Here is a 66,111-nt window from a genome sequence, read left to right as displayed (position 1 = left end):
CGGGGCCGCCTGGCTCGCGGTTGAGGTCCTCTCTCATCCGGAAGAATCACAAACCCGCGGCTTCCTGCGGACCCCTGCGGGGCGGCGCCCGGGGCAGCCCCGGCACCGGCGGGCTGTGCCGTGCCCTCCCTGCCGTGCGGGTGGGAGAATGATTGGTGAGTGTCGGTGCAGCTGACAAGTGCCGCCGCGTTTTCTGTGGGCGGTTTCCCGCAGGTCCCTGTCTTGCTCATTTAACAGCTTCACGACCAAATGATCCTGACTTGGAGTTTACTCGTGAAGTACTTACGGAACATTGAAATCGGACCTGCACAGTAATTGTAAATTCTGTCACACCGATCATACATGTTTTGTAGCTGGATGGGAACATGTGTAACACGCCAAAAGGAAGCTCAGGTTTCACACTATTTCTATGACTGCTTTACTTTATCCGTTATACTTTATGGTTCACAGATTAAAATTCACAGAGGTATCAACACTAAAAATGCTCCAGGTGAAAGTCTTGGGCTGCTCAGGCTTGTAATTCACTGTTTTTAAATACACATTCTCCTTGATACTTCAGAAAAGCAAACAAAAAAGAGCATGGTTTAGTAAAAGCAATCATGAAACAGGATAAGTATTTAAATATCAAATATATTACAGCACTTGCCTGGCTGTATGAAATGGGTAACTGATCTGCTGTAGTGAAAGCCAGTAGTCATGAGATTGGGGTCCCTAGGAAGTGCAGTATCTGAGGTGTGTGTGCCACTGAATAAATGGGTGAAGTATAAATGGGTGCATGTTGTAGCTACCGGGAGGAATCTTGGTGAGGTGGGTTAAAAGCTGAGACTTTATAAGTGAATCTCACTGGCTCGTAAGACAGTGTTTGCTCCATGAGTAAAGAGCGTCCAGAGCTCTTGTGCAAAGTCTGAACTGAAAATCACACAGATATGCACATCTACTAGATTCTGATCCTCGGAGGACTCCAGGAGAATGAACACTTATAAAACAAGGTGGCTCGCAGAAAGACTCTGGGTATTGTAAACCAAAACTGCATAGCTTCATCTGGTTTCCTTTGGACTCCTAAAGCAGAGTTGCTGAGTTGTTGCATTCTTGTTTGATGTACTACATGAAATCATATTATTAACTCCAGAGACGCAGTGGGCTGTTCCCCGCTCCCTGGTCAGCATTTCACCATTGCTACAGCAACGGCCACAAACAGCTGTGCAAACCCTGAGAATGGGCTCGTTCTCTGGGCCCTGACTCTCCCCAGGAGTCCCGGCAAGCACTGGCTCTGCCGGTTATGGCTGGGACAGCTTAAGCTTCCCTCAGGCACCGACTCTTCGGGTGCCAGAAGGTGCAAACCTGAGGAAGGGAAGAGACAAGAACAGTGAGAGAGCAGGCAGTGAGCAGAAAGTCTTCAGCATTAGCTCAGCTAGGGCATAACCAGACCAGCACAAACCCTGACCAACAGCTTCTGCTAGAACAAGAATATTATCTGTTGATGAACCTCTCCGCAGGTTTGCACCTTCTGGCACCCGAAGGTTTGCTGTGGCTGGGTTTCAGCAAGTGTGCAGAACAAGCCACCAACAAGACTGCCTCAACGGTGCTTAAACCAGCAGGAACAGCATAGGTGAGTGCTGCTCCTGATTTTCAGCAGCGTAACGAAGATAACAGCGTAGCCTAAGAGTCCAGGGAAGCTGGGTAGAAAACCAACAGTGAAGCATTCCTGCTCGAGCCCTGTGGTGGTGATGTTGCAGACTGCAGAGGTAGCTGGTGCAGGCCTGCATGGGAAGTGTCCGTGTCTGTCATTTTGGTATTTGAGTGCGAAAAGTGTGTCAGGAAAGCTGTGATTTTACAACTTTAGACTAATGATGGAACAGGAACTCACCTCCTGTACACGTTGTAAAATATGATGACAGGACTCGAAGAAATCTCGAGCTACTCAAAAAAATCTTTTTGATGGAGGTTGTAGCAGAGACACAAAGACTGACTGCCAAAACTGAGAAAGGCAAAACTTGGCCATGCTTGGCTTTAGCAATTGTCAAATGACTGCAATGCTAGAAATCTGACATTGGTTTGGAGACTGCAAGCAAGTCACTAAAAATTGTACTGGAACTGGTTTACTAACAGTTGTCTAAATGTATAGCTCAATACGTATCAGAAAGAAATGCAACGTAGTGAGTGGAAAAGCAGTTAAAGAAAAGCCTTCTCCATTCAGAAGAAACAAACACATCAGTCTGCTGTACGGATGACATTTGGATCAGCCAGCAACAGCAAGAGTGAGTTCATGACCAGGCAGACACCCGTTCCTTCCCACAGCCAGCCACCAGGGATGATCTAGCTGCTATAGAATGCCTTTAAACTGCAAATGTGCAGCCCGGTACCCACCCACAAAAAACATCTGCTGCAGAGAGAGCTGTCTGGCTCGGTGGACGTGCAATCCTTGCATGAGCTAACGCTTTCTGAAAGGCTTCAACTCGGTATCCAGCAAGTACACCTCAAACTGGCTGAGGCCAGTCAGTACTTCCCGGAGGGGAAGATGCTTCTCTCTGTTGTTACAGACATCGCGGAAGCTCTTGGTGTGCTTTCTCGCTGTGGTTCTGACTCCAGCCCTGCTGAAACCGTCCTCATTGGTCAATGTCTCCTTGGCTGAACTACTCATCTGCTGACCCACAGATGCTTTGAAGGCTCAGGTCTTGAGCAGACTGTTTCCTTTATGAACAAGCTGCAATATAAATGCAGTAAGGATCATATAATAGTGAGTCATTAACTTTAATTTCTTTATAATCGCCCTAATTAGGTTCTGTGCGTTCAGAGATTTGAATGGAAAACCTTCTGGAACTCGGATTCTTTTGTTTGTACGTTCTCTGTGTGTTTTCAGCCATCCCAGAAGTTCAGTAATGTTAAACTGACACAAAACATACTTTACAAAGCAAGATTATTATTCTGCTGTGTCTGGTCCAGGAGAAACATAATGAGCTTCACTTCCTGGAGACAGATAAAGGAGGTCTGAAAGCACTGCCTTTACCCGTCCGTGGGGAATTCACTGCCCTTCCAGAAACTTCACTGGCAAGAGACAGCATTTTTCAGTGGCAGCTTCCGAGCTGAGGATGGACTCTTGTCCAGGCATGAAGAGAACAAAACTGGATGTGTTTTAGGATTAATGGAGAGCATGCACTGAAGAAGCAGGAAGGCAAACGGCAGATTTGGCATCAGTCCTTTTTTTATTAGGTATCCAAAAAAATTTTTTATGAATGAAACCTGAGCAAATCAGACGTGATAATTCTAACAAGTAACGCTGCTACAATTATTTCTTAGGTCCTGAGTTTGCAAGCTCTGATACTATCTTTAACTTAAAAACATGGCAACATTCTAAACTGCATAAATAGCATTAATTATCAGTGTAGAACGTGTGAAGCACTTTTGCAGGATGAGAACCATAGTATCTTGTAATTCTCTCAAGTCAGCATGTTTTAGGGCTTTCCTTGCCATGTTCCTGGCAATGTTTCCTCAGTTGCAGTGTGCCTTGCTGATGTCTGCACCTCACTGATCCCAGCACTCCCCTTCTGGTTCTGCTGTAGCTGCCCTGGTTGTTGATGCTCTGCAGAGAAATACAAACCTCCTCATGGTAATGGAAAGTGCTTTGCAATCCTCAAAGGAAAAATACTGTTGAGTTAGAAACTATTAATGTGCAAGACTAAGAAAATAAATTGCAGTTTCAAACAAAAGAAAGTATAGAAAAAGTACACACTCCTTAACAGGATTAAGGCACACATACTATCTCTTTTCAAGACAAGACAGAGGAAAGCAGTGGGCAGCTGTGTGAACTGGAGTTCAAGTGCCCCTGAGTTCCAGCAGTGATGCTCAGAAAGCACTCTGTGTAAACCTCTTCATCCAGAACCAACATCCACTCTCAAACAAGCCTGCTGTTTTTAGACACAGCTAGAAAGCATGGTGCTATGCTTTCCCTGTAACTTCAGAGAATGGAGAGAATGAAGAAGAATGGCAATATCCACTGAGTATTATAATAAAAAGACAGCAACCTACAGCAGTTTGGATTCCTTTTTACATGGAACAGGGAACTTTTAAAGTGACCAGTTCCCCAAAGTGCCCTCTTTAAGACCCAGGTAAACCAGTGCAATTGCACTTGCTTAACTGGTAGGGGCTGTGTAAAGAATTCAAGCATCCTGGCTTGGCAGAAAAGACATTTGCTTTGGGGAAACAATGACATTGTTTCGACATTTGTAGCACAGAAACTTCCAGAGGTCACCATGGTATCATTTACTTGGATTTTTATCAGCCAGCCTAGGCACCGAATGAAGGATTTGGATACTCTAAAGACTGACAGTCAGTCTAAGCCTGTGAGAACATACCATGGATATCGTACATAAAACTGTTTGACCTCTGCGCATATTTGTGTATGACGCACACAGGTCCTCACTTCCATATCACAGTGCATATGTCAGAAACAGTGGAAAGGTGAAGGGGAAACACGGTGAAGCAGAAGGGTCACACTACAAGAGTAACCTGCCATGTTCTTACCCGTTTTCTACCATGAGAAATCTGTAGTAACAGGGCATATATAAGGAAAAGGATTTTAGCTTCACAGACTGAGGGTGGTTCATTTGCTGGTTATGGGTCTGAAATTCTTAAAACACTGTATGTTTTATGGGATGTGTGAAAGCCGTATTGCAGTTCAGGCATTAGCACATCTGGGGTGCAGATTGATTTCAAACTCAGACATTCAAAGTTTATCACGAACAGATGCCACACTCACATGGTTTCCTAGGGAAATGACTAATACGCTGCCTTTCACAATTTTCCAGTATAACACACCTCACTGTGACTTGAAAGTTCACAGCCACTGATATTCATAACTCACCTCTCTGTAAAGGGTCCACATCCAAGTACTGTAATTTGGATCCTGGGTTCCACTATCTTCAGCAAGAAATCATCTGGCTCTTCATCTGTTCATTGGTGCCTCTCTCTTTGGTCTTTTTTTTATATTCTTGGTAAAATTCATAGAGTGGTGACACTCAGCACAATGGTATTTTGTGGTGCACAATTCCCTGTTAAAGAGGAATGAGCCTGCGGTGTGATGAGTCAGTTTAATTACTTTCACTGCAGTCTGCCCATGGCAGGGCACCCACAAGCCATCGTGGTGCCTTGGTTACTTGGTTTAGAAGTAAAAGCAGCTGAAAGAACCAAGACAGAGTTAGGAAAAGCCCCTTCAGATGGAGCAAAGGTGGGTATGAACATGTATTATAAAGACAAAACACTGATGTTAATTTAGTGTCTGTGCAACGTCGTAATCCCATAAAGCCAGATAATCCCTACCTTTCTAGTCTTCCAAAACTGCTACAGATTAGGAGGCAAGATTTTTATTGTCTCACCCTTTCAGCTGGCACTGATACCCCACAAAAGTGGAGCCATTAGCTATGCTTGCTTTTCCCTAGGACATACTTGCAAGCAGCATAGATGGACCTCATCTATTTTTATCTAATTTAACATCTGTATTGAAGGGATAGCCCAGTAGTTCTTAATGGTGGGGTAAACTGACAGTGATTTCAAAGGGAAGTTTGGTGGGACAGTAATACAGACCGAACACAATTACTGATATAACTAGACAGGCTGGAGGAGTGGCTTGCTGGTGCTGGATCTGCTGAAAGACTCCTGTCCTTACTAACCTACTTCCTTTGTTCTTTACACTCAAGGAAGTTGTCCCCCCCCCTTTTATTTTTTTCCAGCAATGCATGGTATAAATATCAAGGAGTTTCTCCAAGTGTCTTGAGCCCACTCATTTCTCTCCCGTCTGTTTCCACTGATTCTCAGAGCCATAGCTGCTGTGCTTGGCTGATGGAGTCAGATATCTTCTGTTTGCCAACAGAACATGGCAAGCCTGACTCTGCTTTCTCCTGCGTCAGTTTTGCACAAACGTATTTCCACTGAGGTCCTTTCCACTCAATCCAGAATTACACCAGGAATGTTAAAATAAGAATGTTCCACTCCTAGTCAGGTGGAGCACAGCAAGGTGAAACCATCATTATTTTTGATACTTTTGACAGCAAGCAGTATTAAGTAGAAATGGGAGTGAAATTTGGAGGGGTACATTTTAGTCCGAATGACTTTTACAAGTCAGTCTGTATGACGAATGTTGGTACCCCTCTCATCTTGGCTCCACTGCAACTGCAAGGAAGACAGACAGTTGGCTGATGTGGGTCTTGTCAGCAACCCATCTGCAATGGTGGTGGCAGAGGAATGGTGCACACTTGGGTCAGGTTAGACCTGGCACTTCTCCTTTGCTGCATGTCAGCCTGCAGGCACAGCTCTGCCTGCATGCAGACAGTGCATCTCTTAGACAAGCCAGAGCAGTGGCCAAATGCCTGGGAAAGAGGACAGCTATCTCGGACACATCCAGGACATGCTTCACTGTTTTTAAATCCTTTACTGCTTTTATTATAGACAGAATGGCGTTGCGTAGAGCATCTGCGAACCAGCACAGAAGTTTGCCAACAGACAGTGCAGAGTTTTTTCCAATTAAGACGCTGCCTGCAGGCCTGACAAATGGAAAATGAATTTGACTTCTCTGTCAATAACTGAATGATTCAGTTGGCAATTTCAATTCCGCTTTAAACATTTAGAAGATGACACTCAGTATGTGGGCAGCCTCATGGAGAAAATCCTTGTGAAAGTTCTACCATGTTGTGCCTCCCTCTGGGTACTCAGCAGATCAGGCAATTGTGATTCCCCTGCATAGGCAGGAATGGGAAACCCAGCTGGTGCTCTGGCAGCAGATGCTGAGAACAACAAAAGAAACCAGCACAGGGGCTGAGCCCTCAGAAGAAGAAAACACCCACCCTAGACAGGGTGATTATGTGCCGTCTTATTAACTAATCCTTTTGCAGAAAGGGATTTGCCTAAAGACCATTTCCAAGGAGGCTGCACCACTCCCCCATTCATAACTAGTGTGGTTCACCTTGTAACATGACTGATTTCCATTTCTAAGTGCTGCTTAATAAAAAGTTCTTACCCAACTAGAAAGACACAGTCTAATCAGACATAAATTAGAAGCTTGCCACTACAAAATGTAATTTCCCATAAAATAAATGCTGTTCCCTACATCAGAATATGAGCCCATTTTCTTGTCTTGCAGGACACACCAGCAGTGCCCATCTGGCAGGCTCGGCTCAGACTCCTGAAGCACAAGGGACAGGCGCAGGCACCCTTGTTCTGGGGTCAGGAGGTGAGTGTGGTCCTCAAGCCGAGGAAACAAGCTGCAGGGCTGACATGTTGCTTCTAGAAGGTCCTGTGGCAGCACCTGAGCGCATGGGCTCAAACACCAGCGTCTCCATCCTCCTTGGGTTCACTCTTCCGTGGGATCCCCTCCCCGATCTCTATCTCTCACCTACTTTGCACTGACAAGTGAGAGGAGATCTGCTTTGCCAGCAGGATTTGAAGATGCACCACTCAGGACTGTTTCCCTGGAAAGCATTTTTGTCAACTAACACGTAAACATGTGATTTAGGAAAAGAAAATGTGCTTAATTACAGGGGACAGACTGTATGACAGACAGATGGCAGAATTTTGTCATCGTGTTATTAAAAGCTTCAAATCTGATCTGAGATGTACATATACAGAAATCTAAATAATGCATTTGCTCGGCTCAAGGGCAAGGCTATTTCAGTGAACGCTCACTGAACCCAAACTTAATTTTCATGGTATTCTTGAACAAGAGGCCTTACAACACTTAACAAAAAGGATCTTAAAAGCAAATGGTAATTTGAGAAATAAAATCAAGAATTGCCTTTTACACAGTGAATAATTTCCATTAAAGGCCAAATTTTAAAGCCTTCGCTACTTAGGAGAGGCCATGTGCTCCTTACTGGTGCTGATAATTTCAGTGCAGCCATTTATGCAGCAAGGCACTAGGAAAGATAAACATCAGAATCAGGATTTGGATAAATATTGCTGTTAAAGTACAATGCTGAAACTTTTTCACATTTGCAGAACCAAAGGCCAGGCCCTGTTCCAAGGAATTTTAATCCCCTATAAAGCTACACAGCCATATGGAGAGGTCCCAACCAAAACAAGGGGTTCACTCTGACTTCACTGTGGTCAGCGCACAAAGCCATGTGCCTCAGGAGCACACTCCTCGTCCCGAGAAAGGCTCACTTCCTCAAGTGCTGCGACTTGGCAACTAGAAGATGGAGGCTCTGCTCATGGTCTGAACTATTCTGAAATCAGCCCTTTCATGGGGCAGAAGGTGGCGGAGAGGGATTTCAGCTTCTGCTCAGTGGGTCCAGCCTGCAGCTAAAGGGGGATAGATTCATTCATGCCAGGGTGTTCCCTTGGGAAGGCAAGGGCCTGGTGGAGCCAGGTAAGGAGCCCATGGTTCTAAGTTCTGTGAAGCTAGGACAGCTGCCTGTCAAAGTTCGTGTAAGATCATGAGAACAACGAAATTTAACCCTCTCTGGTGTGCTCTAGAGAAAGTAAGGGTAGCACTGCCCAGTGTTTTACTCCACTGTGTTACACAACACAGTGATCCAAGTTTGCTGATACACACAGTAACTCTTCAGACCTCAATAATTAGTTAAAAATTCAAGGTCCTGTAGATTGTTCCACCCAGGTGGAGAAAAAAGGACAGAGTTAATGACACTGGTACAAGTCCAGTTACAAAAGCAGACTGCTTCCCAGCGCGCAAAAGGAAGGAAGCGATCCCAAACCGCTTCCTCCCTCTGCCTCTGTCAGCCAGTGCCCACAGACTCCCTCTTAGCCATAATCACAGGGTCATTGTTCTTCATGACCGGTCAGGCTCCGTGTGGATTTTTCCATAGGGGAGAACCGCCGGTCCTCAGAGGACGGGCAGAGACAATGGCACTGCTTTGTGTTCACAAAAGCGTTGGGAAAGCTGTAACGGACATCTTGTAACACAAATGTGTGGTGTGAGAAACGACTTGACAGGATGTGAGCCCAGGTACGATGTACATTTGTTCTGTATGAAGAAAAGTGAGCACTTGGAAAAGAACTTTGGGTCAAAACTCGACTCTCAGCGCTGTGATGTGCTTCACAGGCTGCTGCTACCCCGGCCCTCAGCGTATTTTAAGACTCGCCCTGGCTGTCCCCCTGTGCTTTGGGCCTCCCGCACGTGTGAAGGGAAGGTGCACGGCGTTCCCAGAGCAGCGCCGTGACTCGGTCGCTCCACGGAGCTTTGCCCGCCGGCGCTTGCACGGCAGGAGCACGCGTGCACGCGCACAGGCTGCGACCCGCCCGACGGCCGCTGCCCGCGACCACGGTTGCGGCACCCGGGGCCCCGCGGGGGCAAAGCCTCGCGGCCGCGCCTCGCCGGTGCCGGGCTCTGCCCCGAGCGGCTGCGGGCACGTCCCGGGAGCGCGGCTCGCGGCTCCTCCCGGCGCCGCCCCCGCCCCGCCCGGGCCCCGGCTGCGGCCGCTCCCGGGCCCCGGGCGGGGCCGGCCTCTGCTCTCGTCCGGTCCCGCCCGTGCACGTGGCGTTTGCGCGCCGGGCGCGGGCCCCGCCAGACCTCGCCGCGCGGCAGCGGAACGGGACCGGCGGCGCTGCCCCGGAGCTCCGCGCCCCCGTGACCTGCCCCGCCCCGCGCGCGCGGCCCCGTCCCGGCCCGGCCCGTCCCGTCCCGGCGGGCATGGCGGCGGGCGGGCGGCGTGGCGCCGAGGAGCTCCCCGTGTACCTGGCGCGCCCCGGAGCGCCCGCGGCGCCGCGGCAGAAGCGCGGGGGCCTCTTCTGCAGCGTCGAGGGCGCCTTCGAGAGCAAGACCCTGGACTTCGGGGCGCTGCGCGTGGGGCAGCGCCGCGTCCCGCCGCCCGCCCGCCCCGCCCCGGACCCCGCTCCCGGCCCCGGCCCCGGCCCCGGCCCCGGCCCGGCCGCCGGTGACCTCCGCGCAGCCCCCGAGGAGGAGCGGCTCCGGGACCTGGGCCCCGCGGATGACACGGTAGGGGCCGGCGCGGCGGGGACGCTGGACGGGTGCGGCGGGCGCGGGGCCGGCGCTGGGGCTCGGGCGGTGGCGGGGCCTCTCCGGACCCGGGGACGCTGCCCACGGGCGGGGTTCGGCAGCCGCTGGCCCCCGGGCCGGTCCCGCTGGAGCCGGGGGCGATGCGGGCGACGGGCGCCGCTCCCGCTGCCGGGGCATAGCTGCTGCCATCCCTGGCGAGATGGGAGTGCGGGCAGGCGGGGCAGACCGGCCTCGCTGCCGTCTGCCGGTGTGCGGAGCTCCTGCTCGCGGGACGCTTCCCGGCCCGGTCCGAGGGCCCTCGCAGCGTTACTGGGAGCGGTAAAGCCGAGTGCTAGAGCGGCTGAGTGGGCTTACTGCGGCTGCTCGTTCTGTGCTTGAATGAAAGAATTACCTGCCCCCATGCCCCCACACCAAGGGGGGATTTAGAGCTGTAACTCCAAAAGGCAGGTCCTTACCTCACACTGACACAACGCCGAAGCACCACCCCAGAGGCGAGGGACATCCCATTGATCTTGAAGTGGCATTACTGAAGGTGTCATCAGGCACAAAGTTTCTCAAGTTGTGCCACGCTGAAGGTAGTGGACAGATTCATCAACTCCACAGCACAGATCCTCTTGCTTTGTGGTTCTGGTCCCGTTTACACCAGTGTAAGTTTGGCTGGGAGATGGTGAAGTTAATGGTGTTGGGTGAACTCCTCATCTGGGGGGTCAGTGTGCCGGTTGCTCAAAATGGGCAGGGGAGGCCACACAGGCCAGTGGTCAGTGAGCTCGTCTGGGGCTGAACTGCACAGTGAACAGTTGTCTGGTGTCCAGGGGTGAACAGGGCAAATTCATAAAACCCGTTTTTAAAAATGGAAGCAAAAATGACTGAGGTAAATAGTGAGGCTGCAGCTTAGCCTGAGGGGAGTGATGGGTGTCCTGGAGGCTTGTGTCCAGAGTGTGAACCTTGATAAAGTGTGTGATCTGGAGGACCCACCTCACCAGCCTGATGGGAGCAGCAGCACTGAGATGCAATTGGTCTGTTTTGGTTTTGAGGAGAAGCATCAACCGTCTTTAATGTCTGCATCTTCGGTAGGGGCTCTCAGCTAGGCAGTGCTTTTGAGGTTTCTTCACTGCGATTTAATTTCTTCAGCCTCTGCTCTCTGGCTTCTTACTGGTTCATTCTTAGGTTCCTGGTTTTGAGCATTGCTCATTTACAGCCTGTTTTAGAGTCAGGAACAAAGTTGACATTATTCCTCTCAGTACCAACCCTGTCCACATGGTTTGAAGAGCAGCTGCAGAACTGACCACTGCATCAACAGTTTTATGCTGCTTGTTGGGAAAGAAACAGAACCTCAGCCTGTCTGCAGGCTTTGCTACGAGCTTTGCTTTGTTAGCCTTACCAAAAATTTGAAACAGTCTTGTTCCCTTTTAAGGTCTTATGTAGATTTTTGTCTCTGGAGTTTTGTAGCAGAGGTTTTCCTTCAACAGCCCCTCTCTTCCTGATGATTTCTACTCCTAGATTTCTTCCTCTGAGGCCTTCCACCAGATAAGCATCAGGAACCAAACCCTTTTTATCTGCATACCTTGCCTAAGAAAGTGGGAGGCTTCACAGACGGGTTCCTGTGTGTATGCGGCTGGAAGGTATCCTATGACTTGCTGCTGCAACGTTCAAGTTCAGGAGTTCGGGTGCCCCATGCACACCGAGGTGCACCGTGTGCCAGCTTCTGCTGAACTGTGTGGATTCAGAGCACACAAAGGCTCTTTTGTCAGGGCAAATCGAACCTCTTTGAATAAAATTCACAGATTAAGAAAGAGAGAGAGAGGTTAAGTCATCTACCTTTGACCAAGAAACTTAGTAGGGAAGCTGAAAGTGAAAGACTGGCCTGCACACAGGGCAGCAGGCAGAGATGTGTCTCCTCATCCCTTCAGTGAGCAGTTTCTTGGAAGCCCCCCAGACAAGCTCACCTTTTCTTTCCTTATTTTTTCTTGGTAATGGCACTGATTGCAAAGTGCTGGCTGTTCTGCAGGAAGAAACTGCAGTGTGTAACATGTGTGGAAAATCAACCTGTCAGTGTGAGACAGGCCGAGGTGCGTGATACAGCCTCACTGTGCTTTATCACCAGGTCTACTGGAAGAGCAAACCCTGAGCTGTGGGTGCGGGCACAGTGAAGCTGTGGTTATGGCTCAGGTCAGTCAGGTGCCTGCTTGTCTTCACTACTGGGAGCCCGAGCTTTGCCGGCTGGCGCAGGGATGGAGCAGGTGATGGGTTGCTGGGGCCCTGGTTGCTGAGGCTCTGCCTGTGTGGGCAGACGGGCTTTGGGGCTTGGTCGCATCCTGGTGCCCAGTCCTGGCGCTGGGCTTGCTCAACCAAGATGTGCCTTTCGGGAGGCTGCTTTCCCTGCCATGAGTTTCTGCTGCAGCAAGGGTGGTTGTTGCAGAGCACTTGAAATGTGTAGGAACAGTGCTTGGGGGCTGGATTCTGCTTTGATCTGGTCTGTTTTGCAGAGACCTTATTTAACAAGAGCTGTTTAACTCTGTGCAGGCTTCCCTCAGTAACAGCCTGTGTGGACTCTCAGATTTTCCTGCAGTTTTCCTTGAGAGCTGCCATGCCTTTTGTCTAACTGAAGTGGATTACTTTACTAAAATGAAGTCAAAGAGAGTTTCTCTGTAGGTCACAGACAAACCTTCTGAGTTCCTGTGGTAAGGATGTTCACAGAGGGCTGGTAATGTGTGAATAGTGGAGAGCTGCACCACTGGGCCTCTGCAGGGGAAACATGACTTCGAGAGCAGGGAAGGAGCTTTATGCTCTGTGCTCAGTGCCTGAGAAGGTACAGCAGCAGCTTGTGGTAGCCTCTCCCATGCACCTCCTTGCTGCCCAGCTGTGCAGGCCCTGGTTTTTCATCCTCCTGAGCAGCACAGGCGGGAGTGTTGCCTTGTTGCACTCATCCCCATCCTGTCCCACTGCGTGGTTCTGCAGTGAAGTCGTCATTGCCAAGGCAACTGGCTGTGGTCCCACAAACAGGGCATTGCAGCGCCGGGCTCCATCAGCCTGGCGCCCCTGAGGGCGAGGACCAGAGCCAGGAGTGTGAGGGAAACCACTGGGCTGTGAAAGCCAGCGAATGGTCTGTCCCCTCCTGAGGACCTATGGCACCCTGCCCTTGGCTTGCTCTTGGGCAGATGTGCCCTGTCCTTTTCAGCTGTGTGACACCCTCAGATCCCGTGTGATAGATCCTGGAGACGTGGGGCTGCCTGCAGTGGAGGGCGAGGCTTGAACTGACTCAATCCTCTCTTAGTTTTTCTGACACGTGTAAAATGTGCTCTGACTTCAGCATTCAGCATTTTTGTTTCCATTGCCAGTAATTTATAGCAGAAACACCAAGCCAACTGCAGCCTTTTCCTCACGGGTGAACTTAGCATGATCTAGAGTTGCAGTTGTGTGCTGCCTTTTTGCACAGTTCTTCCAAAATCTTCCATTTGTGAAAGAGATCGCAAAGCACTTGGATAGCATCAGTTCATAACCTCAGTATCACCCCATTCAGCAGAGAGCTCAGGTTTCTGTTTTGGTTTTACTTTTTTTAAGAGAAGAATTTGGAGTTACATTATTTCTGGTATTTCTGCAAACAATAGAACAAACCCAAGCCACTGGACTAGTTCCCACAATGCAAACAAAACAGTGAAACCTGTGATAATTCACAGAGTTTGATGATAAATACTCTGATCTTTATTGAAAACAAAAATCCCACTCATTTCTGTGTTGGGTTTTTGGGTTTGTTTGGGTTTTTTTTTGGTTTGTTTTTTAATAATAAGAAATCTGATGCCTGAAGCGCAACAGCAAGAGGTCAGTTCTTTGTTCATGCTGGGATACACATTGGTGCCAGCAGTTATGCAGAACTGCAGTTCTGTAAACCACCCTCTGTGTGAGAAGACACAGATTTCATGGGAGTTATGCAGTAGGGCCACTTTTGTAAAGAAATTGGAGTCAGTTGAAGAGTTCCTGCTTGCTGCAGAGAGCTTTTGTGTTACCAGAAATCTCACCCTAACGGAAGCAGTTTGATTTACCTTGTGGGAACAGTCCTTGGTTTCCTTCCTCCCATGTTCCTGGCTCTGGTGGTGAAGGCTGCACAAGCAGCTGCTCTGGTGTCAGTAGTGGCAGAGCTGGGAGCTGGCTGCAGATGTGAGCACTGTGATGGCACTGGCCTTGGAAGGATGCTGTGGTTGTTACTGCAGGTGGTGATTTTCAGCCTTCCTGAAGCAGATCTCCCCTCTCTGAAGGGGCAGGGCACTGGATAGGCTGGCTGGCATGACCTGCAGGATGAGCATTTCTGCTGCTGCCTTTCTCTTGTATTGTGACCTAGGGGGACAGGGTTTAGAGGGAGTCTGGCCAGTGGTTTAGAAGGGGCTCATGTGCAGGGCAAGGAAGGAGTTCTTTTCTATGCCTGTGGTAGGGTTTATAATGTTCTTTATCTTCACAAAATGATGCTCCAAAAGACTCTTTTATTTAAAATAAAAACCCATTGATCTTGTTTCTCCACATTTAACAACTAACAATAGATCCTAGCTATGGAACATTTTAGGGGAGCAATGGGGCATCACCAAGCATGCCATGAAGTACATAAAACGTATACCAAATTCTGTGGCAATAACCCATCGCAGCAGGTTGGAAGAGGTGATGCTTCTTTTACTACTGTGTATTTTTTCTGAGGTTATCAGAAAACACAGCAAGAGCTGCACATGATGCGGCATCAGGAAAAGTCTGTTGTCGTGAGTAGCTTCCAGAGGAGCTGAGATTGCTTCTGTCTTGAGCATAGTCCCGCAGTGGGCTCGCCCAGTGCACTGATGGGGGATGCCACAAGAACACCTGCAGCAGGACATGGCATCTGAGATGCAGCAGCTGCTCTCCCCTGGGGCGGTTCTGGCCGATGAAACCCAGCAGGGTACGAGGGGTTCTGTCCCTGCCAAGTCGCTGGCTTTAGGACGAGGGGCAGAAGCGAAGGGCTGGTCTCCAGGCGTCTGTGGTCCTGACAGAGGTGCTGCAGAGATGTCACCAGGAGCCTCCTGGCAGGTAACGTTCAATCCACAAACGTGCTTTAGGAGCCAGACTACATGAGCCACTTGGACATTTCTTCGTGTTCTTGCAAGTCTGTGTGGCTTCTGAGATGCCCATTTTAGGAAAGAAAGGAAAACCATAAAAAATTCTGGGAAGCAGCTAAACTTTGCGAGCTTTGCAAGGCAAGACTCACTGCTCTCACTTGGAAAAGGCTTTGGTGTGTTGGAAACTTCTCCAAGCATTTTTCTATGAACGTAGTTGAAAGTGTCAAATGCAAACTTCAGTAGGTTTAAATTGAATTAAACATTTCAATTTGTGGTTTGGCCGCAGCAAAATGGTTGGCTCTGACCAAAATAATTTTTTCCTTTTTATCTAAGATGTCAGTACCTTCAACAGGCCAGAACAGCCCCAGCTGACTGGGTGGATGCAGCTCCATAAGGAAACTGTATGGGGCTTAGAAGGAGGGTGCGTGACTTGTTTAGTGGGAAGCTTTATGCATCTGTGTTAGATGCAGCTCTTCTCCAGTATCACAAATGACCCGGAAAGAGAGGTACAGCATGTGTTCAGGTGACAGTGGTGCTGTGAATGCCAGCTGGGGAGGAACGATCCCAACATGACCTTTGGGACTCAGAGACGTGATCCAGGAATGACAAAAAGAGATTCAGCTCTGAAAAGCAGAAGCAAACAGACCTACAGAAGGACTGTGAAATGTACAAGATTTTGTGAAGAGACCCAGAAAAGCAGTTTCATATGTGTGGCCTACTTTTCAGAGGTTGTTTGGGGGAGTGCAAGCTGGTCACTGATGGTCAGCCCTAATCCCAAGGAAAACCATGGTGGAGACAAGCTAGAGCAGCATTTGCTCTGTCACTTGGGTGGAAGCTTTCCCTCCACAGACCCCTTCCATTGTCACCTCTGCCATGAGGTGGAAGGCGGAGAGGGTTGATTTTTCTGCTGAGGAGCAGTTGCTATGGATGGCTGGAGGAAATGGGGGGAAGAAACACAAAACAAAACATGCCAGCAGCCTTCCTGGAGACAGGGATGAGAAGCTGGAAAATACAGCTGGACCTTGGCTCTTTCAGCAGGGCTGACTCTCAGCTGTGGGTTGGATCCAGCAGCATCTTTCCCATTGCTCTGCTGGGAACAGCTGAATTCCATTTTACAGCACACGGATTTGGATCCAGTAACGGGTGTTTCCATTCAGTGAGGGGGGGAGAAGAAGTAATGCTAAGCAGAGAGCCCAGACTTTGCTAGTCCTTGCTTCGCGTGTTAAAGGTGGCAAGACAGGTGCCTGTATTTCACAGACTTGGGCTGGCCTGTCCATGCTCTGGGGGAATTGAGTCACTTGAGTGGAAATCCAGGTGTTCTTGTGTAGCCAAAGCGCATCTCATGGAGGGAGCTAAGTGTGAAGTAGAAGCCGTCTCTCTCCTGGCTTGGCATTAGCATTTTGGGGTGAGTGGTCTCTCCTAACCTAGGCATATCCATCCAGGGAGGTATGGAAGCAGCTGCCTGCAGTGGGAGCAGGTGTCTCTCACAGGTTGGTGCACTGTGCCCTTGTCCACATTGCAACGTCCGGATACCTTGCTGCTCCGTCCGGGTGCTGGTGTGGCCACAGGCATCATGGATGTGCAGGGATGTCTGCTGTGTACAGGGATGTCCTCACTCTGTGCTTGGGCATCTCCCAAGGCCCTGTCCCAGCTGCGTTCCAGCAGCCTGGGTAGCTGCTGTGTCTGGAAGTGTTGGGTAGCTGATGCTTTGTCAGTCATCCCCAGAGTGCTGCCTGCAGGCTGTCCCTTGTTGCACAGAGTGGGACACAGTGCCTGTGTTTTTGCTAGGATGAGGTAAAGCGAGTTCTAATTGCACAACAAAGACCCACAGAGGTTCTCTGTCATTGCGGAAAGGAAGTGACAGGAGGTACCTTTCACATCATGGTGAAATAGCTGAGCCTAGTAAAAATCCTGCTTTTCAACATACACCTTGAAGAAGTGAGGAGGGACCTGAATTTGGCTCAGACCTTCCCCTCGTGTCAGATGATGTATGAGGGAGCGGGGAGAGGGCAGAAGGGGCTGAGCTACCATCCTCGGGTGAGGCACATGTTCTGGTCCTATGTGAGAAAAGAGTTACTCCACTGTTGTAGCTGCACTTGCCCTGCACGTGGTGTGAGTGGATGTGTTTGTGGGTGGGGTTTGGGTCAGTTTTCAGCCTAGGTTGGCTCTTCAGAGGCTTGGAGAAGGCAGGTGTCAGCTGGGAAGGGAGTCACGGAGCAGGGACCTGGAGGCTTGGATTTGGGCGGGCGGTGAGAGGAAGGCGGGGAACGGTAATGAAATAGGCCCGCAAGCATGCTGCGCTGCTGCTCTGCCTTTCCAGCGTGCTTTCGGAGGGAGGTGATCATCCACTGGAGCTGGCAGGGGATAAATGTGCTCCTGCCTCCCATTATGAGCTGGAAGAGTATTGTCATTTTATAATAACTTTCCATTTGACCATGCTTCTTGTTGAGGATGTTTTGAAGCACACGAGTAACGTCTTGTTGTTGCACCTGGAGAGGTCCTATGGAAAAAAACCCCTCTTTTTCCGTTTTGAATGTTTTGGGCCCAGGCAGCACGTTTTACTGTGGTTTGTGTGAGCATCATATAGTGACCAGGAGGAAAGCACATCTCTGCAAAAGAAGGGTCTGAAGTCGCCTTGGTTGCCCACATTCAGGGGGCTTGAGCCCTGTCAGAGTGCTCAAGTCATCAACACCTGTGCTCATAGTCACCTATCTATTAGTAGCTAATTAACTGCTACTGTTTCTGTTACTTCAGACAAAATAACATGGTGCCACACAGCATGGGGATGCTCTTAAACTTGCTGGGAGATGGGTGAATGAAGCTTGAGGATGTTTGGCAATAGGCATTAAGGGTCTTTCTCGTATTCCACCCTCAGCCAGTCTAATTTCAGCAGAAACCAGGACCTGTTCTTGAAGCATTGCAGCATCGTGGCAGAACAATTCAGTAAGGTACCTTACCTCCTCCCCATGTGCTACTCGGTTGCAGAGGCTCTTGCGCAGTGCTGTGGACGCCTCCCTGTCTGTGGATCCTCAGGGAGGGGAAGGCTTCAGCCCATCTCTTGCCAGCTGCAGGGTGCAGAAGCTGGAGAAAGGGAGGCAGTGGTCCAGTTGTGCCATGCAGCCCTTGCAGTTTGCAGGTACTCTCATGGTCCTGGCAGCAATAACTAATATTCTTGAGAAGCTGCTGACTTTCACTTTAAGCTGGTGAAAACTTTTCTGGGTTTAGAATAAATATGTGTCCAGTAAAAGTTTTCTAAGAGCTTCAGCGCACACAGAATAACAAACTCGGTGAGTAGTGAAAGCCTTGGGCTGGATCGCTGAGCTAATGGAGGCATCAAAGCTTGTGTTAAGGGTGGGCTGCCACACCAAGCTGTGTAGTTAGACCCTTCAGTAAGGGGAACGTATAATTGATGCTGTGGAGCGTGCCTCTGCGCTGAACACCCCAGCAGAGCAGTGCTCAGGACGGGCCACGAGGCCATCACCCACTTGAGAGCTTTGTAGCGAAGCCGGCTGCAGTGTCAGGGGCGTGCTATGAAGGTTGCTTTGCTTGTGCACGTGCTGGTGAGCAGAGTGCTCTGTGGATTCCTGCAGTTACCACAAACCGCGGTTATGTTGTAGTTTGGAAAACAGAGGGGAGGGTCGGGTGTTGATCAGGTCAGGGTGCTAGAGAAGAGCCAGAAGTTGCCCTGTGTAAGATTTGGCTAGTGGATGGCACAGATTGTGCGTCTCGGCATATGCTGAATAGCTGTGACCAGTGCCGCCCCTTAAACCTTCCCGCCTCTATCACAGGTCCTTAGCGCTGCCAGCGCTCGCGGTGGCTCCGCAGGACACGGGGCCCCCGGGGGCAGATGCGTGGTGCATTTTATTACTTGCTAAGTCTCCAATTGCTGTGCTTGCGACTCGAGGCTGAGGGTGACCCGCGTGCCGCAGGACCACGGGTCAGTTCTCCGCCTCGGTGTGACACACGGGAAGGTGTCGGTCAGCTCGCGCCGAGCCCTTGGGTCCCTGCTCCCCCGGTGGCCGTCGCTGCACCCGGGTGCGGACCCGGCCCCGCTCGGCGACCCCTCCGCAGCCACCCCCAGCCCCGGGGCTCCCCTGGCGGAGAAGCCGGGGCCTGGCGGCGGGGCTCGGCGCGGTGACCGGTGCCGGCTGCGTGCGGGGACGGGAGCCCGGTGCTGAGGTGCCCCCTGGCGGCGGCGGGCGGCGCTGTGGGCGGGGCGGGGCGGGCGGTGTCCCCGGTGGCGGCGGGCACGGCGGGTTCGGGCTCGCCTTTGTGCGGAGCCGGCGCGGAGGGCGGTGTTGGGTCGGGCCGGGCAGGCAGCGCCATGTCGTACCAGGGCAAGAAGAACATCCCGCGCATCACGGTGGGTGCCGCGGGCGGGGCGGGCTGCGCGGGGGGCGCTGCCGGTGCCGAGCGCCCCGTGGGGCCGGGGTCGGTGCCCGCCGGGGCGGTGGCGTCGCCGCGCAGACAAAGAGCCGCCACCCGCGCAGGTGCCCGGCTCCGCGGGTGGACGCGGGCTGCGCCCGGCCGAGCCACGGCGGGGTCAGTCCGGGGGAGAGCCTCTGCGGCGGGCGGCGCCCACTCCCGGAGCAGCGCCCGCGGCCCCGCCGGGAGCCCCCCCGCCTCCCGCAGACCCACCGCGCGGGCGGGCTCCCCTCCGGGCGCGGCCCGGGCTGTCCCCGGGGCGTTCCCTGCTCCCGGTGCTGCCGCATCAGGTGCGGCGCCGGCGCGGGGACCGCGCCCACCGCCGCCCGGCCGCGGGGCGCTGTCCGGCATCTTCGCTTCGGGGCGCGGGGAGCCCGGTCCCGGGGCCAGCGCTGCCGCTCCGGGGGTTCCGTGCCTCCCGCAGAGGAGGCTGCACCGGGCTTTCTTCGGAGAGTGAGGGCAGCGCTTTCATTTCTCTGGTGCCTTGTCGCTGGTTTTGTGTGGCTCCTGATTGTCCTTCTGAGGTCGGATTTAGCCCCTTGGAGAAAAAGAAAAATCGAAGCGCCCGCGTTTCGTTATTCTTCTTAATGTACAAATGTGAACAAAATGCTCCCAGAGAAGCACAAAGATCGTTAATGCTGTAAAGAGAAATTCCTTTGTCAACCCAGATTCAGTTGCTTTAATAAGCAGTGTTGCCACTTTGCACATCTTGCCTTTCCCGTATCCTTAGACCACCATGATGATAAGGACATTGCTTCTGTGGGTGGGATTTCCCTCGTTCTCTGGGGTGTCTCTACAATGTCTCTACAATGACCTTTATTCTGTTAGGCTTTATTAACATGCAGGGCTTGTTCCCGCTCCCCTGGGATCTGGCAGGAAATTTCTCACCTCAGTGGTAACAAAATCTCTCAGGTTGCTTTATTTCTCCCCATTAAATCCTTTCCTCTGCCTGCTGAAGGTGAACGCGCTGTGAGTGAGTGGTGTCTCTTCTGACTCCTGCAGCTTGGTTACCAGTTTGGGGACTCTCTTTCCCTGTTCTGCAGCATTATCATGTCCTGGTTGGGGTGGAGAAGATGGCTCAGGAATTCTGTCAAATGACCCATATACCCTGAACCCACCCCTTGAGGCCCAGGGAAGCTGTGAAGTGAAGTCAGGTGTCTCTGTTTTAGTGGGATGGCAGAAGGAATATCTCAGATATGGTGCCTCTCCTGGAACAAAGCCTCTTCTGTCCCTTTCTGCAGGTTGTGCCCCCCCCCCCCCCCCCCCGGCATTCGTTTGACTGTTTATTCCTCCTTCTGAGGTTCCCACCCCAGAATCTGTTCTTGCACATCAGGACCATTGTGACTTCTGGGTGGTAGATTGTGAGCTAAGCTGTCCTCGTTAGGAGAGAGATTTTAGGGACTGTAATGTGCTATTAGGATGTAAGATATCTGAGAGACCTTTAAAGCATCACAGCTGGGAGCAGGTCTGGCAGGAAGCTCACCTGCAGTGTGCACTTGCAGCCCAGAAAGCCAACCGTGTCCTGGGCTGCATCAAAAGGAGTGTGACCAGCAGGTCGAAGGAGGTGATCCTGCCCCTCTGCTCTGCTCTTGTGAGACCTCACCTGGAGCATTGTGTGCAGTTCTGGTGTCCTCAACATAAAAAGGACATGGAACTGCTGGAACAAGCCCAGAGGAGGCCACGAGGATGATCAGGGGCTGGAGCACCTCCCGTATGAAGACAGGCTGAGGAAGTTGGGGCTGTTCAGCCTGGAGAAGAGAAGGCTGCGTGGGGACCTCATAGCAGCCTTCCAGTACCTGAAGGGGGCCTATAGGGATGCTGGGGAGGGACTGTTCATCAGGGACTGTAGTGACAGGACAAGGGGGAACGGGTTAAAACTTAAACAGGGGAAGTTTAGATTGGATATAAGGAGGAAATTCTTTCCTGTTAGGGTGGTGAGGCACTGGAATGGGTTGCCCAGGGAGGTTGTGAGTGCTCCATCCCTGGCAGTGTTCAAGGCCAGGTTGGACGAAGCCTTGTGTGGGATGGTTTAGTGTGAGGTGTCCCTGCCCATGGCAGGGGGGTTGGAACTGGCTGATCTTGAGGTCCTTTGCAACCCTAACTATTCTATGATTCTATGATCTCAAATCTGATAGTGCTGAGGCAGTGACCAAGCCTGCAAATGAAGGGAGCCCTGGTTTTACCAAATAACTGTTAACAGAGCTGTTGGTTGAATCAAAATTGCCCAGTCTTTATGGTTTGGTCACACTATCAAGGTAGACTGGAGTTACCGTGTGTTTCCTGGGTGTGCGCCATGCCTATCCCATTCCACTGCCTGTCACAGCCCAGGAGTGGCACCTCTGAGATATCTCTGGCACCTCTAAAGCCAGTGAGGTCTGTGTGGAGATCTAGCAAGCGGTGTTGGGTGCAAGTGGGGAGAAAACCCTCAGTTACTGACTAGGTGGATGTTGGCAATCTGGCAGCCATCAGTCTGGCATTTCTTGCCATGCCCACAGGCTGTGGGGGATCACTGAGTGTAGCTGGTGGCTGCCCTCAGTCCTTGTGTTTCCAGCCAGAGGTTTTTCCGTGCTATTATGTGGTGCATTAGTAAGGAGGAGACACCCAACTATTGATGAAACACCATCGCAATTAGTGTCTCTTATCTTACAAGGGAAAGAGTAGTAAGGCCATACACCTGCTTCTATGCATTATACTCATTATACTCTGGTGCTTTGTAAACAAGGTGAGCCCTATTCCTGAGTGGTTTCAGTAGCCTTCTGGAAGCTGCAGCCTCCCTTCTGCAGCATTACACTTAGAAATGTTAACAGACCCCCTGATGTTTCGGGATCTCAAATGACTGGATGATGCTTAAGAGCATCAGGAGCAGAGTGTGGGTATGAGGGAATGAGCAATGGTTTTGAAAGCTTGGTCCCAAACACGAACAGGCAGAGAGACAGGGAGCATTCAGCAAAAAGGCTTTCCGGCAGAGCAGGGGTGCTGGTGGTGACCCTGCCATGCTTTGGCAGGGCTGTGCTGGAAGATGCTTTCAGGTGTGGCCTTGTGGGGCAGCCCCCGGGCCTGCAGAAATGGATGCTCAGGAAAGGTACCACCACACTGGTGACAAATGGGCTGTCGCTGGCTGCGTGGAGACTTGTTGAGGCACAGTCAGGGGCTGGGCTGGAGCAGAGGTGCCCTGCAGAGGCTTCTCCCAGGCCGGGAGAAAGGTGCTGCCGGTGGAGCCTCCGAGGGTGTCTCCATCTGCTAACAATGGCTGATGACACAGACTGACACTGGCTGGCGGGGAGATGTGGTGGTTGTGGAGATGTACAAATGAGCCCTGGCAGAGGAAACAGTGCATTTATTGTAATCTGAGGCTGCTCTGGCTGCAGAAGCCTGTCTGTTAATTCAGACTGGTTTCCTTGTAACGGCTTCATTCTCTTCCTTTCTTGTTCACTGCCTCTGAACGTCTGGATGCACTCCTGAATGATGCCAGGGCCCGTGGATGTGGTACCATTTGGCTTTCACTTATTTTATGCTATATTTCTCCCTCCACACTGGGTAGCTGCCAGTGTGGCCTCCCTTCTCCCCTGTGGCACAGGGGTGTCTGGCAGATGGGCTCAGGGCGGCCCCTGAATGAATGCCTTGTTCCAGTTCCAGCATGATGGACCTCATGATTCTGTGTACTAACAGAGTTAGCACCAAGCAGCCTTTTGCATCTGCCACAGAATGACCGTTTGTGTTTGTGGGCAGGCGCATCTCCTGAGTTCATATTAACAGTTTATTCCGCAGTTGTCAAGTGCTGCAGTCGCCTGGCCCCAGGCTGCCCGTGCCTGTCTCCCTTTGCTTCCCCTTGCCCTCTGTGCAGGGAGAGGCAGGGCAGCGTCAGAATTTGCTGGTGCTCCCGCGTGAGTTGGGGAGGTTTAAAGGGTGTGGGCAAGACAAAAATAAAAGAAGGAGGCCCTGCCATGTTACTGGATCTGAGACTTTTTCCTTCATGTAGGCTAGGTAAAGCCAAGGAGGATCTGCCAGGGCATGGGGAGCTGCCTAGGTGGGAGAAACTCTGTTTATGAAATACAAAAAACAGTCTTCTTCCCTGTGTTTCTAACCATGGACCTCGTTCATCCATAGCCGATGTCCGATACTTGCTTGGTAGTTTCTGTCTATGTTTCTTATACTGCTACTTAAATACTCACCGTTTGCATCCATGAGAGCCAGGGTTCAGCTGCCTGCCCGCTGTGACTGACAAGCTATAAGCACACATGGCTCTTTAGGGGTTTCTGAACTAAAAATCACAGTATTGTTGGTGACAGTTGGAGAGACACAAAAGGAAGGGCAAGCGCCCTGTGCTGGGTGAGGAGGGGAACCAGTGGCTTGTCAACAGCGTTTGTTGGTGCTTGGGGTTTTCAGCCCCAAGGCTGAGCTTTACCTGGCGTGTGCCCATCAGGGAGAGAGGCAGCTGAGAGCTGGCCCAACGACCTGGCACTTCCGAGCCAGTGCTGTCCTGCCTCAGCTGTACCTTGGGAAAAGATTTGCACAGAGGGTGGTAATGAAGGTCCCCCAGGTCACTAGTCAGCGCTGGTATCTCCGTGTGCAGTTTGTGATTTGTTGAAGCTGTCTCTTTAAAGGAGCTGTGCGGGGAGGTCTGACCAGCATCGTGCCCTCACTTCCAGACTTTCCTTCCCCATTAGACACCAAAGTTCCGCTAGACCTTTGTGCTGACGTGCAGGCTTAGGTCAGGGGAGAAGGGGAGCTGACCCCAGGTCTGCTTGTGGGTGGGATGTGAACAGGGGAACAACTCGACCCTGCGCTTTTCCTGGTGGGAGGCTCGGCTCCTGATGGGCGTTAGGCTGTGCTGAGCAGGGAAGGTAAATCCCAGTTGCTGGGACTCAGGGTGCTTGTCATCCGAAGGGCCGTGGGGAGGCCCGTGCCTGGGAGGCAGGAGGGACGGTGGCCTTCCTGCTGCACCAGCGCTGAGCTGCAGCCACGCCGGGCGTTCTCGTCCTTTCCCCACCCAGTTTCTTTGTCTCCGCTGTGAGGATGAGATTGCTGTAAAAACGCACGTGGGTCTCCGGGCTGTGGCTGCTGCAAGCTGCAGGGATGCAGGGGATTCTTGTGCATCCTTCTGTTGCCAGGGAGGAAGCTGCAAATCACCACCACTGTGGTGATATGCCCAGGAATCACCCCGGGGCGGGGGGGGTGGGGGGGGAGGGCAGATGAAGAACAAATACAGGTCCCTGTATAGGAATTAATTGTGCAAGTGCTTCACAGGGTGAGGCTGGTGTGTGAGCCCTGCTGAAGGCTCCTGTCAGCCCTGGTCCAGGCTTGCACCGTGGAAGGGGGTTGTACTCACGTGCCAAAACCTGGGCTGTGGGCACCAGGGGGGAGCTTGAGAGCTGGAGGGTTGTTAGAAGCATTTTAAGCAGTTGGGAAGGCTGTATTATTCTCTGGAGCAGCACAAGCAGCTTATGTCACCCGAATACATGGTAGCCCTGTGTGCGATGGGGCTGTTTGCCCCTGTATGGTCTGCAGCTGGGATTCGGGCTTGTGCACGTGAAGGTAGAAGAGCAGGACCTTGACTTTCCCTGTTCCTCACAAGGCAGTTCCCATTCTCTTCCATCAGTGCGTGCTTGGTTGCCCAGGTCCACAAGTGTGAATGCAGAAGAGCATAGAACAGTTCTGGTCTGGGTGCTCCTCTGCTCCCTGGCTGCCCTCCTTTGGAGAAGGCTGCTGGCCACTCTAGGTCAGTAAAAGGAGAACAGAGGAGATGGTAAATGATGAGATGGGAATGCAGTTCAGTGCCTTCTGGGTCTTGTGTAGAGCTGTGACATTGTGAAATGCCTCGGAAGGACTACCCTGAGCATTGTAGTGAAGGGACAGGTTCTAACAGCAGATGCATCATCTTCAGGGCTGCCTATTATGTTGGTGGTCTTCGCAAGGGGGTAACAGATGAGATAGAAATTGTCTTCTTTAATGCAACTGATTTTGTGTGGTATTTGGATAAAATTTAAGGGCACGCCTTTAGTAACAAACTTGCTCTAAATGCTGGTGTGTGGCTTGAGCTGCTTGCAGATGTGCATAAGGACCCCGTGTAGGCAGCTTTTGACTTCTCTTTGTCTGTCTTATGGAAGCATCTTTGCTGTGTCCCCAGTGACTCTCCTGTCCACTCATTCTGCCTCAGAGGTGTTTCTGGCAGCACCTGCTCCACTCAGAAGCAGCCCTGAGAATTGAAAAAGTCATAGTCTTGCTCTTGTCCTGTTGTTTCAAGCATCGGTACAGATGTGAAGTTTCTGCTGTCCGATGCTGTAGGATCACACTCAAGGAGGGCCCTGCCCTTGCTGCTGAGGAGCGTCTGTGTTCTCTGCTACTGACAACTGCTGTGTCCTTCCCTTCGCAGAGTGATCGTCTCCTTATTAAAGGAGGAAGAATAGTCAATGATGACCAGTCATTCTATGCTGACATTTACATGGAGGATGGCCTCATAAAGTAAGTATGGGACTTCTGTTATCTCCATCTCCCCTTAAATCAGTTTCAGGTTGATGTTTATTTTGGCTTTTTGTGGACATGGTCTGCATGCAACTTGTCAGCCACTAAAACTTGATAGCCCTGGATACCTCTGCTTGGAGGCTCAGCTCTCTGCAGTGTGTGTGAGCATGTATGTGATTGCCTGGCATGTTTGCATGCAGACTCCAGTGGCTCAATCACAGTTGGGCTGGAAACTTCGTGATACCGTGTCCATTGTGCAAAGCGGGGCTGTATCTTGTTGAGGTAGTTTTTAGCTGGTGACCAGAGCATTTGTGCCCAGGCAGGGATCAGAGCCAGCCTCAGGTCTTGCTGTGGCACAGACTTTCTGGGTGTCCTTGGGAAAATCTCTTAGCCTCATCTGCAGCCTGGAAGTCTCAGAATTTCCTTGCCTTGGAACCAAAATACTCTTACAGGTGAATTCTGGTAAGAATACAGTGAGCAGTTTAAATCTTTTGGTGATGATTCATCTCAGTAGAAGCAGTGGAAAGAGCTGCTGGTTTATTGCTGTGAGGACACTGGAGTGAGCAGCTCTGTCCAGAGAGCTTCTGCAATTCTAAGGAAAAAGAAAAACCAACCCTGCAAATTTGACTGAAGTTGAATGAAATGTGAAAATGGAATTTGCTCCTCATTTACCTCCCTGGTGTGCCAGGGAAAATCAGAAGTTTTTCACCAAAATCAACTTTACTTTTATCTTGATTTATCAGGGAAGACTGAGGAAGGCTTCAAGAAAATAAGATTTCTGAAAGAAGAGATTTGAAGGCTGAGTGCTACATATGGACAGATAAAAGGATTGAGGGGGCGGGGGGCTGAATGGAATCCTGAGGTTTGGGTGACCCGGCCTGCAGGAGGGTGGGTATGCCTAGGAAGGAGACTGCCGTGTGCTAGAACAGTACAAACCCCAAAGGACTATAATGGTATTTTAGGTTATGAGTAGACGTGTACTGGAGCTTTTTAGGTTTCCTCTTTTCTGAAGGTATTTTTAGGTACTTGGGATTTTAGCTGCCTTCACTACGGTGTGGCCCTGCTGATAGCAAAAATGTCTCTCAGGGGCATCAAGGAGACAACATGAGAGGGCAGGTCTTTCTCTGTACGTAAGCCTTAGACTTGAGCCTTACTTAAGGTGGGCAGAAGGATGAGGGAGAGGAGAGATGAGGGGTACAGCTTGCTGGAAGCAGGGCTGGTGGTGTGTTGTGTGGGCATGCACCCTGGATGACCGGGTAGGACTGCTGCCCCAGCCCAGAGCCTGCCCAGACAGCAGGTACCGTCCCGGACACCACCAGAGCAGTCGGACAGGCGGCAGCTGCCCCTGCGCTGCGCAGCACGTGGGTTTGAGCAAGGCAGGCAGCGTGCATTTTGCTGCAGTGAGCTGGTGTCACGCTGCTGGCTCCTGCAAGCCCAGGTCTGCTGTGGGGCGGAGAGGGGCGCTTCTGCTGGCTGTGGTCTTGACTTGGCTGCTCCCCAGCCAGCTGTTGATGGTTATGTTGTGTCTGGTTTTCCTTCACGTGGGCCTCACCATCTTGGTACGATCTCATCAGGCAGATTGGAGACAATCTGATTGTCCCTGGAGGGGTCAAAACAATAGAAGCCAATGGGAAGATGGTGATCCCTGGAGGAATCGATGTCCACACTCACCTGCAGATGCCGTACAAGGGGATGACAGCGGTGGATGACTTCTTCCAAGGAACGAAGGCGGCCCTGGCTGGTGGAACCACCATGATCAGTGAGTGTAGCAGCAGGTCCTGTACCTGGCAGCACCCAGCACTCATGGAACATTGCCCAGTTATTTCTTCTTCTCTTTGCTTTCCTCAGTCATCTTTGTTTTAAAGGTCCATGGCATTGTGCTTACCTTTTTTGTGCTCTCTGACAATGCAGTCTGGAGAGTGAGGATTGGGGTGCATCTCTGGGATCCTTAGTAACAGTGAAATGGTGGGCAGGAGGTTTGTATAAGGCCCCTTGCCCTTCAAATCCTGTGTTCTGTAGTGCTTCATTGTCTGCAGCCACTGGTGCCCTGGGACCCTCAAAAAGGAACAATGGCACAGCTTTTTTCCCCTGTTGAATAAAAATAGGGCAGCATGATGCTCAGATGACTCTGAGCAGAGGAACAGGGCAGCGTCCTGGCATCCGGCACTGCTCAGAAATAAACAGTGCTGACGAAAAAGGAAAGGGAATTCTGAGGTCCTTCCCTGGAGGAGGACATAGCTGTGCACGGGTCTGAGGGCTCGGTTTTAGTGCTGAGCGGGGTCACAGGTATGCGCACTGCAGGATTTCTTGGGATGCAGGAGCAGCTGTTGAGCCTCCCAGTAAAGGATTGGGCTTCCTGTACTCCCCTCATCGGCTGTTCTTCCCCCCAGGCCCAAAAACTAACTGCGTAATGGGCTGTGGCAGGTCCTGGGGATGGCATGGCGGGCAATAAGAGCTGCATCAGGGCTGCAGCATGGGAGGAGGCTTTGTGTTAATGGGGTGGGAGTGGGGGTGAGGGAGGACAAGGCCCTTCAGCTGATTTCGCAGCAGAAGCCTGTAAAAGGCCCTGGTCCCATGCCAGAGGCCATTAAGCAAAGGGTCTGCGTGCTCCCTGCCAATAACTGCGCGTGGAGGAGCCCAGGCGCTGCGTGGAGGCGATGGGGACCTCCTGGGAGCAGCCCCGGAGCCGCGCAGGAGGCGCGCGGGGATGGCGGCGGCGCGCGGGGCCTGGCGCGGTGGCTGCGGGGAGCCCTGGCCCAGCCCGTGCCCCGCGGTGCCGCCGCAGTGGACCACGTGGTGCCGGAGCCCGAGTCCAGCCTGGCCGAGGCGCTGGAGCGGTGGCGGGAGTGGGCTGACGGGAGCGCCTGCTGCGACTATGCGCTGCACGTGGACATCCCGCGCTGGAGCGACCGCGTCCGGCAGGAGCTGCACGCCCTGGTCCAGGAGAAAGGTTTGGCTCCCACTGCCCACAGCCCCAGGGGCCCGAGCGGGACCCTCAGGAGCACGAGCCCCACTCAGCCCCCTCTCCCCTCTGCTCTGCCCCTAGGAGTTAACTCCTTCATGGTGTACATGGCCTACAAGGATTTGTACCAGATGTCCAACACCGAGGTGAGGCCTCGCTCGTCACCTGGTGCGAGGGGCGGGGGGGGACGGCAGCCGCACGGGTGCAGCGGCCGCGCACGGGCCGGGGCACTCCTTCTGCTCCTCAGTCGTTTTTCCTTCTCTCTTTTTTAGCTGTATGAGATATTCAGCTGCCTGGCAGAGCTGGGTGCCATAGCTCAAGTTCATGCTGAAAACGGTGATATAATTGCACAGGTAACAAACTTCTGGTATGCAGGGACTGAAAATCCTCTGCAGGCAGATTTGGTGTGGGGCATTAGCAAAATGACTCTGGAGCTGCGCAGTTGTCTGCTCGGCAGCAGTGTCAGATTTACCAAGACTTTCTGCTGTATTTGTGCATAAGCGAATCTGAAATAGTGAATTAGCAATTATCTAAATAGAATAGAGTGCCATCAAGTATGATACGTTCGCTCCAACCGCAGCTCTTTTTCAGTGTGGAGAGGCAGAGACCTTTGCCTTGCACATAATCAGCTAAAAGAGCTAAAGTGTATTGAAAAGTGCCATGAGAAGAGAAGAATTTTCTCCCTGCTCTAAGCAGGCAGCCGGCTAACAGAGCGGGATTTGCAAGGGAACTGTTGCGAAGGATGTGGTTTGGTCTTCACATGGGTAGTCTGCACATGGGGTGTCCGGAGGGAAGGGCTCAACACAGGAGGAATCTGTTTTAATGTGTGGCCGATAGTTTCATAGCCTTGTAACATCCCTCTGCCCTAGGAACAAACCAGGATGTTGGAAATGGGAATAACCGGCCCCGAGGGCCATGTGCTGAGCAGACCTGAGGAGGTAAGATGCAAAGGACAGTACCACTGAAGAGCTTCCCTGGCAAGCACAGGCACGACAAACGTTTTTCAGTCTTGTTGGGTCTCCCAGCAGACACAAGGCCTTCTGAGTCTCCCAGAATTAATCTGTCAAAGAAAATGACTGTATGGCTGTAGCAGCATTTGAGGCTGGTTTGGGGGCATCTGTCTTCTATAGGTGACTCCACGGGTAGGAGAAGCCTGAGAAGAATCACACGGTGAGTTTTAGTTCCTCTGTAAATGCACTGTTCATGTCTGTCAGAGTACTGACAGATTGCAGCCTCTTCCTGTTTAATCTCTGCTTAGGGTCTAAAGTGTGTTTCAAAGTCAGACAGACAAAGCCATTGGTGGAAGCAGCAGGAGGGAAGGAGAGGGGAAATTCCCTGGTTACCAGTCTTTGTCAAGACACTAATTAGATTACTTCTAATTTTAGCTCTCAGGGTATTTTTCCGTTTGGTCCATTACTCTGAGTTGAGTCTAATTTCAGGTAGGTTTTCTTGAGCTAGCTCCCTGCTGAGAGGTGCTTTTAACTTTCCGCAGCACGTGAAAGAAGAAAATAGGAATTTGGTACAATAGCAAAGCTGAGCAGGGGAGCGCAGGGACAGATTTGTACTTCAGTGTCTGCTGGAAATAAAATCAGCTTAAATTAAAAGTGCAAGAAGTTGACTGTTTTATGGCTGGTAACAACGTATATAGCCTAGTGTAATGCAGTGCTTATTCTCTTTGAAGTACAAAAGTGTAAGGCATTCTCCTGTACAGGGAAGAGACTTCATGTCAAATACAGTCAACCAGAGTCCCTGTGTGTGTAAACTGCCATTTATTTTTATGGCTCTAGGCCTGTTGCCACTAGTTGGCAAGCTAACCCGCAATTACAGGGTGCTGTGATTGTGCCAGGATTTTGAGAACTGTCCTATTATTCTAAGACAGCGCTGCGGTTCTCATCCAAAGCCGGTAAAATGTTGTTGAGTGTTTGATCTTGGAATGCCATTAATGCATAAGGCAACTGAGAATAGTGCAAGAAAGCTCTAGATATAATCTGTTCAGCCAAATCCAGATCTCACTGCCTTTTGAGATAAACAGTGTCCTTCTTCCAGAACACACTCTACCTGAGAAAATGTTAGCTACAGCACAAATATCCCTGCTACTCCCCAGAAAGCCTGTGGGTTGATGGAAAAGCACTGGGAAAGTGCTCCATGGGTCTGTGAGTTTGCTCTGTCCCAAAGAGACCTCAGTGGGGGTTAAGGACAAACTCTTCTGTGGGGTGATGGTGGTGATTTGGTAGGGCAGGATGGTGCTGCTACAGAGAAGTAACCTGCTGTGAAGGGTATTTAGTGATGGATGTTTTCTCCTGTCCGCACGTTAAACTCTGCCAAATACTTAAGTCTATAACTGCGTGCACTGATGAAAATGTTTTCTTGTGTACTTTTCTGTTTAAAGAGTCTTTAAGCAGAAGACAAAAGCCTCTTTCCCTGCAGGAAATAGGCCTGCAGAAGTACGGGAGGTGTCCAGGCACATGTGTGTCTGGGTGCAGTGTTCTGCTGTTCCTGCACTGGGAGAGTTAAGCTTGCACAGCCGGCTGCCTGCCTGCAGGCCGTCACTGCATTCCCTGGGGCTGGCTGTCCTGGCCTCCCCCGGGAGCCGGCTGCTTGGTACACTGGCTTTTTAAGGCTTCTGTTTTGAACTTTCTCATGCCAAAGCTTGAAGCCAAACTGTAGAGCAAACAGTTGGAGAACCTCTGGGGTTGAGCTCAGGCTGAGCATGGGCTGATGTAACAGTCCAAAGATATCCCTCGTGATGGAAACCCGCCCTCCGCCAACAGCAGGGCAGGGAAGTAGGGGTGGGTGTCAGTGAGCTGGGCTGAGCAGTGGCAGCATCGCAGGACAGCCAGGCCCTGGTGTGAGCAGCCTGGCAGAGCAGAGCCTGTCACAACCCAGCCACAGGCATGGGGACGTTTGGTTAACCTGCAGCCACACGAAAGCCTGGAGCAGTGCGTGGCTGCAAGGGGCAGCCCCTTTCGCTGCCTGGTGTCAGGCTGTGAGCTGCGCTGTCAGGCATGGGCTGCAGTCCCTCTAGCTGCTGGGAGAGCTGGAACCGGGCAGTGGAAAAATCGGCAGATGCAGCTTGGTGCTGGCCCCTGCGCACGGTCCAGGCAGTGCTCTCTGGCTGAGCATCATGTGGCTGTAGCCTACGTGTTGGACCAGATGCAGGGAGACTGCAGCTTCCCCTCTCAGGTCTCCCTGATTCCTTGCCCTTAGGGAGTCAAGGGCAAGAGTGAGGGCACAGGGTGTTGGCAGCAATCCGTGGCATGCCGAGATGAGCAGGGCTCCTCCCTGCTCACGCGCTGCTCCTCTGCAGCCGTGTGCCATTCTCTCTTCCAGCTGGAAGCAGAAGCTGTCTTCCGGGCCATCACTATTGCCAGCCAGACCAACTGTCCTCTCTACGTGACTAAAGTGATGAGCAAAAGTGCTGCTGACCTCATCTCGCAAGCCAGAAAAAAGGGTGAGTGGCAGCTGGTGCTGCACGCAGCCTTGCGGTTGCCACTGGGACCTGGACACCTGGGTTAAGTTGTCTCCATGGTTGTTTTGCTGTGAATGCAGTCCAGTGCTACCTCCGCTGCTAGGGAGCAGTTAGTTCAGGGATTTACCTGACTTGTGAAGGGCACAGGAACACTGCACCAGGCCACATGGAGCCACCTCCTGTTGTTATATCGGGTAACATCAACATGTGGTCATAGGTAGGAGCAGTGCTTTGAACATCAAAGTTTGTCTGTGGCTGTGAAGGGCTCTCCAAGGAGACTTGTCCAATCCACATGCAAGTGGTTTGAACTGCTGCATTTAACTCTGGTCTCCCTTCGAAATGCTGGCCCTTCAGAGGTGTCTGGGTGCCTCTTCAGGTGGCCAGTGGCTCCATTTGTCATTCTGTCTCCCAGAAGCACTTGCTCAGACTGCAGGGTGTGTTTGGAAAGAAAAGCACAGTTTCTCAGTCACCACACTAGTTTATCAGTGTGACAAGCCCTGCTCCACAAAATGCTCCTGGTCACCACCCACTGCCCTCTCCCCTGTCCCTCCGGGGGCACTGGAAGGTGAGTGAGGAACAGGAGAGGAGGACGAGCTTGTCAGCTCTTCAGTGGCATGTGGTCAGTATGTACGAGGGCTAAGGGAGGAATAATGCACAGGAGACTATGAAGGACATCGTCAAAGCCTTGGTTGTTGGCCTGGCATAGGCTCAGTGTTGGGCTGTGTTGCTATCTGCCAGTCTGTGTGCTTCCAGGCTCCACCAGAACTGTCCTTTCTGTCCCCCTTCCCAGGCAATGTGGTGTTTGGTGAGCCGATCACGGCCAGTCTTGGGACCGACGGGACGCACTACTGGAGCAAGAACTGGGCCAAGGCTGCAGCGTTTGTGGTCTCTCCCCCTCTGAGCCCAGACCCAACAACTCCTGACTACATCAACTCCCTTCTGGCCAGGTGAGTGAGCTCTGCTGAGTGATGCTGCTAGCGGAAAGAAGTGAACTCTGGCCTTGGATGGGGAAGCAAGAGGATAGGGAGTACCCGGGCAGCATAGACTTTAGTTCAACAAAGACCACTTCGCTGTAGGTATTTGATGAGCTGGCTGATGGAATGGCTTTGTCTCAGGGGTCGTGGTGGCTTACCTCTGGGAGCAGAAGGAGGACAGGGGAGACACCATAAGTTTAACATCAGTAATGAGAAAAATAGCAGGGCAAGTAGTCATGAATGATTTTAAATGCCCTGAAGAAGGCAAAGAAATGAGGACCAGCTAACACTGGCTTGTCAACAAAGGCCTTCACCAAGCTGGAGAAGCCCTTCTGCACGTACCCAGTGGGGAATGGCTGCCTGGGTTGCGATGGTACAAAAGAAGGTGGAGGGGTGTCACAAGCTGGTGAACACAAAGCAGACGTTTTCTCACACCTGTAGAGGTGAGCAGCAGCACAACCTGCAGGCTGCAGGAGACCATCAAGAGCAGCTCGTGCACATCTGACAGGGATGGGAGGTAATTTTTTGCTCTGAAGGCAAAGGGGTGGGGAAGGGATTTGTTGAAAATAGACAGCAAACAATAAAAGCACTTCAGCAATTCGCTTTGACCTTTCACAGTTATACACCATCCTCTCACTGGCAAGGCATGCACAGCAGTCAGCGACACAGAGCTCACTGCTGGCCCTGTCCATGCACCACGTGTGGATCTCTCACCCCATTCTGTGTTTGTACATCAAACTGTGCTCATGGTGGCTGGTCTGTGTTAGCCAGGGGCTGACTGACACTGAGGGGTCTGGAAATGACCTTTGAGGTAATGCTGAAAGCATCTCTGACTAGGTGAGCAAGGGATGCCTGGTCAGTCAGATGTGTCTTGGCAGAAGGGCATGTTAGGGTAAACCTGGGTTGTGCCAGGATGGAGATGCCATTGCTGGTGTAAGAGAGGTGCCAGTTCATTTGGGGTCTGAATATTCAGCTCACCCTGGATCTTGCTGTGGTCAAGGAGCAAGAGATGCCTCTGCTCAGTCTGGATATTTGAAATAGGGGCAGGTCTTAGGGACTGGCTGGGAAAAGTGAACCCAGCTCCTGAACTGGCTTTTTAATCCTTCCCTTCCACCTGGAATTTACCCCAGACCTCAAAGGAGAGCCAGTAACACTTCTGAATCCCTGCAGCCCGCAGGTGTCTGTCCTGATACCTTTCCCGTGCCGTTTTCTTAAGGCTTCAGCAGGGCCAGAGGCTACAAGGCTCCAGCTGGGCTGGCTGCCTTGTTTTTTTCCACAGGGACAAATCTGGTGGGGATTAGGAAGCATGTTGTGTCGTCAGCCTGGGCCTCTGGCAGACATATGGCAGAAATTACCAGAGGAAGATGGAGATTAAAGGTGGATTAGGGCTGATTCACAGCCCTGCGCAGGGCCATTGTGTCTGTACCACAGGCACCCGCTCTGGGAGCCGGGTGTTGGAGGACACTTTCCTCACATGGCAGTGCCGGGAGCTGGCGGCCTGGCCCTGCTTCCTCCCACCTGGCAGCGTTGCCTGCCCGCGGCTGCCCGGGTGACTTCCAGGGAGCCATGGGCACCTCCTCGCCATGCGCTGCCCAGCAGCTTGCTGGCTCTGCCCCTTCCTGCCCTCTGCCGTCGCTGCCAGGAGCAGGATGGGTCAGGTCATCTCATCCCAAGGGTGACCCCGTCTGGGCAGAGGGGTTGGATGATAGTGTTGGGCAGCAGCCACTGCACAGTGCTGCAGTGAAGCTTCTCTGGGCCTCGCTGCTTCTGAGCTGCTTCTGAGGAGTCCTGACACTTCGTCCCACTGTCAGATTTACGTGTGGCCGTGGAGTCATTTGCAGTTGTAGCACTTGCATGCACACCTTCTTGGTCTGTGCTGCTGGCTGCTGCAGCTCGTGCTGTTACGTGTCCATGTGGGGCTGAGGGAAGCCTTTGGCAAGCTCCTGCCACTGAAAGGTCTCAGGCCAGAGCCCTGGAGCCAGGCTGAGGTGCTCTGCTCGCTGGAGAAGGTTGGCAGTTCAAGTCACGGGTGCCTGTAAGGCCCCTCCTGCAGCCATGTCCCCTTTCACAGAGACAGGGGTGGGTGATGCCTGCCTGCCACAGGTTTCCGTGGGGCAGGGGAGAGCTGTGCTTGCCTGGCAGTACACAAGGAATGGGCTGGATCTGAGGACAGTCCTTGGGTGGAGAGGCCTCTTCTTCGCTGGGGCAAAGCAGACCTGACAAACTGCCAGAGAAGGTTTTCCTCACTTACACTGGGATGCTTTTTTCTCTTTGTGTTAGTGAAAATGATAGTCTGGTATGGAAGGGCATCTTTTGGCTTGGCCCAAAGCCACCCTGCTCCCTGGGACCTGAGCTGTTGACTCCTTGTGTGCTGGATGCTCTGTGTCCCACACAGCACGGTGGCAGAGCTGTCTTGTCCCCATGGCCCCAGGTGTCGGGGGTTTCATGAATTGGGTGGAAGTGTTCAGACTGAGGAGCTGTAGAAATGAGGGTGCAGTGTAAATAGAACTGAACTGTGGGTGCAGTGTGAAATAGAACTGAAGAGGGTGCGGTGTAAAATAGAACTGAACTGTGCGCTGCCCATGCCCAGAGGAGATTCATGTCCCTTGTGCCACTGATGTTGTCTGATGGCAAAACGACTGATGATGCTTTTGTTACCTCCACTCTCAGTGGTGACCTGCAGGTTTCGGGAAGTGCCCACTGTACGTTCAGCACTGCACAGAAAGCAATTGGGAAAGACAACTTCACAGCAATCCCAGAAGGGACCAATGGCATAGAGGAACGAATGTCTGTCATCTGGGACAAGGCAGTGGTAAGAGTCATGCTTGGAGAGCGGGCAGGGCTGATGTGATGGGCACCTTGACACCCATGCTCTTGCCCCGCAGAGCTGGGCACCCAGCTGCCTGTCTCCAGTCTGGCTTTGAGAGTCCCAGCAAGCCAGAGCAGGAGAGGTGGCTGTCATGGGTGCAGGAGCTGTGACTGTGTGACTCTGTGTGGCTGGCACCAGTAGTAAGATCAGCCGCGGTGGTCTGTGCCCAGCCAACCAGTGGCTTCTGTGTGAGTGAGTGTGGTGCTTCCCAGGGCTTTACTTTCCCTTTCCCCAAAAGAGTGCTTAGTTCTCTTGTGTCTGAGCAGGCCACAGGGAAGATGGATGAAAACCAGTTTGTGGCTGTGACGAGCACTAATGCTGCAAAAATCTTCAACCTGTACCCGCGGAAAGGGAGAATAGCAGTGGGTTCAGACAGCGACCTGGTTATATGGGATCCTGATGCAGTGAAGATTGTCACAGCAAAAACCCATCAATCTGTGAGTCCTCTGCTTGTCTGTGGGGGTGCATGGGGTCTGAGCAGCACTGTATAAAGGCTGCCTGGCTGCCAGGAGCTTGGTGCTGCCCTGCCGTGCTGGGGTTGAGGATGAGGGACTGAGTCCAGGCTGTGACAGTGGGGTAGGATGTCTGTGAGCCCTGGGCTCTGCACACAGGGCTTTTCTCACCCTGCTGTGTTGCTCTTCTCCTGAGCCTGGCCCATGCAGGTGGGCCTGCGTGGCCCACACACACTTCCTCTGGGTTCCTCTTCCAGGTAAAAATTTTTCCTGGCTTTGCCAGTGTGCTTTGTTCATGCCTTAGCTCAAGCCTATGTCCTGCCTTCTCAGTTGTTGAGTCCTTGCTCTCACTGAGCTCCGAAGCAGGAGGTCCTGGTTCATGCTGGGAGCTGTGGTGGGTTCTTAGTGTGATGGATTAGTGAACTAAAGGAGGCCTCTGTGGCAGGCAAGGCTGTTACAGCTGTCGTCTCCCTGCACTGGTGACTTCAGCAACGAGGTGTGGGCACTAAACTGCTCTGAGTGAGTGGGCAGTGCTCGTGTCCCTCCTGACCATCATCCCCTGGTTGCTGCAGGCGGCTGAATACAACATCTTTGAAGGGATGGAGCTACGTGGGGCCCCGCTGGTTGTCATATGCCAGGGGAAGATCATGCTGGAGGATGGCAACCTGCATGTGACCCAGGGGACTGGACGCTTCCTGCCCTGCAGCCCTTTCCCTGACTATGTCTACAAGCGCATTAAAGCCAGGAGGAAGGTGAGGAGACAAGGGCGCCAGAAGATAGAGTTGGGATACTCTTAGCAGAAATTGACCTAATTTGCCCTAATAACTGATTGGTTTTCCTCTGCTGTTCTCACTGGACCCTGCAAACAGTGCTGCAAACTGCGTATCTGTATATCTGCAAACTGTTCAGGTATATCCTGAACCTATTGTTGGGATAGCTGATGCTTGGGTAGACAGCTTTGACCGTAGTGCTAGTGGAGGGCTCCCACTGGAGGCAGATGCTCATCTGGGTTGAGAGTGGGCAATGCCTGTCCTTGTTGCTCTCCTGCTGCTGCAGGAGTCTGGAGGGAAGTGCTGAGTTAAAACCAGAGACTGGGAAAATGGCCTGCTCCTTCCCCATGCACACAGCATAAATCCGTGCTGAAGGATCGCCTCTTGCACCAGGATCTGCACACCTTGTAGGGTGGGAGTGAAGGGAGGCTGTCACATAGGAGGTGGGTGTTGGGGCTGCACCGGGCCGCAGCGCTGCAGGGAGGTCTCGGGCGTGCGGGATGGAGGGGCACAGGTCTGGCAGTGTGAACTTGGGGGTCAGGGATCGTTGGAGCATGGCACTGCCATGGCAGGATGCTCCCCGGGAGCAGAGGAGTGTCACTGCCGCCTTCTCTCTGGTGACAGATGGCGGAGATGCACGCTGTGCCCCGGGGCATGTATGATGGACCCGTGTTTGACCTGACCACCACCCCCAAGGGGGGCACCCCTGCAGGGTCAACCAGGGGGTCCCCCACACGGCAGACCCCCCCTGTCAGGAACCTCCATCAGTCTGGATTCAGCCTGTCAGGTGAACACACGTGGCGGTGGGCTGGGAGAGGGCAGAGCCGCTGGTGTGGGGCTGGAGGTGGCTGGGAGGTGACCTGGGCCAAGCTGAGCACAAGAGTGGATCATGGCAGCACCAGACCCTGTGTGCCCCATAAGGACATGGCTGGAGCTGACCCTCCACCCTGCTGCACCTTGCAGTAGAAGCGAGGCAGGCTGTGGCCGTGGAGGTGCCAGCACAGCATCAGACCTTGCTCTTGCAGCATGGGTCTGTTCCCAGAGGTGTTTCCAGAGATGTTTCCAGAGATGTTCAAGCCACGGGTTCTCTTGGGGTTGTTGCTAGAGTTGGAGAGGGAGCAGGCTCGGGAAGCACTTCTGTGAGACCCCAGGCTGCCTGACTGCTCAGTCCTGGGAAGAAAACACTCTTAACTTTGCTTTCTCCCTTCCCTTCGTGCTTTCTTGTCCTCTCCCAGGTACCCAGATTGATGAAGGCGTTCGCTCGGCCAGCAAGCGCATCGTGGCGCCCCCGGGAGGCCGCTCCAACATCACCTCCCTGAGTTAAATGTCCCTGCCGAGAAGGAAACAAAATCCCTGTTCAAGCGAAGGAAGAAAAATGGTACATTGGTGTTTAAGAAGGAAAGGCAAACAAACCTGTTCTGAAGAATCAATAAGCCTCAAGCCTTATGTTTCACAAATGCTACTTCCTACCTAGCTTTAAAGATATTGCTTCGTTTTGTTTTAAGCATAGCCTTAAAATTCTGTTGTTGTCGTTGTGGGTTTGGTCGAGTTGTGTTTTCACTCCTCCTCTCTGTATGCATGCTGCTCAGACAGGTCGCTCGGGTCAGTGTGTTGTTAGTGCTGAACGCGTGTGGGGTGCTGTGGTGTGGACAGTGGGAACAGCGTGGCACGGGTGAACCGGCCAGGCAGGGGCCGGCCGCAGGCGCTGTGTGGGACGGGGAGGGCAGGTTCCCGGGAGCTGGTGGCTCTGTGTTGCGTTCGTGTCCTTCGTCTCCACCCGGTGCTTGTTGGCGTTTCACCACGAGGCCCACGGGGGAGCCCGGGTCATCTCTAAGGGCTGTCGCAGCGCCTCACAAAGGCGTTTACTACTTTGTACACTTTATTAAGAAAAAAACGTTCCTTCAAACAGCTCGTGGTGCTGGCTGACTTTTTCCTCGCTCAGGGTGCTGCAGCTGGGCAGGGGTGGCACGGAGCTGTGCCCGAGGTTGAGCTGGGCAGTGGGGCTGAGGAGGGGCTTTGGGCAGCGTCTGGGCTGGGACAGGCTGTCGGGGGGACTCTGCGTGCTTCTCACTGTGGCAGTGTTCGTGTGCCTGCCCGGGCAAAAGCAGTGTCCAGCCCAGCAGGGTTGGGTGTTTGCAGCAGGCTGTTCAGTTTGTCCGGCCATCGCGGTGGTGACTGCGTGCTTACAGAGCCCGGCCCCACACAGCCCTGCCTGGGCACGGAACTGGGGCCAGCTCAGAGGCTGCTTTCTTGTGAGCGCCTGTGAGTGCCGTGCTCCCCTTCTGCCGAGTGGTGTTTATCAACCTGAGGGTCACAGCCTTCCTGAAGCTTGCAAAGCATGCAAAAAAACCTGGATTGTTTTTGGAGTATTACAAAAAATGAAGAGTCAGTTCAGGCTGTGCTAAGTAAACACTCTTTTTCTTTTTTTTTCTTCCTAAAGTAGTTGACCTTGAAATACTTATTTTTACATGCCTGGGCTCAGACAGGACAAGTCGTCCATGCAGCAGTCCTGAAGGGGCCATGCCAGAACAGTTTTCCAGGGGTGGGGAAAGTTGTTCATGCCTTGCAAGTTCTGTGAAGTTCTGCGATCAAGCAATTAAAGATTTCTCCCTATTGCCTGCTAGGGATTAAGCTGAGAATGTGGCTCTGTTTACAGAGGAAGAGGGAAAAGGGGAGATGGTTGTAGAAGTCTTTGGGGATTTTTAAAGATGCGATGTTCTTGCCATTTAAGTACTTGAGTTTGGGTTTTTTTGTTGTCAGCCGGTGCAACAGGACTTACCTGCAGCAGACTTTTCCCCAGTGAGGAGCAAGGCTAATTTCCTTGTCTGGGGCTCCAGATAACACGTTTACAGTGCGTGAACCATGACCTGCTCCAGAGCAAGGCAGTGATAGCTGTGTGCTGAGCAGGCTACAGGTATGGCCGTTGGCACAGCCCCTTTGGACCGTGCCTGGCCCCAGACCCAGAGTAGGACTGGGCAAAGAACTGTGGATCAGTGGGGAGGCTGCCCTAGGAACGGCCAGGGTGGAGGCCCCTTTCGAAAGAGGGATGGCTGGGGAGGGGGAGAAGAGAAGACACAGCAGTTGGGGTGTGCCATGGCTGCTTTCCCATTGCAATGACCCCCTTAGAGGACTCCAGTAACCACTTACTGGTGAACTAATTCCACCCCAGCTTTGCAGCTCTCTGGACAGAAGAGGGTCACACTTTGCTGGTCGGTTGTTTCCATGCTGGCAGTGCACAGCGATGCTGCTGCCTCTGCTCCCAGCCCTGCACACACAAACGCGCTGTTCTGCAGCTGTGCCAAGAGCCTGACCTGAGCAGATGAAACCCAGGCTGCAGCTGTGGATGAGGGTGGTGGTGCTGCAATGCCTCAACCCGGGTGCCTGCGGGCACTTGTTGGCTGCGCAGAGGAAACAGGGACATGCAGCATAGCGAGTGCTGCAGCCCTGAACCAGCGTCCCTTCACCCGCACCCTCATGTGATGGCAGCAAAGAAACCACTGTAGTCATCTAAAACTGGGGGAGTTTGTATCTTCATTGTGCAGTGGTGAAGGTACGTACTGCCATGGCACCATTTCAGGAAAAGGATGCCCGGCACAAGCCAGAACAAGACCCCTTGACCCTGAGGAGGCGCTTTCATTGCTGTGCCAGCATCCTCCCTGTACCCTGCCTATTAACATCAAGACCTACAATGACATCCCATGCCACTCACATCTCTGTTAGAGATTGCTGTGGGTGAGATCAGTGCAGAATGTCCTGAGGGGCTGGAGCCATCAGGGTGGAGGCTCACAGGCAAGCACCAGAGCTCCCAGCACAGAGGGAGTGGGGCAGGGGATCCCCAGGATTGCCCCACTCCAGGACACACCACCACCACTGGAGGGACCACAAAGTGAAGACACTTAACGGGCGCTGATTTCTGGGGAGGAGCTACGGCTGAGCTGCTCAGTGCTGTGTGCCACAGGAGAGGCGGAACAGGCAGACAGGATGCTGTGGTCAGTTGCACAGATGGGTGATGTCCTGCCCTGGATGCAGGCGTGCTTTCTGCCCTTTCTGCCTTGCTGTGCGAATGACCTCAGAAGTAACACTGGCTTCTGAGCCTTTCATATGCTGTTGGTTTTATTCAGATTTTTTTTTGTAGTTGATCAGGTTTAGCCAGAATGAGAGGAAAGCACAGGGGAGACAAAGAACACCTTTGGGTAAATGGGAGGCAAATGGTTCCCCATGCATTCATTATATTGCTGAAAATAGGAAAAATGGCAAATCAGGAGGTGAAACCTCAGGTCTGCCCCAAAGCATTTAAATAACAGCATCTTTCCCAGCATTACCATAATAGAAATGCTTGGCCATTCTCAGTCCTGGCAATGACAGCACCAGGAGTACAGCTGCTGCAAATAGTAGCTGCTTGAATCCAGCATGATTTAAATAGTAAAGAGAATAAAAATGCACATTCAAATTCACCTCTGGTGTTGGAAGCTGAACCCCATCAGAGTCAGTGAGTTGCAGCAGTTTCATGTGATGGTGAATGGGTTTTTCAGGCTGACCTGGAAAAGCATCTGGATGCTGGTGATTTGCCAGTGCCTGGTTATTGCCTCTTCATTTCCACCCCTGCCTGCGTGCTCTGACAGCCGGCACACCAGACCTGATCTGTGAGGAATGAGCACAGGAACCAGCATGGAGAGGGGGAGACGGATTGGAAACCTTCACTGCCTCCTCCCAGCTGATCATCACTTCCAGCCCTCTGTGCCCACACACGGGGTGCTCACAGGAGTTGTCTGTAAGCAAAGGCCACCCTTCAGTGGAGACCCTGCAGCTGAGAGTGAGCTCTCCTTCATTGAGAGCAACTGGCTGTGAGGATGTAGGTGTTCTGACCTCCACAGAGCCTGGACCCACACTGCTGTCACCAGGAGCGATACGAGTGATGACACTTCTACAGGCAATGCACGTGTGGCCCGTCGGTCATGCTGCTGGCAACACCAAGGGCTGTGATGCTGGCAAGCCAACCCAAAGTGTGAATGAAGAGTGTCTTATCCATTTCACACAGTCGCATTCCTGCCACCAAGACAGGCAAAATAGCAGGATCTCAGTCTAACTGACTGTGGCAAGTCACAGGGGCAGCACCCACAGCCTCTCCCCCCATGCCCAGGATCCACTGGCTGTAGGGTGGAAGCAGAGGGAGTGGGTGCCCCAACTCCCACCTGGCACCAGGCATTCGCAGGGTCCTGGCAGCAGTGGTGTCCAGCATGGTGAAGGTGTGGGGGTGTGCTCAGAGGTTGTTGTTCTGGTTGCCCTCCTTGTACGTGCCTTTGCTCTTTGCCAGCGTCAGGGTCCCCTGGATGTCATTGTGGTGGTGTCTTGCCCTTAGGGAGAGAAAGGGATGGTTTTGCTGTGGGGGAAAGCCCGGGCAGTGCCACGGCCTGCACCATGACGTGGCTGCCTGGGAGCATCCAGTTCCTGTGCCTTCCCAAGGGGCTGCACTGAGCCCTGCAGCCCGTGCAGCCCCAAGCCCCTGCACTGAGCACCTACCCGCACAGATGGGGCGGTCAGCGCAGGCTGGGACCTCGCACACAGAAATGCCACGTGGGTCCTTGCAGGCCCGCAGTACCCGGCGCCTCCACCCCATGGGCGGCGTTTACCAAGAGCCCAAAGCCAGGTCTGTCAAAGGCTTTGGCAAGAACAGGATCTCCTGTGCTGCCTCTGCACCAGTACTTACTTTTCTCTGTTGAAAACAATGAAGTCCCTCTGGAGCATCTCCAGGTGCTTCTGCAGGTGGCAGGCCTTTCACAATCAAATAGAAAATAGAGAGATGAGGAACAGATTCACAGCTGACACAGAGCAACATTACAAGGAGAATTCCAAGGCGATACAGGTATCCTCAGGTATAAAAAGCAGCTAAGTATGAATATATTTATCTTTAGGTATAAAAAGCATTTAGGTATAAAAAGCATCTTTAGCACTGCAGTGGGGAGAAGGGCATTCAGACTCTCCTCATACAAAACCCATGTGTACACGGGCTGCCTTCCACCAGAGGGAAGATGTGGAAGAGTTTTGGGAATAAAGTTTATCACAAGGGAAAAAAATGGTCCATTTATAGTTTGCTGTGATCTTGCTGGATGGCAATCAGCTTAACTGGAAAATGAGAGACTTCTTGACCACATGCTTGTACCTGCTCGCTCTCACCTGGGAGGAATTGCTTCTGCTGGTGTCTTTCTCCTTCTTAGCCAAGCGCTTCTTTTTCTTGTGAAGGGGTTTGGATTCTAGGATCATTTCTTCCAGTTCGAAGGTTGGGTCACAGTTCAGTCTGCCTTTCTGGATAGGGGAGAGGTGCCCTGAAGTGATCAGAGCCTGTCTTGAAGAGTCTCTGGACTGCCTCCAGGAGCTGAATTGTGCAAAACTGAGCTGAACCCACAGTTCTGCACACGCAGGGCACCCGCTGCACTGCTACCGCGTTCCATCATCCCTTCAGCCCAGGGACAATGCCGAGGGCTGACAATCAACCGCTTCGTGCTCCCTGCTTCTGCTCTGCCTTTCAGCTGCTTTGAAGTGAGGGATGGTGTGTCTGTGCTGGGGAGGAGTGCAGCAGCAGCCTGCAGACCTGCCTTTAAAGCAATGCATGTGCACCCGCCACAGGGAAAACCAGCTACAGAGGGGGAAAACACATGCACGTAACAAATGTGCGTAGTTTAGCCCAACTTTTGTTTGGCTGAAAACCAGAGTAACGTTGCACCCACAGTCTGATTGTTTTCCATAAGGGTTATGTTACTTCTGTGCTTTCAATCCAGTTAAAAAAGGATCAGAAACTCTAACGCACTGCACTTGTTATTTCACTACAAAGAACGGGCTTGTTCGGGAGAGCCATTACAGGAAAAAACAATTGTCCTGAACCGGGGGGTGATCTCCAGGCTGCTCAGGAGCCTGTGCCTGGTGATTGGTCTTTGCCTTTCCAGAGCAGGTCCAAAGCAGCTAAGAAAGGCTGCTCAGCGCAGGTTGCTCACGAGCGCTGTCAGTGTGTGCTTTCACCTGCTCGGACCAGTTCTGCATCCAGAAACTCTGGGAATATTATAAACAGAGCAGATCAGGTCTGGGGCACCCGCACGTTGTAGCTGGTCCCCATTACTCCTTATTACACAGGAAAGTGGAAATCCTGCCCGTGCCTCTCTTTCCCCTATCCCTTGTGACATCTGATGCTCCTGTGGAAATCTGCAAGAACTCCCATGAGCTGGTGCCTGGCGCGAGGACAGGCTGCAGCTGTAACACCTATAAAAGTCCAGTTCCTTACCGTGGGGATGAATTCTGGCATTATCCTTTTCTGGAGAACAGCGTCCCAGTCCACGTCTGACAGGTACGGGAAGCCCTGGATATCTTTCAGCTGAGAAAAGCGCTTCTCAGGGTTCAGCTCAAGCAACTGCAGCGAGAATTAAACAGAAGAGGTGAGAGAGTGAGACCCTGAGATGTGAGATCAGGGATAGTGCTGGGGTCCAGCTGCCCACTCCCACCCCAGTTGACACTCAGACACTCCGCTGGATGGGCTCAGGACACACAGCACCGGTGACACTGCGTTAACGCTGCCGCTTTGACTGGTGCCTCCTCTCTTGTTCTGGCTCAGATACCCTTCACCAGCGTGTGCGAGGGGCTCACAGCCTTTAACTCTTGTTTTTGTGAACAACTTTTATCCCCATTTCAGGCAATGAGGCAGTGCACTAACATGAAACAGTTTGTCCAAGGTTAAAAAGGTTTCAGAATGGGGAGTTAAAGTCATGCCTTTCTGTCCCCAATTTAATACTGTGCCTGTAAACATCCTCTGTTTTCTCACTTTAGTAATGGAATATTCATAAGTGTAATTCCCATGTGAAATAATGCATTCACACAGCTTATTTTGCCCTAGGAATTACTTGTGTGGAAGGAAATAATTGAGGTTTGTCTCTGTTCAAGGTCTCGGTTTCATAAACTCCTGATAATACGCACTCCAAAGATGTGGCAGGAAACCCAGATGATCCAAGCCCCCAGGAAGGGGTGGGTGAGGAGCCCCCAGCCCCTGTCCTGTGCTGGGTCAGGCAGCCAGTGCCGTGCTCCTGTCCCTGCAGTTCGTGCCCTCTGCAGAGCCTGGTGCTCCGGTCCCAGCACCCGCAATGCAGCTCTGCTGCAAGCGAGAGCTTGCCTTGAACGGTAACAAATACAGCTGAGACGGAAGCACAGCTGGCTCACGTCTAGCACATCTGGCTGCTGAACCCGCTGCCATGGGGCACTTGGAAATCTGAATAACTGAGACATTGCATTATTCATTCACATGGGAGCCTGTACGGCTTGTGGTGTGTCATGGGCTGGGCAAATGCTTCCAACATAACGACACAGAGGACATCTGCAGTAAATACCCCGTATTACTGCTAGGCCTGATAAAATATTAGCTCCATTTAATTTTAAGCAAATGGAGATATTCTTCAATTCTGTTCTTGGAAAATATGCCATGGTTCTGTCTCAGCAAAGAACTGAGGTCTCATTTTCGTGAAGAAGTTTGAGAGCATTTCGTTAGAGATGACAAAATATTTGTAGAAAACATTTGGAACAAAGGCCAGATGCAAGCTGCAGTAATGCTACTTCATGGCCTGCATGTGAAAATTAGAAAGCTATTTACATACTTTCCAAAACTTGCAGCTAGTGCTGTTACGCAGTGTTCACTATTCCAGCTTTGCTGCCCCTGTAAGCAAAGTGTCTGACACTGTCAAGCCATAGTTTTGTTTATTGAAGATGTGGCTTCACTTCAGACATGATTCCAGCTTCACAATGGTTCCAGTAATGATTCTGAAGCAAATTTGATAGCAGCTTTATTAAAAAATAGTTGCAGTGGTGCATAAAGCACATGGCACCAAAGGATTTCAACAGTACCAGCACTTCTTGAAATCTTTTAAATACTGGGAAAAATGTGGGGTTTTTTAAACAAAAAAGGCAGGGGTTTGTGCCAGATTTATTGACACATATATTAATATCTATTTCTATGGTATGTCATTCCAGAGAGACAAAGTTATAGGAGAAACAGTGAAAGCAAAGTCTGCCTGTGTCCTTAGAGGAACCACATTAGCAGCAGCCTTGCCTGTCAGCACAGACTCCCCCCCTATCAGTCCGGGATGCAGCACTGCCAGCTGGTAACTATATTAGTGCAGCTGCAGCATGAGAAGCTGGACATTTACCACCTGGAGGTCATCAGCACTGGGTCTGGACACAGTTTGCAATGACTGCGAAGGCTACAAAGCACAATGAGGGGCTCAGTGCCCAGACACAGGCAGCCCTGAGCCCTCCGCTCCCACGCTGCCCTCACCTTTTTGATGAGCGACACCATGTCCGTGGACCACGCCGCAGGGTACATCACTGTGGCCGTCCTGAACACGTGAGCAATTTCATCTGTGGAAGTGTTGGAGCGAATGTGGTACGGCCTCTGGGAAAAGTGCCACCAAGAAAGCATTTTAATTTATCTGGGTTTTCAGACCCCTGCGGAAATCCTTTTTAGAGCAAAGAAGCTTCAAATGAAGCCTCCTTGTAGACTCCCCATCCTCCCATTGAAAGCCTCCCCCTGTGTGATCGCAGCGCAGTTGAAATAAACAGAATAATAATGTCAGCAAGAACTGTGACCGCAACCAGATAGTTGAGCAGCAGGACAGGTGGGAGGCAAGACCCAGACCGGCACTTCCGCTCCCATCCCTGGAAACAGCGCCATCAAGTCAAAAATCAATGTGATGAACAGTCCTGCCATTCACTTAACATTACAGATGGAAAACTCAAGTGTTATGTTAATATGTTCACAGGGGCACACCGCCTCCATTACCCAGCAGGTCAGACAACCGTGTCCCCTTAATGTTCACTAACTTGATCACTCACCAGTTGAGAATCTGTTCTTTAAAATATATTAATCAAGGCATTTTGTAAAGCATTCTGCAAAGACTGATGACAGCGTTTCTTAAAAGCTTATTCTACGTAGCTGTACTCAAAGCAGTTTCCTATCCTCACACGATTTTAAACACCTTTTGCTTAGAAGAATGCAATTTGAATAATTCTGTCCCTCTTTTTTTACACAGCACTTCCAAACCACAAATCTCATCATCTGCCTACACAGCTCCCAGCCCTACCGGAGTTAGCAGCAGAGCACTGATATGGCAGGCAGGGATTGTTCTCTATTAATTTACATGTTGCAGCTTGCTTTTGCTCGAACTGCTCGATCTTATTACAACAGCAATGAGATTTGTTTTCCAAGTGTTTTTTTCCTGCAGGATGGGAGCTCAAAGTAAATTATACTGCAGCCAGACTTGAAGAGTTGTTGCTTGTTTGCCTTACCCAGCTTACATCAACTCAGAGGCCCTTGAGTGCAGCAGGGAGCTGTTGTGACATGCTATTCTGTATCGCGACAGTTCCTCTGAGCTCTTAGCTGTCATCACAAGAACCCTGGTGAAGACATGGTTCTGTTTCCTGGAATTTGCCTTGGGCCTTTCATCCCTGTTCTAAAGCATTAACCTTTCCAACAGAGTGTTTAAGGAAAGGGATGGATGGAGGGATGGATGGATGGATGGGGACAGGAGCTGCATGCACAATACCCGGGTCCGGAGCAGCTCATAGGCCGTGATCCCCAGTGACCACCAGTCCACAGCGAAGGAGTAGCCGGTGGGTTTTGTGGAGTTAAACATCTCAGGTGCTGCAGAACACAGAAAAAGGAAAGTTTGCCTTGCTGCAGTGGCAGGTGAGGCACCAGAACGCTTGGGGTGTGCCCCAGGGAGCAGCCCTGCTCTTCTACCAGGACACAAATTTGCACATTTCCCTTCACCAGACCTTTGCTGCTTTTTAGTTCAAAACAGTGGCAGCGCTGGTGGCTCAGTCCTGCACGAAACACCGCGGAGGTGGACCTGGATCAGAACGCACACGTGTCCTTGCAGCAATTCATCCTCCAGTCATGTCAGGTGCCTCTGCTGCTGTGCTGGCCTCGCAGTGCAGAGACATCCCACACCAAGGTGCCTCAGTGTGGAGGGAAGAGCTGACACCCATGGGTGCAAAGCCCCGGATCTCCCACCCTGCCGTGTGCCGTGCCGCCGCTGCTCCTGCTGCTCCCGCAGGCCCCGAGTCCTGCCTGGCACCGAGCACTGCCCCGGTGTGAGCCAGCCTGACCCAGCGCCCAGCGCGCCAGCCTAGCCCAGGTGCTTGCCTGCCATGGGAACAGATACACCTTGAAACCGTGACCCTGCTGACTGAGCCCGTGTGTGACTGGCCCAGGATGGAACGTCTTCCACTGTGTTCAAAGCCAGCGTTCTGGCTCCTCTGTGCCTGCTAACACAGAGGGGGTGGAGGCACAGAATGAAATGGGTTTTTAGCCAATAAATTTCCCTTTTGACAGTAAGGGGAAAAAAATTCAATAGGATTTTGATGTGAGCTGGGGGCAAGAACTGATCTAAAAAACCCCAGACCAAGAGCAAAGCCTTCATGGGTACGTTTCCTTTTTAAAAGGATTGCACCTGTGATGCAAAGGTGGGAGGGCAGCTTGGTCACTGGATAAAAAGGGGATTCCTGGGAGATTGCTTTGAGGGATTCAGCTATGTAGTAGCTGTAAGGGGGCTGTGTTCTCTGTTACTTGGCTCTCAGAGGCAGTGTTGCTGCATATGGAAGTGTGTAACTTCTGTGGGAGGAGTTGTGCTGTATAGAGATGGTTTTGAGTGCTTTTGCTTTAGTTAGAAAACTTCACTTTACAGTTACAGAGACCATTCTGTGTTGTGTTTGCACAGCTTCTTTCGGCCTCAGCTCAGAATATTCCTCTCTGGCCTGTTACCTGCCTTCTCCAGCCCTGATTCCTCCCAGGTACGTCAGTGTTATTTTGCTTTATGCTTATTAACTGTGCTTGTGTAAAAAGTATTAAGTGGGGCTCTTGCTGATTTAAAGTCGGCTGCTTTGCTAATTCAGACAGTAAGTGACTGTAAGTCAGTTTTCTGTATTCCTCTCAAAAAGTGGAAGAGAAAAATGCGCATTTGGAGTCCCAGGAAGATAAGGTCTGCACTGGGAGCAAGCGCTCCGTGTGTGCTGATTTGCTTATGAAAACTGTTCCTGCAGCTGGCTGAAGGCTGCCCTGGAGGCACCCACCCGCTCCAGTCAGTTTGCCCCAGGATTGCCCTCCTGTCCTGCTGCTGTCCTGGGGGTAGAGGTTAGAGCTAAAGCGGCTCTCGTCTCTCCCTGGTGCTAGCAATGCTCTCCACTGCGGCAGCCTGACACTAGAACATGGGTCCTCCCTGCATGCCAAGCGATGCTGTGGCTTAGGGAATCACCAAGTCCTACTTCCACCGCTTGGTCTGACCAGGGTAATGCTAGTTTTTAAAGCAGCTGGTTTATATAAAACTTCAAATTATCACTAGTGATGCAGCAGCGTAAGACTTGTGCTGGTGTACTGAGGGACCAAACATCAGCCTCTGTGCTTCATTTTCCTTTGCAAGGGCAGCAACAGCATTCCACCATCATTACATGGCTTGACTGCTGCTTGTGAAATGCTCTGAGATCTCACAAGTGCAACTGTCTTCTGTTGTAATCAAAACCATGCTGTACAGTATGGAACAGTGGCTCTAAAATCTGTGTTAGCGGATTGCTTTGGTCATGCAATCAGTAGATGTATGCATGTTTTCCAGCTGCATCAGTGTGTTACTGGGGAGGGATTCCTGTCATGTTGCCCTGCAGCACCTCTTGAGCTTTTTTCTCACTTCCAACAAGTGCATTTTGCTACATACTGGGGGGAAAAGAGAGTTTGAACTCTCACCAAAAAGGACTTGACCTGTTTCCCACCACAGCTGCCAAACGAAGGCCATAAAATGGCAACTGAAGAACACCCAAAATTGTCAGTGGTTCTTACCCATGTACGGCTTTGTGCCAGCGATGGTGGTGACTTGTATTTCTTTAGTCAGCATTGTGGCAATATTGAAATCAGTGATGTGCACGTGTCCTGAAAGATAGAGGTTAACGTCTTACTTGATTGAATTTCACAGGATAAACAGCTTTGAATCAACCTTTACATAAAATACTCCATGGAAAAGACTTTCCAGGAGCAAAATATTTTGGTGGAAGGGCTGGTGTATTTCAGCTTGCAGGAGGCAGCTCACAGATGTGTCTGGTTACATCAAATATCCCCTTAGCTGCCTTCTGGGGAGCAAAACAATGGAGTTCTCCAAGAAGCTGTTAAATGATGATTGGTTTGAGGCTTTCTAAATCTGGGGGGAAAGAGAACTGACCTTCTCCCAAAGAAAAAATTCCATCATAGTTTTTTTTTTTTGGGGGGGGGGGAAATCCTTGAGTTTTTTTTTTTTTGCTCTCTACTGCCCTTTGGGGTTCCCAGGTACTAAGCACTCTCCACTCTCATCTTTAGAGGATGTCTCTGGAATGGGACAGATGCTTTTGCTCCAAGCAAAAGAGCCTTGTGCAAGAAATTCAAACATCATCAAACCCTCCACTGGGTGTAGGAACGGTTTCTGCTGTCACCGCTACCTGGAAACAGGAAAGGAAATACGAGGTGGGTGTGATCTGCAGGGATGAGAAGGGAAATGCTTCCACCTAGTTCTCGCCTGCTCTTCTACTTCCACTTATTTTTTCCAAGCACTTCAATTTATTATTCCTTATTCCCTAAACTCGTATCAGTGAGCATAGCAATCATGCAGAACAGTGCAGGAGATCAGTATAAGGCTGGCTTCACTTCACTGAAACTTGTGGGTTAGTTCAGCCCAATTCTTCTGATTAGATGCAGGTGGTTTGTTCTTCCAGACCTCATCATCCTCCCAGGCACTGAACTTGCTCACCCTGACAAAGGGGGGCTCATTATCAAAACATCAGGTCTTTTGTACCTGTTTTGCAGAGTCACTGCCTTCCTCTGCAATAACAGAGGGTGGCTGAATTGGTCATTTCCTCTAACCACAGAGATCAAATTAAAGTGGCTTCTACTGACTAAGATGCTGCAACACTGCCCTCAGTTGTTAGCTTCAACAGCTAGAAATTCACTGGTTTTAGTTCATGAGGTAAATAGAATAAGATCACCTTTATGTGTCTGAAAGTTGATGCTTTGGCAATGAACTCCTGTTGTCTCTTCTGGATGCTATGAAGCATTTTAAGTAAATCTTTAGGTTTGTGCTTATACATGTGTTATTCAAGAATAGTGATACAAGTTTCTCTGCTGCAAATACCTGATCTAGCTGGGAAAAATGTGGGGAATAAAAGTTAAATTCATGATTTCACCTAAAAACGCTGTCAGGGCTCACCTCTCACATGGTATCTGATGGAGCTGTCAGGGCACGTGTCCCTCCTTGTTGCTTAAACTGTGTCTGCTGCTAAAGAGCAGGTAGCAATCACTAGGGAGTACTTGAGAGGAAAGAATGATACACAACTGTCCTGTCTGGATGTGTCCTCTCTGTCCTTGCATTGTTTTCTTTCATCTCTAGCTCTCATTCCACAATGTGGGGGACTGTTTTCATAAAGATGAATCACAAAGACTTGTAAAGAATTTGCTATTCCAAGCACAAACATGCCTTTCTCTGGATGTCTCTTTTAAGCTATTAACTTCAAATAAATCACAGGTGTATGAACCAGCTCACTTGGGAAATGACCAAACCAAGCCGCTGGGGCAGAGCAGGAAGGCTGCCGACGGTGCGAGCAGGCGAACAGCCCCCGCGGCGCTGGGGAGCGGGTGGGTTTAGGGATGCGATGGGTGCCTCTGCTGGCGTTCAGAGCCAGGGCTTAAGGCTCATGTTTTCCCGAGTGTTCAGCACCTCTGAGCGCAGCCAGAGCTGTGCTCCAGCCACTGCATCCTTCCTAAGCTCATTCTATCTGTTCTGAAGCTTTTGGACCATGCCTGTGGTTCTGCATTAAGGCAAAGAACTTTCTTATCATAGTCAGCACCTCTTACTACATAATTCCTTCATCTTTCCAGATCATCTTTTCAACAAAAAATACAAAACTTCTGCAGATTCAACTAAGGTAATATTTTAAAGAATGTGAAAACAGAGACATTAGGAGCTGTGGAGTATGGAGTCTTTTGGACAAACTGTACTGTAACATCCTTAGATGAGAGCAAATGGGTTGTGCATGCAGTGCCTGCACTGGCAGGAACTCATCCATTTTAGCACTGCCCTCAAGAAATAATACTGAGCAAAGGCACTATAGGGCTCCGGCAAAAGAAAGCCCCTCTCAGTTTTAGTAGAGATAAAACTGAGCTTTTCTTCAACTTTATTAGGCAAGTGACATGGCCAAAACCTGCTGATGAAATAGCCACAATTCTTGGAAACTGCCATCTGTTATATTCTTTTATTCCCAGGTGAGCTGTGCTGTCACTGAGCCAAATCAACTGCTCATTACAGGAGGAAGTCACTTTGTGCTTGGAATGACCGCTGAAGGTAGTCAGCAGCTGAGGGTTTTTCACTGTGGGACCCGATCCCAATTGCTGATGTTGAACAATTGCTTTATTTATTGCACAGAAAGACAGTTGCCCACTATTCCACTTTATTTATGCCTCACTTTAATTTCTTAGCTGAAATTGCTATGCTAATACAGAATGTCACCAAATGGTGACAAAGGCAAAGGCATGAGGTGTGTGCCAAGTTCATGACACAGGAGTCACAGGTGGAGAGGTACTTCACATGGAAAGGAGGAAGAGCCAAAGGACAGAGTTAGGGGGCAAGAAGAGTCTAAAAATGAAGGACTGAAGTCTGATTGCTGAAGGTCTTCAGGTGCTTAAATACTCCCTGGGGACCAGTCTCAATCAAGAACATTATAAAGAACTGATGTTGGCAGATAGCATGTGTTTTGTGATCACAAAACATCAGTTGTAAAAGCCTGGTGAACGCTGAAGAGAGAGAATGGGGAGCTGCAGCTCTGCTCCATGGGGAAAGAGATGCTGGAAAACAAGCACAATCTAGGCTAACTGTAGATAAAAATGTCACAATAACAGCTGCTGTGGGGACAAGAAAAAAATTGAATCGTGTGTACACAAAGCTTTCTGTATGCGTGAGAAGATGCATCTTTGCTGCTATGGATGAAGAGAAATACTGTAAGTCATAGTCAGAAGGACACTGAAGTCAGGGGTAAATCCACACCAAATAACTGAAACCTCTGCAGCAGACAGTTAAAACATCACAGTGAGCAGGGAATAAGCGCAAAATCAGCCTAAATTGCAGTGTCATTACAGAAGTTTGCAGGTTACATCCTGCTGAGCTGAATGCTACTGCAAAGACAAGCCTCTGTTTTCCCTCTCTTTGGGAATGCTGACCTATGTTTCTGCGGTTCTAGTGCTCCCAGATCCCTCCCGGGTGGCCTGTCGCCCCTGTCCTATGGGGCACAGAGGCTCTAGGGGCATGGTGACAGATCACCCCAGAGCACTCGCGGCTGGGGCTGACCGCAGGCGGCCCCGCACCGGGCTGAGCAGGACCCCGCAGGGGGGGCCGGGTCCGCACGGGTCCGTGCACGGGCAGCAGCGGGAGCAGCTCTGCTGACTGCTCCTCCATAAATCATGAGCCAGCGCGGAGGCGAGAGGGGTAGAGCCCGGGCTCGGGCGCTGCCAGGCAACCCTGGTCACACGCGGCAGCCATAGCCTCTCCTCGGGAGCTTCAGCCTCTCCATTACAGCCTCTGAAGCGATGACATTTCTAAACTAAGACTGAAGGGAAAAATAGAACAACATCTCTAATACCCCCTGCTTCAAATCCTCTTTGGGGCTCCCTCCCAATGTCAAATGCTCAAGGAAAAAGAAAATACCTGAATCTGAATACCTGAAAGGGATTATCTGTTCATCCATAATTGATTCTATTTGTGAGCCTACATCACACCCAGCCTGCAATTACATGAGCATTTCCATTCAAATGATTATATTTTGAGAAAGTTTAAAGCAAGAGCCATGAAGGTCTTAAAATAAGGTCTGAGAGGCAACTGACCGCAGGCACACAAAGTGTTGGTCCTGGGACACCGTCAGGTCAGTCAGTCTGAGGTGTGGGTGAAACTCTGAGGTACCCTCATAAACATCACTGCATCACAGGGTGCCCAGTGCCCTGAAGGTACAAGATGCTGCCACTCAAAAAGCAAAAGACAGCAACCAAAGCATGAAAGGATGGTCCTGGTCCTGTCTGAGCTGAGACTGAGCAACACAAAGTGAGGAAAATTGACAAACTGGACTTCACCTTGGATGTCCTGGTTCTGACTTGGCTTTTCTGCATGTGCACAACCACAAAGCAAGTGACACTTACCATGCTCATCCAGTAAAATGTTGTCAGGCTTGATGTCTCTAAGAGAAAAGGCAGAGGAGAGACAGCCATTAGCCTAGAGAAGTGACATGGAACATGGCTGCAGATGCTTTAGGAAAGCCCAGGCTTCAGAGGGACTCAGTTCCAGAGACATTGTGCCTGAGAAGGTGTCTTTGCTGGGGCTCTTCAGCTCTGATTTTGCTGCAGGGATTGAGTCGGGCATAAGAGAACGACTAATGAAAAAGCAGAAGCAGAGGGATGATTCAGGGCTACGGCTGTGATGACTGCTGTGGTTTGGACTAGCAGCACTCAGGCAGTCCACTGACAATATTGGAGTTTCTTTTTCTCTTTCTTCTCCTGTTAACTTCATAATCTCTTTCAGTACTGTATGTTCCCCATTTACTAAATAAAAATGCAATTATTTCAACATATTTGTTTAGAAACACATAGGTCCCCATAGGTTTTGTTCCTGAGTTAAAAACAACCAGCAAACAAAACCCAAAGTAATAATACCTATTGCAATGCTTTCCCTCGAAGGGACAAAGCGTACACCTGATACATCTACTGTATCCACCTGAGTGACTTTACAAGACATTACCTGGTTTTAATGAGCTCATTACATCAGCCCCCATTCACCTGCTCTCAGGCACCTGGCAGCTGAGCACCATGCATGGGGCAGATGCAGACCCTGCACTGCCCTGGTGCCCCGCCAGCCCAGAGGAAGGAAATGAGCAGGTTTAGGATCTTCTCTTTAAGAATGCAGTCACTGAGAGAATTTGAACTCACCCACCCGGAACCAGGAAAAGACATCTCAGCGTCGTGTAATGGCTTTCTGTTCTCTGGTATCTTCTCACCAAAACTGCTCCAGTGGGCTCTAAATACCAGCCCCCTTCCTTGTGCCACCCCCAGCACACAGGTAAGCACAGGGACCAGAGTCTTTATCAAGAGTGGCCTCAGGTATGCAGCTGGTTTTCACTGTCAGTGCAGCAAAACTGCCTCAGGTTAGAGCCAAACAGCCCAGAGGGAAGGAAGCTCCATATCTGACCCAGGTTAGGGCCAAACAGCCCAGAGGGAAGGAAGCTCCATATCTGACCGTGAAAAATGGGGATGCCCCACTTGGGAGAAAACACCGACTTAAGCAACAGCTTTAGGAAATGTTTCAGCAAACAGAGTTTGGAAAAAATGGATTCTTTGAATCCCCTGATAGAGAAGCGTGTTTGACGTTTTGAAATGACCCACAAAGGTTTTTGTTTCTAATCCAGCTTTCAAGCTTTTCTTAATTATTATTGTTTTTCTTTCTACTGGGGCCTTTTCTGATCTCAGTCTGGTGCGAAGCCTATGGAGTTGCACCAGCACAGCGAGATCCTTCCCATGATGCAAACAACGAACAGGGATAGTTTTGTTTATTGACTATTTGTATAATTGGGTTTTATAAACTAATTATGCCATTTCCTGCCCTGGAAAAACAAAGAAACATTTCCCACTCTTCTGCATGCGTGTGGGATATAATTCCAACCATCGGTCTGTGTTTGCTGTCTCTGCACAGCTTTGTTCAGACAAAACAAGCAAACACTTGCCTCTCTCCTCATTACAGACGTTGTAGCTCAATTGACTCAGCACAGTCACTTTATCAATCTACCCCTGTCCCACTGGGTTACAGTGGTAATTAAACAACTTGCACTACAGTGTTAATTAAATCATTTGCAAATTTGACCAACTGCCATACATGTTTTGTTGTGCTTGATTCGCCTTAAACATGTAGAGGTGCTTGAAGTACACACTGCAGCCTGAACTTTAGCTTTTCCTCACCTATGTTTACAGCTTGGAACGGGGACTGCAGCCCCAGGCACGCTGTGCTCCTGTAGCTGTCGTGTCCTTCATCATTATGGTGATCATCATTATCTTCATCATCCTTCAGACTTATTCTTACAACATTGAGCCTCTAGCCCTTCAGCCCTATAAACAGTACTACTAGTTGTAATGTGTTACTAATAGAGAAGGATTTCTTCTCTGTTCTTCCTCATGCCTCTGCCCCACTCATACAGTTCAGGCCAAGCCAGCAGCAGGATTTACCCCTCACTGCCCAGGACAGAGACACCGAGGCTGCAGTTCACGGTGTGTAATTCATGCTCATGCATTATTTGGTGCGGGTGAGCAGGTGCCAGCACGACGTCCCTGGAATCGGGTGCATCAGGGTAGAGATCTGCGCAGGTACAGAGCGAACCAGCAGCACGGGACATGGGACTCCTGAGAAAGCAGGAGCTGCCCCAAGCAGGGCCGGCTTCGGTGCACACAGCAAAACCCCGCTGGTGCCTGGGCTCTGCACAGCGCCTGGCAGCCTCCCTCTTCCACAGCTTGAAACAGCAGCCAAATGCCACGGACATGAAGAAGCCTCAGTCTTCATCTGCCCTTCCACAGTGTGTTCCTTCCCTGAGAACCAGGATCATTTTATAGCGTGTACCATGCTTTGTCTTTTCACCTCACAGGAATGCGCTTCTAAAGTGATAATTTTAAATGGGATAATCTTCTTCCCTACTTTACTAACCCCCTGCTGCTCCCTTCCTCTTCACACCCTGTGTTAGCAGCCACTAAGTCAAAACTATGGAGGACCCCTGAGGTTTGCATGGCCCAATTCCCCAGCAGGAAGCAGTTGCACATCCATCCATCCATCCGGAGCTGACCCTGCCTCTCCAAGCAGGGAAAAGCTCTACCTGCTCTGTTACTCTGTAGGTCTCCCAGTGTGTGGAAAGAGCTCAAATACTCTTTCACTGGCCATGAAAATCTTGGTGACCAAAAAGAAACTCTCATCATTTCCAGAAAGGGATTAACCTCTTACAGAGAACTGCAATGTTTGGTCTCATTCCTTGTCTATGAGTGCGATAGCAGGGGAATTCTGAATGCTGATGCCTACCCACCCCTGACCAGAACAGATATTAATGAGCTACAGCTCATTTCACTGGGAAACATGGTGTTTTACATAGAAACACGCAGCCTATGAGCACCAGCCCACCTCTGATGTCCCCAGCTGACCTGTGGATGATGTGCCTGCTCTGAAGATAGTCGAGGGCCAGCACCAGCTCGCAGATGAAGAGCTTCACGGTACCTTCTTGGAACCGCACGTTCTGCTGGAGGTGGTATCGCAGGTCCCCTCCAAGCAGCAGGTCTACCACCATAAACATATCTTCTTCATCCTGGAATGAGTACCTAGAATGGTGTAAGCATGGTTCAAGTATATTGAAAAAAGGCAGGTTATAATGAGACATATGGTACCCCTGCGAATACTCATAATTTCTTGGAACTTTTTCAATTGGGAAATAATTATTTCATGACCTTTCCATGCTCCATTTCCTGTTGCAAGTAAGCTCCTACTGGCATACCTGAGATGACCATAATTTAGCTTCAGATCCATAACAGTCAATAAAACCATTGGCTTCACACAACAGGGGATGCAGCTGCTGCTCTCTGATGTTCCTCTCTAAGTGACCTCACTTGATGCAACTGTTCACCAAGTGTCCCTCTGAGGCAGCAACCAGCTATGAGCTTTTTTCTCACAGATTTCCTCTCACAATGCATGAGCATCTTCATGTGATGAGCAGCATCAGAGAAACAAAGTATTACTCCACACAAAGCTTATAGTGCAGGTACCATTCAGAGTGCAGGAAAGCTAAGGAAATGCTAAGGGCACCCCTAAGCCAGGAGCAACATGAAAGTGGGGAAATTCAGCTGATTTGCTCTATGAAGTTCTACCCATATGTTGTTTAGTTCTCAGCTGCTCTGTTTTGCCTGGAACTGCTTGTTCAAGCAAGAGTGCAAGGTTTGGAGCTATGTCCAAGGCTCTGGGAGGTCTGCATGGTTCTCATTCGTACCCTGGTTAGAACAACACTGAATGGCCATACTATCAAAATCATGAGAGCTGACCAAAGGGCATTCAGGTTTCAGGAGGCTGCAGAAAGGAACACTAAGTTATTTAAAGATCTGTGATCTTCAGTGTGGTTTAGCCTTACATTTTGTGTTTGGCATTGATAAGTTCTACCTCCTTCTAAAAATAAATCCAATATCCAATAAATGTAATTACAGACCACCCCAGAGTGATCCTGTAACTACAGTGTATTTGCCACTGTGTCATGCGCTGTATGAGACCACACCACGTGAAATATTACTGGTCTCCTAACAAAAATAACCTGGCAGAGTAACACTAATAGAGTTATTTAAAATTCCTTTCTACTGCCCTACTGCAGCAAAACATGCTGAATCAAACAGAGGGGGAAGAATTAGTGCGTCTTTTATCACTCAGATGGTCAATCCCATTGCTAATGGTTGAAAAAGGACTATCACCAGAGCGTGTACATTGCATTTACCAGGTACTCTTGAAGGAAGGAGGCTCTTTTACGCACACATTTCCCTAATAGCTATTTGGGTTTCTGCAATAGAATTTGAATGGTATTATTTGTCTGTCAGTAAATTCACTGATAAATTGCTTTTATCTTTGCTGATTAGCAGAAGCTCAGTCAAATATCAATAAGGTATTAAGGAAGGCTGTTTCAAGCACAAAATAAATCACAAAATCAGAATCAGGAGGTGATGAGAAGAAAGTACTGCTTGGCTAATGACCCTGTGCTCTTACTGCATGGTCCTGGGAGCTGCTGCTTGTTGTAAAGAGCACAATTAAATAACACTGGGTCATGGTCACAAGCAATGCCTGCTTAGGAAGAAACCACAAGGGAACACATGAATAAAGTCTCCTGTGCTTGTCTGGGGGGTCAGGGGAGATAATTTCTTGTTTAACTAAATGAGATTACTCTAAGAACAGAGCCCCAGTCAGTGGAACAGCTGAGGAGCCTCATGGGACTGACCCATGGTGCAGGACGCGCCTTGTCCAGAGCACAGAAATGTGCAAGTCGGGTCTCAAAGACATCTCTAACTGACCACACTGACTTAGGCAGCAAGCAAAGGAACAGTATCTTACCATAAATTAACTAGGAAGGGGTGTTCCAGGCCCTGCATAATCTGCAGCTCCTTGAAAACGTTTCTCACTTCATTACGCTCCACGCACTTTTGTTTATTCATATATTTCATGGCGTACATCTTCTTGGTGTCGTTCTTCTGCACAACGCAGACCTAAGTGAGCAGATAGGGAGATAAAGCAGAGATGAGTTCTCAGCAGATTTAGGCAGGTAAAACAGTCACATGAGTGTTCTCCAGGGGCTTTAGCAAAGTCCACGCCGCCAAGTCACAGCTCCATGCACTGACACTGCAATACTGGAGCTTGCAAGTAGATTTCTCACCCAGTTTTCAGCCAAAGAAACGTTGCTGGTGGGAAGGTGAGGGGAAGGAATTTGTCACCACAAAGACAGGAGACAGGGAACTGCACACAAGTCAACGTTTTATTTAACAGCACTGAATAATCTTGGTCATGTCTGTCCTTCCCACATCAGTTACTGTTCGAACAAGTCCTTTCCATCACAAAGCTTCAGGTTAGAAACTGGGGAGCAGCACCTTCTTGGTAAGTTTCATTCAGCTCACAATGAGCCTTGAGCTTTGTTTGAGGCTATTGGGGTTTGAATTTTAATCTTTCTTTAGTTGTATTTCATCAGTTCCTGAAAGAAACCTTGGTTCAAGGGAAGACTCGGGGCTTGTCTGAGGAAAACAAAACAGACCAGTTTTCCAGATTTGTTTCCATCACACTTTGAGTTTGGGATGCAAAGTTTCTGTCAACCCCCAAGTAAATCTGTCTAGAGATTTCTGTCACGCTCTGTACCTAAAGCACATACCCCATTCCTGGCAGAGCATGCCTTTACGGGAGGCGGCAAATGACTTTCTAGAACTCTGTTGGCGTGTGCAAGTGGGCAATTCCTTAACAGCATTAAAATAAAATGCGTGACCATAACCTGATGCTTAACAGCAAACTCTGAGTTTCAAAGAAATGCCCTCTTAAAATTGGCAGGTCTTTCATGTCGACTGTAGCTCTTTATTAAAGCTGCATCATGGTGTTCAGTGTTGGTTTGATAGGAAACCTCAGAAAATGCTTATCCAGAAACATACTGAAAGTCAGCTCATTTGATTTGTTGGTTTCTCATTTTAATCTCCTATAATAGAGATGGTGGCTATGGTGTGGATGAGGAATTAGGCTCTGTTTCCCTCTTGATTACCAGGAGTTGAAGCTCTGGTCAAAGCTCATTGCCAATGCGGGGGTTTCTTTCTTTACTCTCACATGAGCCTCTAATTCACCCATTTCTCAATCTATTACGTTCCCAGCTGTCCGACCGGTGATTAGTTCACAAAATACTTACTTTTCCGAAGCTGCCCTTCCCAATAGCTCGCAATATCTCAAAATGGTCAAAGGTGACTGCAAGAAAGAGCAAACATTCACATATTAAAGAGCGGAGCAAATGTTTGATGATATTACATGATTTCTACTTTTTCTTCGTAAGAGCTGAGAAAAACGAGGGATACCCTGTGGCTTTTGGAGATCCAGGTGCTGTTTTAAACCTGGCTTTTTCTCTTTGCAGCTCAGGTACCAAAGTTTCCTGGGTCAGCCTTTGTCAACAGCAGGTCAGGCAAGGAACCATCAGTGAATGTTTCCACTCTGCCCTGCCTATTAAACATGAAAGCCTCATCTTGTTCTTGATGAAACCAAATGCAAACAAGTTGAGTCCATCAGACACTTATACCAGGTGAAGACATCGATGGGCAGCTGGATCTTCTTCTCCCTGTGGTATTCTAGACAGCTGTTTGAAAATTGATCAAGAGAAACACAGCGACGTGGGCAAAGCTCTGTTGCCACACAGCATCCAGAATGGTTGATTCTGCTCAGAAGGGAGACAGAAGAGCAGCAGTTTTGCAGACCACACATTGGAACAAGAGGGAGAAATGTGAATGTGCATTTCACCTCCTGGCCTCCGGCAGGGGATGGAGCTGGGAGCTGGGCATCTGCACAGCGAGAGAGTATGTTCTGTAAGGGCCAATCTGAAGGACCCTGCATATCAAGTGTTTCTGATCAGCCAGGATGAAGCTGCCTGTGTTTCATCTCAGGCAATAAATAGATCCAGAGAAACAGCAAATCAAATTAGTGTACAGCAAACACAATTTAACTGCACTGGGCTCAAACGCTGCTGCTGCTTGCTGGATAAGGCACCATAGCAGTGGTTACTGAGTTGAATGTTCTGGATCCTGCTAATGCTTCTCCAAGAGGCTGGCGCCCAGCAGCCATCAGCTAAGGAAAGGTCTTGCTGCTGGCTGGACCAAACCACAGAGACACCCTTCAATGCACCAGGGGAAGGTCCTTGTCTTTTAATAAACAGCTGAGCTGGTCACAAGAAAGCTAATTTGCATACTTTTTATTTAACTCTCAATCTAGGCACAATCGCATTTAACCTCTGTTTTAGCTTTCCTACCATCCCCAGTTTTCAAAGTGAGCCAACCCAGAGTCTCACTTCCAGAGAGTACTGAAATTTGTGGTGCCCAAATCAGGAACCAAACATGTGCTCTTCATCCTGAAGACACATCTACAGATTTGACAAGCCTCATTTCACTGCCTGATGGCATCTAAAACAATGAAAAAAACCAAGCGTTTGCCCTTCAGAGGGAAGATTCATGCAATATGCCAACTCAGACAAATTATGTTTAAGAGATGCCAAAGAAGATAACAGAATTGCTGTAAAGGGGTAACTGAATAAGCATGAAACACCATTGTGGAAGCAGGGGCTGTATTTCTAAACCCAGGTTCAAGGAACAATATCTAGATTAAAAAAAAAAAAAAAGCAGAACCTAACCAGCCCCCAGAACACATCCTTACTGGGGACAAGTCAACCCTGCCAAGAACCCGAACTCTACCTGCCAAGTGGAAGTTGGTGCTTTCAGGGCTCAGGTCATCCCATCCCTACCTACCCCAGTACAGCCAGCAGAACACTGCATGCTCTAGTAGGGCTTGCCTGCCCTTTGTCACGCATTTCCCCCATTTTCATGATATGCCCTCTGTCCCTTCTCTGCTCTGTAGCCTCAGGAAAACAAGTGCTGCCACCAGATCAGGAATCATAAGGTAAGTACCTCCTTGTGGGGGACCTGAACTTGATGCAGATCCAGGCAAAGAAACAAAGACAGATCTAACGCACTTCTCAGTCCCAGAGCAATTTAAAGGCAGAGCAGCCAATGGTGGGCTGGAGAGGACATCAGCAAAGGGCCACAGAATGACATATGCCCATCTCACACCGCCATTGCCCTCACCTACTATCTATTTCTGCTTCTTCCAACAGATCTGGCCAGCTGGGGAGGATATCTGGCTGCCATCCCCCAGGATGCTTTCCACACCCCTGTGCCCAGAAGCAGCACAAACAAACCCCAGCTTTAACATGGTTTCATCCTGACTGCATCAGGAGCTGGATCGCCTTGGAGCACTGAACCTTCTGTTCATTATATTTTCTTTTAATCTCATGAGCTTATTATGCACAACTGTGCCTACTTGGAGGAAACACGAAGAGAAAAATACTACTGTCATCCCGCTTCAGCCGAAGGCAAACGGAGCCCCTCGGGGGCGTCACCTGACAAATAAAACTTATGGTGCACAGAAAACAGTCACATTACAGCAACAGCGATTTGCAAAAACCTACAGGAGTCATCGTGTCTGTGTGAGAGCATAAGGACAACGAGCGAGCACAGGCCCTGTTGTGTGCCTGTCTCCGCACAGCATAAACTGGTCCACTCAGCACAATGTAAATCCAGGTATTTCCACCCTCAAGTCAACCCCTTCATGACCCAGTTTTGCAGAAGGTTTCACCCTGTTGCAGCTGCCGGATATTCCACAAGCTGGTTTGGTGGGGGGGGTTAAGTACAGTTCTCTGAGAGGCAGACCCAGCGCCTGGGTGGAATGGCAAAATGCGCACGAGCTGGGCAGAGGTGGGATTTGAGCTGTGCACCGGAGCACTGACACCACTCACGCTGTTGCTGTTGACACCTACTTAGGTCCCAAAGGAAAAGTCTGTCCATGACACAGCTGAAGAGGTGGAGCTGCTCCCCACCAGCCTCAGCCCAGGAAGTGACCCCACAGTGTCATGGAGCAAAGGAGCCGTTGTCCTGCTTCCTGCTGTACCCAGCGGCTCTTAACTGAATGACAAGATTGTGACATTGAAGGTGATGCAGTCTCTGGTCACAGATTTTCCAAGGAAATGGAAAAGTGAATAGGGGACGTCTCCGTTTCAGCTGGGTTTCTCTCTCCCCCCGTATATTAAAATACAACTAATCAGAGAAAAAAGCATACCAACACTTTTTAAGTTCGGGCAGGGCCATGAAAGCACAACTGCAGCAGACTGGACACTGCAGCTGGGTGCGAGGGTGACATCTGAGCTCAATGAAACTCAACAGCTCAACACTGAACCACTTGAGATGGTCTGGACTAGGTCCTTCCTTCGACTTCCCAGCAAGACACAAACACTCTGACCACAGCATTTCACACTTGGGAAGCCCAGTGCCCATTGCCACAGGGCTCACAAAGGCTTCACGTGCTGCCAGGTTTTGTTTGCAGAAACCAAGCCTCTTCCAAGCACAGAAATGGCTCTCATAAGAAATCACTGGCCTGAGAAGATTTACTGCCCCAGGTGAAAACGCATATGGCAGTGAGCAAGCTGAGTCATGCAACAGAAAATACATTTATGGAACAATCTTTTAATGACTGACTATACCCTTGGCAGCACAGTGACACTGGCCTCCAACACTGCTCTCAGCAATGAATTCTCCTTTTCCAGCCAACCAAGCCCTCATTCTGGTCTCCAAGTGCCAGTGGGTAGAGCTGCCCAGGGGGTAGCCACTGGGACCCTCCACCTCTGCTGACCAGGTCCTTCCCTGTGTCCCTCCCACCAAGCCCAAAGCAGGGACAGGAACGTGCATTGCTGAAGCTATCTTCCCATCACGCTTCATACTCGTCCTCCTTGTGCTTGGTCTCCAGAACAAACCTCCCCCACCTCCACAGGCACAGCATTTTCTCACTGCCTTCAGAGCACCACACAGCATCCCAGAGACATCTCAAAACCAAACCTCTGCCAACTTTCTGCCAGTGCCCAGCTGCACAGAGAGGAGGCAAAAGGACCACCTGACACTGGACCACAGCTCTGCAGGTAACCAAGGACATGCTGCTGCAGCAGACATTGATTTGTCTCTGGTTAACCAAAACCTCTGGGTGTTTGCAGCTCCGTCACAGGAGCTGGTGGCAGCTCTCAGAGTCACCATCTCTGCATTGGTGGACTCTGCAGTCCAAGACAACGACTGGGAAGAGCTCTTACCATCTGCGTTTTCATCGAAGGGGGGTGACTTGCTGGAGGTGTTTGCTCCCATGATGTGCTCAGCCCAGGCTCAGCTCTCTCCACCGCTCTTGGGTCACCTCCTGCAAAGCCAATGCCTCCTTGATGGCGGTTCCCAGGGGTCACTCCCAGCAGAGCTGGGCAACGTTCTGCTGCTGCTTCCTGGAGAAGGCAGGACATGTGCCCACCTGAGTGCCACCGCCACGGCTTTATGAAAAGGCTGTGCTCTCCGTCAAGGAAAAGCGCTCAGCAGCACTGAGGTAAGGGTCAGACCTTCACATGCGAGGCGAGCAGGGTTAGCGTTATCACTGATGGGCCACTACCGCGCTGCCTCGGAAGGGGACCGCAGCTCAGAGGGGGTCGCAAACAGTTTCTCTTAAACCTCATTATTGCTTAAGCGCTGCTCAGGGCGGGGGGTGCTGCTGAACACCCGGGACCAGGCAGTAACAGCAGTACAGAGCGCTCCCCTATCGCTTCTGTCCCAGAGAAACCGCACATGACTGAACTCTCACGCAGCCACCGGCACGGACGGGATCTGGTACCGCCGGTGCCGCCTTTGCCCGCGTCCACCCGGAGCCCGTCCCCGGGACCCTGCGCTCCTATCGCGGCTGGCAATGAGCGCTGGGACCCCTCGGAGCGCGGCTGAGCGCGGCCGAGGGAGGCACCTACCTCGGAGGGAGCGGAGCCGACCGGAGCGGCCGCGGCAGGACCGACCAGCAGCCTGGGCCGGGCGGCGGCAACCGGAGCAGCGGAGCGGCCGCAGGGTGCCCGCCCGCGGCGGGAGGAGCCTGCGGCACCGAGCCCGAGCCCCTGCTCCGGCGCCCGTCAGCCGGAGCCGGACCGGGGCAGGACGATTTGTGCCGATCACTCCGGCTCGGTGGGGGGAAACGCGCCAGGAGATGCGCTCCTGAACCGCGCCGCTGCCGCCGGCCCGTCTGGGCTCCTCCTGCTTAGCGGGTATCGTGCGATCGGGTTTTATTGCGGTGACAAGGGAGGGGTCTGACAAGGGAGGGCGCTGAGGCTCCCCTCGCCCCGGTGCAGCCTGCGCCGGCGAGAGCAGGCTCCCCTTCAGGGGGCCCAGGCCGCGGGGTGCGGAGCTCTCGCTCTCGAGCCGGTGGGGGCACTGCGGGGGGCAGCTCACACCCGGCCCAACGCCGGGTCCCGGCTGAGCACAGCTCAAGT

The 66,111-nt window shown here is 50.9% G+C and overlaps 2 protein-coding genes and 1 long non-coding RNA gene across 6 annotated transcripts; 2 read left to right on the top strand and 1 right to left on the bottom strand.

The window, feature by feature from the left end:
• The first annotated feature begins 9,608 nt into the window (after positions 1–9,608).
• On the top strand, positions 9,609–39,327 carry DPYSL3 (dihydropyrimidinase like 3). Of its 2 annotated transcripts, none has more exons than XM_065690227.1 (14): positions 9,609–9,943; positions 25,835–25,923; positions 27,498–27,682; positions 28,709–28,873; positions 28,970–29,031; positions 29,158–29,238; positions 29,755–29,823; positions 32,216–32,336; positions 33,145–33,301; positions 35,999–36,140; positions 36,464–36,634; positions 37,222–37,401; positions 38,044–38,206; positions 38,655–39,327. In XM_065690227.1, exons 1-14 carry the CDS (start codon positions 9,638–9,640, stop codon positions 38,741–38,743), a joined length of 1,980 nt encoding a protein of 659 aa, XP_065546299.1. In that variant the 5' UTR covers positions 9,609–9,637; the 3' UTR covers positions 38,744–39,327. The 2 variants fall into 2 exon arrangements, with proteins under 2 accessions (XP_065546299.1, XP_065546300.1); XM_065690228.1 differs by lacking the exon at positions 9,609–9,943 and adding an exon at positions 19,300–19,399.
• A 3,329-nt stretch (positions 39,328–42,656) lies between these two features.
• Positions 42,657–65,637, bottom strand: STK32A (serine/threonine kinase 32A). The gene is made up of 13 exons (XM_065690229.1): positions 65,599–65,637; positions 64,912–65,091; positions 60,931–60,986; positions 59,607–59,758; positions 57,671–57,844; positions 54,644–54,681; positions 50,279–50,368; positions 47,994–48,091; positions 46,727–46,843; positions 44,693–44,818; positions 43,594–43,722; positions 43,127–43,191; positions 42,657–42,773 (listed from the first exon to the last, which is right to left on the bottom strand). The coding sequence occupies exons 2-13, from the start codon at positions 64,961–64,963 to the stop codon at positions 42,680–42,682; spliced, it is 1,191 nt and encodes a 396-aa protein (XP_065546301.1). The 5' UTR covers positions 64,964–65,091; positions 65,599–65,637; the 3' UTR covers positions 42,657–42,679.
• Positions 48,942–58,185, top strand: LOC136019728 (uncharacterized). 3 transcript variants are annotated; one of them, XR_010615021.1, is made up of 4 exons: positions 48,942–48,993; positions 49,170–49,242; positions 50,789–50,932; positions 52,724–53,650. It is a non-coding gene; the product is annotated as an uncharacterized LOC136019728 (long non-coding RNA). The 3 variants fall into 3 exon arrangements; XR_010615019.1 differs by having other exon boundaries at positions 48,976–49,052; XR_010615020.1 differs by lacking the exon at positions 48,942–48,993 and adding an exon at positions 55,690–58,185 and having other exon boundaries at positions 49,062–49,242; positions 52,724–55,641.
• Positions 65,638–66,111: the final 474 nt, after the last annotated feature.

The sequence above is a fragment of the Lathamus discolor genome, chromosome 10 (assembly GCF_037157495.1).
Source record: "Lathamus discolor isolate bLatDis1 chromosome 10, bLatDis1.hap1, whole genome shotgun sequence".
NCBI lineage: Eukaryota > Metazoa > Chordata > Aves > Psittaciformes > Psittacidae > Lathamus > Lathamus discolor.
This window is presented reverse-complemented; position numbering and strand designations above follow the sequence as displayed.

What these genes read in the sequence shown, in the direction of transcription:
- DPYSL3 (XM_065690227.1), top strand. Translation starts at nt 9,638, where the DNA reads ATGGCGGCGGGCGGGCGGCGTGGCGCCGAGGAGCTCCCCGTGTACCTG. An exon ending in TCATCTGGGACAAGGCAGTG is followed by an intron (nt 36,141 to 36,463) that starts GTAAGAGTCATG and finishes GTGTCTGAGCAG; the next exon opens with GCCACAGGGAAGATGGATGA. An exon ending in CAGCAAAAACCCATCAATCT is followed by an intron (nt 36,635 to 37,221) that starts GTGAGTCCTCTG and finishes TGGTTGCTGCAG; the next exon opens with GCGGCTGAATACAACATCTT.
- STK32A (XM_065690229.1), bottom strand. Translation starts at nt 64,963, where the DNA reads ATGGGAGCAAACACCTCCAGCAAGTCACCCCCCTTCGATGAAAACGCA. An exon ending in CCCTTCCTAGTTAATTTATG is followed by an intron (nt 57,845 to 59,606) that starts GTAAGATACTGT and finishes ACACCATTCTAG; the next exon opens with GTACTCATTCCAGGATGAAG. An exon ending in ATTGTTTTCAACAGAGAAAA is followed by an intron (nt 42,774 to 43,126) that starts GTAAGTACTGGT and finishes TCTCTCCCTAAG; the next exon opens with GGCAAGACACCACCACAATG.